The 70,463-nt window shown below is 43.4% G+C and overlaps 4 protein-coding genes across 9 annotated transcripts; 2 read left to right on the top strand and 2 right to left on the bottom strand.

Moving 5' to 3' along the window:
• Positions 1–659: 659 nt before the first annotated feature.
• CDK20 (cyclin dependent kinase 20) lies at positions 660–18,951 on the bottom strand. The gene is made up of 9 exons (XM_070741259.1): positions 18,737–18,951; positions 14,632–14,721; positions 14,402–14,515; positions 12,296–12,484; positions 11,973–12,094; positions 11,584–11,646; positions 10,296–10,419; positions 7,143–7,298; positions 660–3,248 (listed from the first exon to the last, which is right to left on the bottom strand). The coding sequence occupies exons 2-9, from the start codon at positions 14,704–14,706 to the stop codon at positions 3,060–3,062; spliced, it is 1,032 nt and encodes a 343-aa protein (XP_070597360.1). The 5' UTR covers positions 14,707–14,721; positions 18,737–18,951; the 3' UTR covers positions 660–3,059.
• Positions 18,952–31,028: 12,077 nt separating this feature from the next.
• Positions 31,029–34,196, top strand: LOC139159493 (chemokine-like protein TAFA-1). The gene is made up of 5 exons (XM_070736808.1): positions 31,029–31,059; positions 31,299–31,453; positions 31,952–32,092; positions 32,640–32,764; positions 34,092–34,196. The coding sequence occupies exons 2-5, from the start codon at positions 31,306–31,308 to the stop codon at positions 34,194–34,196; spliced, it is 519 nt and encodes a 172-aa protein (XP_070592909.1). The 5' UTR covers positions 31,029–31,059; positions 31,299–31,305.
• TIMM17B (translocase of inner mitochondrial membrane 17B) lies at positions 33,325–54,477 on the bottom strand. 3 transcript variants are annotated; one of them, XM_070741266.1, is made up of 6 exons: positions 54,265–54,477; positions 46,300–46,399; positions 45,152–45,215; positions 35,811–35,939; positions 35,601–35,711; positions 33,325–34,618 (listed from the first exon to the last, which is right to left on the bottom strand). In XM_070741266.1, exons 1-6 carry the CDS (start codon positions 54,288–54,290, stop codon positions 34,530–34,532), a joined length of 519 nt encoding a protein of 172 aa, XP_070597367.1. In that variant the 5' UTR covers positions 54,291–54,477; the 3' UTR covers positions 33,325–34,529. The 3 variants fall into 3 exon arrangements, with proteins under 3 accessions (XP_070597367.1, XP_070597369.1, XP_070597368.1); XM_070741268.1 differs by having other exon boundaries at positions 54,029–54,461; XM_070741267.1 differs by having other exon boundaries at positions 54,019–54,333.
• Positions 54,082–69,827, top strand: PQBP1 (polyglutamine binding protein 1). Of its 4 annotated transcripts, none has more exons than XM_070741262.1 (7): positions 54,082–54,226; positions 57,427–57,536; positions 57,759–57,870; positions 59,796–59,905; positions 67,504–67,614; positions 67,754–67,814; positions 69,046–69,827. In XM_070741262.1, exons 2-7 carry the CDS (start codon positions 57,470–57,472, stop codon positions 69,200–69,202), a joined length of 618 nt encoding a protein of 205 aa, XP_070597363.1. In that variant the 5' UTR covers positions 54,082–54,226; positions 57,427–57,469; the 3' UTR covers positions 69,203–69,827. The 4 variants fall into 4 exon arrangements, with proteins under 4 accessions (XP_070597363.1, XP_070597364.1, XP_070597365.1 ...); XM_070741263.1 differs by lacking the exon at positions 54,082–54,226 and adding an exon at positions 54,386–54,530; XM_070741264.1 differs by lacking the exon at positions 54,082–54,226 and adding an exon at positions 54,542–54,793.
• The last annotated feature ends 636 nt before the right edge of the window (positions 69,828–70,463 follow it).

Genomic DNA, 70,463 nt, shown 5'->3' with positions numbered 1-70,463 from the left:
GGAAGGTTTACAAATGGTAATCACATGAGCCCCAGGATTAGGGGTGGGTTCTAACTTTCCTCGCTACCAGTTTACTTGCTTCTTCCTGCAACGAGGGGCAAAAAAATAGGTGGTGACTGCATGCCCAATGTTGGAACTCGGCTTCTGAGCCTGCTCAGAAGAGGCAAAAAAATTAACATTTAACAAAAAAATTAAAAAAAAGAGATGGCAGCGCCCACAGACTGGCACCGACCAATCCGGTTTGGTGATGTCATCATGACATCACCAGGGGATCACTACCAGTACAGGCGAACCGGTCCAAACCAGGAGGAACCCACTCCTGCAAGTATCATAAATACATGCCCGTTGCCAAAAGCCTCAATTTTGATCATGCAACCATGTAGATGCTGTAACAATTTTAAGTGTGAGAACTGGTCATATGTCACTTTTTTCATGTCATATGTCGCTGTAATGTCAAATGATCACTAAATGAATGGTTATATGTCAAGAATGACCTGCATTTATGGTTCTCCTTAGATGTATACCATTATTATAATTATGATGCTTCCCTTGGTTCCTTTTATTATACTGTAATATAAAATAAAATTATTTTTATGTCCCATTCCACAGTCAGACACAAAGCCCAACTAAATTTGTACAGAATCCACATCTCAGAGCAATTATTGTTACTTTTACTAAGAGAAATTTATTTGCAAACCGTCAAAAATGATTGCTTTCTTAGATCAAATCATCAAACCGCATCCTTTGTGTAACTTGCATTATTTGTTTTTTGCCAAAAATGGTTTTGAAATATTGTTTGGCGAAAGCTAGGTTTTCACCCACAGTAAAATTACTCCCTCTAAGCTTTTGCAAATGGATCTGATAACTGAACAGCAAAAAATAATTGTTTGGAAACAATCTTAAAATCCGGGTCTTGTATCAAAAATATGGGGGGGGGGAGGGGGGAGATTCAACAGATACAGGAACCAGAGGAGTACATAAATCAAGACTCAAAGTCTGGCAAATGTGTAATTTTTCTAGATCTTGCAGAATAAATAAAATTAAATAAATAAAATAAAAAGTAGGCATTGCTAATTCTGCAAATTAAATTCACACTTGATATTTTCATTCTCTATATTATTTAGAGTTCCTTATATAAGAACTGAGGCTTTGAGCCTTTAAAAGGAATACAATTTTAGTCAGTTTGAGGTCAGAAGGCAGGTAGGTTACTGTCCATTTTACTTCAATTGAGAGAGTTGAAGGAGGAAAAACTATTCAAATGGGCCTGGTTTGAGTTTAACAACTGTGTTTGCTTTTTAGCTGAACCTAACTATATACGCAAGCACACAGGCAAGTTCGTTAGGCAGAACAATTGCCATGAGCCCATGTAAACTAGCTGTTGTTTCTGCACTCAAGGAAGACTCAAATTTTGAGTGGTTATTTTACTTCTTTTTCCTGGTAGGTCAGGATTTTGCATCAGTGACTGTGAACCTGGGGGACTGTTATTCTTTCTTTTTCTACATCAACTATTTATTTCCTCCCCTTTCCTCTTCCCTGCAAAATCCCTTCTTCATCAACATCAGAGTTAAATCTAGGCAGATGATTTCTAAATCAGGCCAGTTCTTAAGTACATGATCTGGCGTAGCGGCAGCAATCCTCAGAAATATTCTTAGCCAGCTAATGACCCGGCACTGCCTGGATATTGTTTCATCCTAATCACCCCCACCTCCCACGCATGTGGACATGGCCCCCTCTGATGGTCTTCGAAAAATCCTTTCTTAGTGAGCACCTAGAAGCCAAGAGGGACACACATGGAAAATTTCCAAGTTTACGGTTCTGGGGATTTAATGACTATGGCGTGAGTGGTTTTCGCTTTTATATAGTCAACACATTGGATACCATGCTCCTCAGGGTTCATAACCTATAACTCAATTAACAGCCCATGAATTTAATTGCTTACCTGTTTAATTATCAACCTTTATAACAGTCATTACATTAAAAAAGGGGGGAGAGAAAAAGAGAGAGAGAGGAAGGGAGGGAAGAGGAAGGAAGGAAGTAAGGAAGGAAGGAGGGAGGGAAGGAGGGAAGGATGGAAGGAAAGGAAGGAAGGAAGGATGGAAGGAAAGGAAGGAAGGGAAGGAGAGAAGGATGGAAGTAAAGGAAGGAAGGGAAGGAAGGAAGGAAGGAAGGAGGGAGGGAGGGAAGGAGAGAGGGAAGGAAGGAGAGAGGGAAGGAGGGAAGGAAGGAAGGAGGGAGGGAGGGAAGGAGGGAAGGAAAGGAAGGGAAGGAAGGAAGGAAGGAGGGAGGGAAGGAGGGAAGGAAGGAAGGACGGAAGGAAGGAGGGAGGGAGGGAGGGAAGGGAGGGAGGGAGGGAGGGAGGAAGGAAGGAGGAACAGACCTGAGACAAGGCCTCAAAACTGAGAGAGGGAGAGGAATTTGGCCTAACTTAACTAGGTCCCCCTTTGTTTCCATATCTTGTGTAGTTTTGCTTTGTTCTTGTGTATTTTTTTTCTTTTGTTTGAAGTTTAATTTTGTGAATTTTTTTTTAAATCATAGGAAAAAATTGAAGAATATCAGGAGTTTTGTCACATTCCTCACTGGAAGGATTTTGTGAGGTTTTGGAGAGAACACTTTTTTCTAGGCCCTTCGGCCTGAGTGGCAACTTAGCATGCTGTTGACTCCCTCTTTTGTTATCAGCTGCCACCAAATCACTCATCAAATTGGTTCCCTTGAAAATAAAAGGGGACAAACACAGGCTGCACATACAGAGCTCCTCCCCAGCCTCTTTTTTTGGTAGCCCCAGAATTTGGGCCACAAAATATCTGCCAGAAACTGCCGAATTCAACCACTCCATAGGCTCACATGTGGTGGGAAAAGTCAAAACACCTTCATGCTTTTGAAAGTCCTGGTTTTGTTCCAGCCATCTGTGCGGTATCACTGGGCTACAGCCTTATGGTTACCCACACATGGAGCCAATAAAAGCACAGCGCCTTCCCACAAGAATTTAAAGTGCCTCGGGGTGAAGAACCGACTTGCTTCATGAGATAAAAGCCGGACTTTAACAAGAGAGGAATCGCTTTTTACACATCAATCACATATGGTGCCACCAGTTCCAGATCTACCACGGACCCTTCCAGGGGCTGCTCCACATGGAAGTCGCGCTGGTGCTGGAGCCCCTGACGAAACTTTTTGCCCCCACGCTGGGGAATTGGTAATTCCGAGTGGTGGGCCGGCAGAGGAGGTGTGAAGAAATAGGGATGCAGAAGTGCCTAGGGAAGGAAAGGAAATAAATCATCTGACTGTCTCTGACCAAATCCAAATAGTGTCTCCCACTAGGGCCACACGGAGAATCCTGGAAGCTCTCAGAAAGCCTCCCCCAATGGTAAGCCTCACACTACTTACCAGAGCTTACAAAACCTTCGCCAGCCCCATCCTCGAATACAGCTCATCTGCTTGGAACCCATACCTCATTTCCGACATTAACACATAGAACATGGAAACATAGAAGACTGAGGGCAGAAAAAGACCTCCTGGTCCATCTAGTCTGCCCTTATACTATTTCCTGTATTTTATCTTAGGATGGATATATGTTTATCCCAGGCATGTTTAAGTTCAGTTACTGTGGATTTATCAATCACGTCTGCTGGAAGTTTGTCCCAAGGATCTACTACTCTTTCAGTAAAATAATATTTTCTCACGTTGCTTTTGATCTTTCCCCCAACTAACTTCACACTGTGTCCCCTTGTTCTTGTGTTCACTTTCCTATTAACACTTCCCTCCTGAACCTTATTTAACCCTTTAACATATTTAAATGTTTCGATCATGTCCCCCCTTTTCCTTCTGTCCTCCAGACTATACAGATTGAGTTCGAAAATGTCCAAAGATACTTCACCAGAAGAGCCCTTCACTCCTCCACTCGAAACAGAATACCCTGCGAAACTAGACTCACAATCCCGGGTCTAGAAAGCTTAGAACTACAACGCCTCAAACATGACCTAACCATAGCCCCACAAGATCATTTGCTACAACATCCTCCCTGTCAACGACTACTTCAGCTTCAACCACAACAACACAGGAGCACACAACAGATTCAAAGTTAATATTAACCGCTCCAAACTTGACAGCAAAAAATACGACTTTAGTAATCGAGTTGTCAAAGCATGGAACTCTTTACCAGACTCTGTAGTGTCATCCCCTAACCCTCAACATTTTACCCTTAGACTATCCATGGTTGACCTCTCCAAATTCCTAAGAGGTCAGTAAGGGACATGCATAAGTGCACCAGTGTACCTTCTGTCCCCTGTCCCAATGTCTCTCTTATATTTCTACTAGCTCCATGTATATGAACTCTATTATTCCCAATGATTATTTCTTCTATATTATTCCTAATGTCTTTCCTTCTATTCTTCTACTGATGTATTTTACTATGATTATATCCTCTGAAACCTACATTATGTATTAGACAAAATAAATAAATAAAATAAATAAATTAGGGTGGGGTGGATTACAGTTCACAGATGTCCTACTGGTTGAGCATTATGGGAATTACAGGTAGTCCTTGAGTTACAATTGTAATGAAGCCTGCCCATCACAGTTGTACAATTCAATGGTATGGTTGTAAAGTGATTTTTTTTTTATTTTTTGCAGAACATTCCAACTGTTAAATAAGTCCATGATTAGCTCTGGGCTAGAAGTAAATGCCAATTTTCAACAAAACCCTTATAAAACTGTAAGATGTTGCAAATGGCCATAAATGCAACCCAACTGCTAAGCTACCGAAGTGAGTTCATGTGATCTTATGGGGTGGGGGGAGGTATTTCCAAGAGCTGGAACTTCAAATCCAGGTCATAAGTACCCTCTGGGTAGTCAGTTAGACTTTAGAACTGTTGCTAAGCAACTGGTCATAAATCAAGGACTACCTGTATCAGCTAGGGAAGACTGCTAACAGCAAAAAGGGGGGATATGGGCCATTCACACTGGATGAACAAAGTTTGAACAAGCTTCTACCATGCAATCCCGCCACCTTGTTCACAGAATTTCACATGAGGTGGGAGAGATAATTTCCCTCTTTAAATCGTCTCATGTCTTCCCACTACTGCTTGGTATTGTTTCTTTTTGTTTCTCCTTAGTATTGTTACTACTATTAGTCTTTGCATCGTTTCTATCATCCATCTCCTCCCATTTATGTCTGTATGACTAACTTGCTGCTTGTATTCTTACAATTTATATTGCTTCCTGATTGCTTATTTGTAGGGTTATGACAACCATTTAAGTGTTGTGCCTCATGATTCTTGACAAACCTATCTTTACTTGAATGTACACTGAAAGAAAGTGTAATTGGCCAATCACACTTGGCCAATAAAGAACTCTATTCTATTCTTTTAAAAAAATTAAGGTGGAATAGTTGCATGTTGCTAGAGAAGCATCTTTAGGAAAATGGACATTCACAGCTGTGCAAAAGATCACAGACAAATATCTACCGCAAAACAGCAAAGCGGGTTGGAGTGCCCTCTTTTGGCGATAACAGAATGAACTTGCTTTCTTCTCAAAATTCCTCAAAATTTTTTTAGAAGTAAACTGTTCCCCGGGTTGACTTTCAAAAAGCATCCAAAACAAGGATGCAATCTTTGGCACTCTTAGTGAATTCCAAGAGATAGCCTAGATCAGGTTCAAACGCTATGCAAAAGTGGTTTGTAAAGCTGCTGCTTATTTTCTCAGCTTCCTTATTACAAGCTAAGCCTGGAGTAGGGAGCGGAAGATACCCACTAAATCTAAAAGAACTCCCTACTCTTGCGTCCATCTGTAGTTTTACAGCACTGAGATTAATGCCCAGAGGCAATTGTACTAAAAGTGTGTGTGTGTTTATGGGGGGAGGGGGGTTTCCACAACTTCAATCTATCAAAATTCAGCACATTAAAAAATTCCATGTCCAGTATTTTATAAAATTTACTTTACAGTATTTTACAATATTTACAAATGCAATACAGAGAGCCCAGAAATATTTCACAAGAAGAGTCCTCCACTCCTTTACGGACAACAAAATACCTTATTTCACCAGACTTGAAATTTTGGGCTTAGAAAACCTAGAGCTACATCACCTTCGATCTGACCTTAATGTAGTTCATAAAATCTTCTACCACTTTATCCTTCAGCTTCAACTGCAACATCACCCATGCACAAAATAGATTCAAACTCAATGTAACCCACTTGAAACTCAACTGCAGAAAATATGACTTCAGCAATAGAGTGATCAATGCATGGAATGCACTACCTGACTCTGTGGTTTCTTCCCCAAATCCCAAAAACTTTAACCTTAATCTGTCTACAGTCGATCTCACCCCATTTCTAAGAGGTCTGTAAGGGGTGTGCATAAGTGCACCATTGTGCCTACCACCCCTGTTCTACTGTCAAAATTTACCTATACCTACTTGCTTTTGTTTATGTTTATATCATGCCTATTATCTTGTACACGTTTTGACAAATAAAATAAAATGAAATAAATTTTTCTTCAAATGTGAAAATATGTTTTTTTTAAGAAAGCAGCATGGTTTACTGAGAATGTAATTGGGTTTGGACAATCACAAGGGGGCTCAAAATACTCCTTTGTTAATCTACATGTAGTAGTTTCAAAGAAAGACTCATACATACTGGTTTCTGCCAATACAGGTACTCCTCAACGTACGATGAAAATTGAGCCCAAAATGTATGCTGCTTGGTGAGAAATTGGTTAAGAGAGGTTTGCCCCATTCTACTTTTCTTGCCACATTTGTTAAGCGAACCACTGCAGTTATTCAATTAGTAACATGGTTACTAAATGAATCTGGCTTCCCTGTGGACTTCATTTGAATGGGAGGTTGCAAAAGATGATCACATGACCCTGGGACAATGCAACCGTCATAAATGTGAGTCAGCTGACAAGTATCTAAATGTAAAACATATGACCGTGGGGATGCTGCAGCAGTCATAAATGTGAAAAAGAGTCATAAGGTTACTTTTTTCAGCGCTGTTGTAACTTTGAGCAGTCACTAAGCGATCTGTTGTAAATTGAGGGCTGCTTGTACACTGTGTACAATGAGCTGCTTCACACAATCCCATAAAGGTCCTTTCTTGGTTCTTTTTGCTAGATGCTGCACTATCCTGGCAGCCTCACCGCTCCCCCTTACCTGGGCTGCCTGCATACGTTGCTTCGAAGGATACACCAGGAACTCTTTCAAGAGCTGCACTGCTTGGGGAGAAGCGTCAGGCACCACCTGCTCCAAAGGGATGGGCTGCTTCTCTTTGAAGGATATTTTGTTGTAATCAGGCAACTCGGTAATTTCCTGTCCCAGAAAAAGAATAACAAAAGCAAAATAATTCTGACTTACAATATTCTACAAACTAATTCATACTGTAAATATCAATAAACAACTTACATAAAACATCGATTGATACATTACGAAATTACTCAAAATATCCTGAGATCAAACCTTGAAAACACCAATAAGTATGACATACTTAAACTTGAGGTCGTAACCGATTAGGTCCCACAGAGTTGGCCTTCTCCGGGTGCCGTCGACCAAACAATTTCGGATGGCGGGACCCTGGGGAAGAGCCTTCTCTGTGGCGGCCCCGGCCCTCTGGAATCAACTTCCTCCAGAGATTCGGACAGCCCCCACCCTCCTCGCCTTCCGTAAAATGCTGAAGACCCACCTTTGTCGCCAGGCATGGGGATAATCACCACCTTCTTATTTATTTATTTATTTATTTATTTTATTTTATTTGATTTGTATGCCGCCCCTCTCCGAAGACTCGGGGCAGCTAACAACAATAAAGAAAACAATGTAACAAATCTAATATTAAAAAGTAATCTAAAAAACCCCAATTTAAAGAACCAATCATACAAACAAGCATACCATGTATAAATTCTATAAGCCTAGGGGGAAGGGAAAAAATTTCAATTCCCCCATGCCTGACGACAGAGGTGGGTTTTAAGGAGTTTGCGAAAGGCAAGGAGGGTGGGGGCAACTCTGATATCTGGGGGGAGCTGGTTCCAGAGGCTCGGGGCCACCACAGAGAAGGCTCTTCTCCTGGGTCCCGCCAAATGACATTGTTTAGTCGACGGGACCCGGAGAAGGCCAACTCTGTGGGACCTAACCGGTCGCTGGGATTCGTGCGGCAGAAGGCAGTCCCGGAGATATTCTGGTCCGATGCCATCAAGGGCTTTATAGGTCATAACCAACACTTTGAATTGTGACCGGAAATTGATCGGCAACCAATGCAGACTGCAGAGTGTTGGTGTAACATGGGCATACCTGGGGAAGCCTATGATTGCTCTCGCAGCTGCATTCTGCACGATCTGAAGTTTCTCCCCCTTTTATTATGTTTTCCTGCCTTACTGTATGATGAATTAGGTTTAAATGTGTATAATTGTATAGTTAGGGATTTTACTATGTTATTAATGCTTTTAAATTGATTTAACTTTCTACCATTGGATTTGTAATGTATTGTATCACTATTATGTTGTGAGCCGCCCCGAGTCTTCGGAGAGGGGCGGCATACAAATCTAATAAACTATAACTATAAACTATAATATACTGAGCCACCAAATAGCTGGATTCCCCTCCCCTCCTCCCTTTCTTACCCCCTCTTTTTTCTTTATTTTTTATTTTCTTATTTCCCTGTTATTCTCAATGTGATATATATAATTACAATAAGATAAATATTATGTACCTTTTTTATGTGTGCTTTTCTTTTCTGTCTTTTTTAATCTATAAACTTAATAAAGATTATTTTTTAAAAAAAGAATCGTAATGGGGACAAGGGTCGGGGATGGCTGTTGGTTTTCTCTGGGGGTGGGCTTCAAAAATTTCAGCAATGGGTTCTCTGCCCGGTTGCTGGGGGGGCGTGGCTATGGTGTGCATCAGTAGCGGGATCCTACCGGTACGGTTGAAGCCTTTGGACAGGTAGCAAAAATTGAGCTGCATGCGCAGCTCCACGACTCTAGCATGTGTCCACGATTTTGCTCACGAGGGGACACACACGCTCATGAGACTTTGCGATTTCTTGGTTCTGCACATGTGTGGAAGTGAATAAGAATCACCAAAATCTCTTGTGCGGGTGTCCCCTCGCAAGATTTAGCTTCCCGCACACGTGCAGAAGCAAATTCTCGCTCAGACACATGCGCACGCCGGAGATGTAGAGTTTCGCTGGTAGTAGCAACACCCCCTGGTGAACGTTTCCGAGTCCAGTGTTTCCCAACCTTGGCAACTTGAAGCTATTTGGACTTCAACTCCCAGAATTCCCCAGCCAGCATTTTCACCTTCCTCAGGCTCTGGAGACTTTCCTCGAGGCTCTGGGAAGGTAAAAAACGGCCTCCCCACAAGCTCCAGAGGCCCTCCGGAGGCTGGAAACAAGCCCAGTTTTGGATTTCCAGAATTTCCAGAAGGCCTGTTTCGCTCCCTCCCTGAGCCTCCGCACTTATCTCGCATCGTGCAGAATGCAGCTGCGAGAGCAATCATGGGCTTCCCAAGGTATGCTCATGTCACACCAACACTCTGCAGTCTGCATTGGTTGCCGATCAGTTTCCAGTCACAATTCAAAGTGTTGGTTATGACCTATAAAGCCCTTCATGGCATCGGACCAGAATAACCCCGGGACCGCCTTCTGACGCACGAATCCCAGCGACCGGTTAGGTCCCACAGAGTTGGCCTTCTCTGGGTCCCGTCGACTAAACAATGTCGTCTGGCGGGACCCAGGGGAAGAGCCTTCTCCGTGGCAGCCCCGACCCTCTGGAACCAGCTCCCCCCGGAGATTAGAATTTTCCCCACCCTCCTTGTCTTTCATAAACTTCTCAAAAACCTCTGCCGCCAGGCATGGGGGAATTGAGACATTCTCCCCCGGGCCTACACAGTTTATGTATGGTATGTTTGTGTGTATGTTTTTGCTTTTTAATAAGGTTTTTTTTACTGACTTTTAGAGAGGGGTGGCATACAAATCTAAATAATAATAATAATAATAATAATAATAATAATAATATTTATTTATTTTATTTATTTGTCTATTTTATTTATTTTATTTATTTATTCAATTTTTATGCCGCCCTTAATAATAATAATAATCCAAAACAGGCCTGGAGATTCCTGGGAGAGGCCAGGCGGGTGGGGTCAGCCAGGGGTGGGATTTGGCGATTCGCCAAACTGGCCATAACATTAGGGATGGATCCGCCCAAACCAGGTGAACCCATAAGAGCCCACCTCTGCTTCTTCGCTTTCAAAGGTTCCCACTCTGCCCCTGGGCCCTAATCCCTTTGAGCAAGGCTAATGGTTATTTGGACCCACCGGCCAGGTCTTTTGATTAGGTGTGCCAAGCACCCGGAGGACACAGCACAGCTGCTCAATGTCATTTTCTCCAGGGAAAAGGGGAGAATTGTTGAGAAGCTCAGCAAAGATGCAGCCGACTGCCCTGGTTAAAGAGGAAAAAAAGAGGTAGCTGGATGAAGGGAGAAGGGGAAACATCGCAATCATCCAAACCAACAGTCCCTCCCCCGACCAGCTCCCCACTTCTTATGCAGTGAAACATCTTTGATTCATGATTTCAATATGGTTTTCAACCTCCCCATGCAAATCTTTCAACGTTCCATTTTGTAGACTTCCCTTTCTTTTGTGTAATTGTATTTCTTTTTGTTTTCCTCACTTCCTTTTCTGAAGGAAGTTTCCTTTTCTCCAGGTTTCCTTAACACTCTTGGTTAAGTGGTAGGTTTCCCAATTTTTTTAAAAAATAGTTTTTATTTGATTTATTTACATTTAAAAATACAAAAAAACCTGAAACAAAAACCAACAACAAAAAACACAAAATGAAACGTATATACAGACAATAAACAAACCCAAACAAAACACTGTTAACAACTACACTATGTTATCTTATCGACAGTAAGTTTATGCTAATGTAGTTTCTATAGTTAACATAATTCTATAATCTTCCCCCAATAGCATGTATAATTTTTAATCAGTATAGTTATACTAACATAGACTATACAAAATCCTTCATCTATTAATAAATTAAGTATTTTCAGTTCAGTGGGCATCGCTTGGTGGGCATGGCAGGGGAAGGTTACTGCAAAATCCCCATTTCCTCTCGATCAGGTGGGACTCGGGAGGTAGAGAATAGATGGATAGATTGGGACGGGGGCCAGTCAGAGCTGGTATTGACCAGTTCTCCAAACTACTCAAAATTTCCACTACCGGTTCTCCAGAATTAGTCGGAACCTGCTGAAATCCACCTCTGATGATGGTAATAACACTTTCCCTGACCTAGGAAATGTATTAGAGGTAAATGTTGATCACTGTGATTCTGGGCGATTTCCTACCATTTTGGAGAAACCTGAATTCTTTTTCAACTTTCCTCCAACATCTGCTTTATAATTTCCTCCCTTAAAAAGTATAATCACATTAGATTCCCTTAGAAATTTTCCACCTCTGTGCATATCAATTACTTCTGGTGGCATTGTGGGAAGGCTTTCGGTCAGTTCAACAATTGCATCTCTAACACTCCAAGACTACCCCTTAAAAACAGCCCCAAAATAGAACTATCTAGGCTCATTACATGTAAGAGATCAAACCTGCTCACCAGAGGTCTACACCTTCATCATACTTTCGAGCACCATAAAGCAATTCGGGAGCCCGATACCACCTAAGTGGGAAGAGTACACAAATTATACACAACTCTATTCATGCCTCACAATGAAACTCAATTCTACTCCCCATAATTTTCAAGTCTGGTGCCAACACTCCAGTGTCTTCTCTACATTTAGGACTGATTTCAAGAGTCTTGCAACAAGGTCTGAACTGGGAATCTAAGACCCCTTGGAATGTCGCTGAGCTATTTTGTCCAACTTCCATTACCAATAAACATGTTAACTGTAGCTACTATGAGTTGGAGACACAGTCATCTTCCAGTTTGATTCTTTCTTCCCTGGCTAAATTCACAAACCATAGCCCACACCCATTGCTTTTTACCTGGTGGCCACTTGATGGCTATATAGTCTATCTCCGTCACTGGTGAATACTCGAGCCAAGCCAAAATCAGCAATTTTCAATTGTCCTGTAGAACTGATCAGCAAATTGGCTGGTTTTAGATCCTGAAACAACAAAGCAAGAATCTGAAAACCTCTCAGAAGCTAAGGAAGAACGGGATGCACAGACGCTCCGAGTCCTCGGAGAGGGGTGGCATACAAATCTAATAAATTATTATTATTATTATTATCAATGGGTGAAATAACAAGATGTGATCTTCTTGGGAGAAGGAAGCCATCCTATGTTCAAACTTGACCAGGCCTCACCCGGTGCATAATAGAGTTGGCATGGCAGAAAGCCACCCCCTTGAGCAGCATCAGCATGTAGCCTTTCACTTGGGCTTCAGTAAGAGGCTGTTCAGAGTTGCGGATCACCTCGGACAGGTCAGACAGCATATATTCAAATACCAACACGAACCCTGTGCCATGAGGGAAAACGTCTTTCAGCTGCACCACCTAAAAGAGAGAAGTTGGACAAGTTGGATTCAATATTGGGTGACCTGTCCCATAACTGATAACATGAAGATTTACTTAGGCTTCCATCCTCAGTATAGCGTGTTTTAGTGACTGGATGTCTGATACAGCATGAGCCATCTGAAAGTCTTATGTTATATTATTAAATATTATACTAATATTAAATATTAATATTAAATATTATATTAAAGCCTTAAGTTATATTATTTCCCCCCTTAAGTTACATTATTAAACACTATATTAATATTAAATATTATATTAAAGCCTTGTTATATTATTCCCTCCTCAACACCTACTGTATCTTTATATTGGACACATTTCATTAAGTTTCTTTAAGCTGGTCAATTAGCACTCCAAAAAAAGTTTGTGGCAGGAAATTGCTTCCACTCCCACTGTTTTTTTGCCCACCTGTGGTCATTCTGCTTCTCTGTTAAGTAAGGAAATGTCACTGGCCCAATGGGGCCTGTGCTATCCAGTTATTAGGTAAAAATCTAGTCATCGTGATAGGCGGTTTTTACCTGTTTCTGGAAGATCAAGGGAGTGGCAGCAAAAGGTTTCAGTGGAGGGAAAGTCGTGGCAAAGTTATAATGGGTCAGTTCGTCCATAATCGTTGTCTGAATTCCCAACATTTTCCCTCAGATTATTTTGCCTAAGTGCAGTGGTGGCGAACCTTGCTTGGTTTGTCTGTCAAAAGTGGGTGTGTGGGTGTGCTAGCATGTGTGCATGTGCCCACATCCCTTCCCTCCCCCTGCGCATGTGCACACACACACACACACTGCCGTCCGCACATGTGCACAGGCCTTTCTGAAGCCTGGTAGGTAATGGTGGGTTCCTACTGAGGTGGTCCAGAGAGCCGCACTGGTATAAACTCACTGATTTTCCATTTTCCCCCCGCCGTCTCCATGTGGAAGAAGCCCTCCCGCCCACCCTTGTTTTAATGCTGATCTTTATTCTTCGTTCAAAGCACAGCTGAGGGCTTCTTCCACACGAAGGTGCCCCCCCAGAAAATCACTGAGTTCATACCAATACAGCTCTCTGGACCACATTCAGAACCGCTTTCTGCCGCATGAATCCCAGCGACCGATAAGGTCCCACAGAGTTGGCCTTCTCCGGGTCCCGTCGACTCAACAATGTCATCTGGCGGGACCCAGGGGAAGAGCCTCCTCTGTGGTGGCCCTGGCCCTCTGGAATCAACTCCCCCCCGGAGATCAGAACCACCCCCACCCTCCTTGCCTTTCGTAAGCTATTGTAGACCCATCTATGTCGCCAGGCATGGGGAAATTAAGATACCCCTGGGCTTATATTGTTTATGTATGGTATGATTGTGTTGCATGGTTTTAATAATGGGTTTTTAGATGTCTTTTAATATATTGGATTTGTTACATTGTTGTTTTTGTTGTGAGCCGCTCTGAGTCTCCAGAGAGGGGTGGCATACAAATCTAATAAATTATTATTATTATTATTATTATTATTATTATTATTATTATTATTATCAGTATGAACCCACCACTGCTGGTAGGTGAAAAAAATTGGCAAATCAAAAGTGCATTTTCCCCAAACTTCTGGTTTGTCCATTGGGGGATATATATTTTTTTTTGCCTCTGGGGCTTCAAGGAAGCTTCCCTGAAGTGTCCAGAGGACGGAACTGCCTTTCCAAAGGCTGAAAATCAGCTGGCCAGGGCGCAAATGCCTACTGGAGCTGACACAAGACAAAGTCTTGCATACCACCTGTGGAATGCATGCTGTAGATTCACCATCAAGGCCATAGTGCAATATGTAAACCAGGCTAATTTATTCTGAGTTTATTAGTTTATTGGAGGCCTGGCCTGAGACGGAACTTGAGAATCCAGTTAACTGACCCAGTTAACTCACGAATCATCATTTCCACAAGCTACTCACATGCTGGTTTTCCTCAATCTCCTGCAAAGCCTTGATCTCCCGCAGGGCTTGGTTAGGGATCCCATCTTCCAGCTTGCGGAGAGCTACTTTCTTCAGGGCCACAGTCTCCCCAGTCTGCCAGGTAAGGAAGCAGAATAAAAATTGGAAGCAAATGTTCATCCCCAGAACTTGAAGGGGGGGGAGCAAACCTGGCTACATTGGGTTGAGAGATCATGAGGAATTCCACTCACTTCTATATTCTTGGCTTTGAAAACAATGCCATGGGCTCCTTCTCCAATACGGCCAAGAATGCTGTATTGATCCATGGTGCCTTCTCATAACTGAAACAGAGAATGAAAAATCAGCTCATCTGTTCCAGCCTGGGATTCATGCATTCTTATGAAAGAACTTGTGATTCGTTTTCCCCTCTTTCTTTGTTAAAAGTATGTCCCACTTTTTTCTCTCAAGCTAACATTAGACTGCTAACCTAACCACCCCAAAAAGTAGAAGTAATTTAAAACAATTAACATCAGCTTTAAAATCTATATAAAGGTTCAAAAGGCTCAAAATACTTCTAATGGCAAACTTTCAGATAGAACACCTTTCATCTTGCAAGCTGCAGATTTCTATCGGTATGTTCCTGCACATTTTTTTTAACTGGTTAACTAATTTGGCTTCCAACAGAAAATTAAGTCACTGAAACAATTTGATTAACGAAAAAAAACAAAAAACCATGGTCTTTACAGAATCACCATTTCTAAATGGGGAAGCCCTTTTGTTAAATCAATTTTAAAAATGTTCTATGACTTAAATCTTTTATATAACTCTCTGTCTTTGAATTAATTTATTGAAACCAGTGGGCGTATTTGTTTATACTGTATATTTATGGTCAGCGTCCCAATTAACATCTGAGAAATAAATCCGAGTCCAAGCCTTGGCCTTCTTCCAAGTTCCAATTTATTAACAGAGTCATGTTGGCCATGAACTATTTATTTATTATTTATTTATTATTTGGATTTGTATGCCGCCCCTCTCCGAAGACTATAGGCAACCCGCACGAACTATAGCCAACCCGGTACTAACTTTTCCTATAGCTCTCCACCCAGGTTAAGGTTCATCCCTCGTTCCCACACCCACAAGTTCATTGCATGGACCACTCCGGTTCTTTCAACATCCACGATCCTCCCCTGTACTTCCAGCTGTTGCTGAACAAAAGAAGGCCTTGAATATCTGGAAAGAATTTGTTGTGGCTAGTATCTTTCTCTCTCATGCAACCACCCCTCCCCAATTCCCACAGTACTATTCTACTTGTGGCAGACCAAAGTCTCCAACTCAAAACGATGGCTTCAGCCTGACATTTATTCAATTTGGATGCCCTTCTCAACAAGTCTTCGGAGAGGGGTGGCATACAAATTGAATAAATTATTATTATTATTATTATTATTATTATTATTATTATTATTATTATTGATTCCTGGTGGCAAACATAAAATGAATCAAAACAAATGTCCATTATAATACACACATTAGAATGCAAATGGCATTTGAAGAAACTATCTTGGTATAAGGCCATGAAGAATTGTTCCTCCAGCCACTTGGACATTTGAGAGTTGAGTTCAACACATAATAATAATAATAATAATAATAATAATAATAATAATAATTATTATTATTATTATTATTATTTATTAGATTTGTATGCCGCCCCTCTCCGAAGACTCGGGGCGGCTCACAACAATAATAAAAACAATGTTACAGTGGAACAAATCTAATATTAAAAGAGAAAAAACATATAAAACCCCATCATTTAAAACCAAACAACACATACATACCAAACATAAAATATAAAAGCTGTATATTTGGGGTGGGAGTATGTTGTTATCTTAGTTGTATTTTCTTTATGTAGCCATTATTAGTCAGCCAGGGTAATATTGTATAAGATAAGTAGCCTTATAAATCTTTTCAATACTATAAATAAATCTGAACTTTGTCTTCTCTGGCACATATATAGAGTGACAAGGTTTTTTAAAAATCAGAATTCTTGGTGGTATAGAAAAGAATTTCAAGCAAACCAAAGTAAACTTCCAAAATGCATCACATGATATTAACTAGATTACTTTGTGAATTTCTTCAATGTTGATTTCAAGATTCTTTCACAAGGTATTATAGCATTGAGGAAGCAAAGTCAGGCTGTTCTTTTCATTCCTTTTCCAGAAAAGTAAAATATAAAATAAGCCACCCTACTGTAAATTAGTCAATGCTAAAAGTTCAATTTAAACAGGATAAGAATCCACCAACTACAAATCACATTGATATGGGATGGGAATTCAAGGTCAATATCAATTAGAATACTGTATAACAAATAAGAATTCCTCAATAATATTTGATCAACTTGTTTTTATTAAAAGATTCAAAAGCAAAACCACCTCTTGCTCAAATGATTTTTTTTCATTATTGGATCCAGTTTTATTTATTTTTTTATTTGTTTTGTCAAATACGTATTGGTGGTATACAAAGAGATAATATTTATATACTGGTATATGATACTAGTAAAAGAGAAACATTAGGACAGGGGAGGGAAGGCACGCTGGTGCACTTATGCACACCCCTTACTGACCTCTTAGGAATCAGGAGAGGTCAACAGTGGATAGTCTAAGTCTTTTGGGAGTTAGGGAGTTATACTACAGAGTCTGGTAGTGAGTTCCATGCATCAACTACTTGGTTACTAAAGTCGTATTTCCTGCAGTTGAGTTTAGAGCAGTTTACTTTAAGTTTGTGTGCTTGTGTGTTGTTGTGATTGAAGCTGAAGTAGTCGCTGACAGAAAGGTCGTGATAGCAGATGATTTTATGGAGGAGGATTGTTGGGGACAATGTGTTGACTCTGTAAACCACTTAGAGAGGGCTGTAAAGCACTGTGAAGTGGTATATAAGTCTAACTGCTATTGATATATCCTGGATTAGAAAAGCACTTTTTTCAATAACTGGGACCTGGTTGCTCTGGAATACAAGTCTGGCATATAATTTAGAAAGAGAAATATGTATAAAACCTATCCCAGATATCAGAGTTGAAAGATTAGGATAGTTGCTTTAAATTCCTTTGTATGTGCCCAGATGATTCTATCATCCACCCCATCTTCTTTAATCCAAACACATGAACATGGGAACCAGTTTTAATCATAAAGTAAACCATCAATTTCAACAGCTCTCCTGGATTAGATGGATCTCTAGATTAGATTAGATCTCTATAACTGGTTCTGCAAACAGGATTTCACAGCAGCAATGTTCTCCCCTTTCTCCACTGCCCCCAAACATAATCAGTGGTATACTGCTGTTGAATATAGAGATTCCTTCTTTTACAAAATATTTAATTAATTTGCATTAATCTTTTTGCAAATATACCTAGGATCTTTTCAGAGACATTTGATGGTAATTTAAGACACACCCATCATCATATACTACAGCAAAAAGCGGGATTAATTCTACTTCTATGCTGCTGTTATCTACTAACTGAGCAATTTCTCAATAAGTAACTGCACGAAAGAATACAGAGAAAAATCTATTCCTACATACAGTACTTTCTCGTTATGGTGCACGCACATATAGTACAGTAATTGCCTTTCCACAATACTTGGGACAGGTGGTATAAATAATTAAAATCTTGATGTGAATACACACTCAAATGAAACTGGAGAAAAATGTCAAATGTAAATATAGTTGCTTTAACGAACCATTATACCACAGAATAAATATAGTTGAAACAAAAGGAAACACAGAGAAATAGATATTGATTAATTTAAGGAGATTAACGTGTATTAGTAAGTAGGGATTGAAATGGTTGCAAATGAATAAGCTGCAAATAAAAAAAATATCCTGTTATATAGCAGGTATCCATTCTAAGTTCTGATACCAAAGCTACTTAATGTATAATGCTTTATTTTGTCTTGTTTGTAAGTATGTATGTTTTCTTTTTATGTCATTTTGTTTTTATCAATGTAAATAACCAATAAAGATAGATAGATAGATAGATAGATAGATAGATAGATAGATAGATAGATAGATAGATAGATAGATAGATAGATAGATAGATTAGGATAGATATATATTTTAAAGTAGCCTTTCTCTCTCTCTTAACCTAAGGGGCTAATGAACTGCTTTTTCTAATTGTAATTGTAATAACGGTGTATGTCCGTTCCTTTTCAAGAAAAGTGTGGAAGCTGTTCTCCTAACCCCCAATAAAGGTAATGACGCTTTAATAAGAACAGAACAGAAAAGAAAAAGCAAGTGGGACAGCTTGGGCGGATAATTAGAGTGGGGCTCCGGGTCGTCTTAGGCAAAACCCTGTAAACCCCTCCTTACCCTACTAGGGGAGCCACGCTCAGGTTCCCTTAAAGGATTCCAGCAGGGGGGTGGAGGCAGGACTCCGCCATCCAGCTCGCTTTCTCCGGTCCCTGAAGAATCAGGAGGCTGCTTAGCAAAAAGAATTCCCGACGCTGGTTGCTTCCCAGCATGCCGCGCGCTCCCGCAACTGGCAGCTGCCCGGCATTTCCACGAGAGTTCAGGTTCTCGGTCGCAGGGCTTCTCAACCTCAGCGACTTTAAAGGTGGGTGGACTTCAACTCCCAGGATTCCATCCTGCCCGGGGAATTCTGGGAGTTGAAGTCCACACTGTGTGTGTGTGTGTGTGAGAGAGAGAGAGAGAATAAGATGTGTGCATGTCAACTCTCAGAATTGCTCTGCTATCATGGAGAATTCTGGGAATTAAAGTTCACATAAACATTAAAGTATGTTCCAAGATTGAAAAACATTGCCCTAGAGGAAACTGAAGGATCCCACAACATCCCGCCTCTTTCTATTGTGTCCTATATTGTTGTAAACCGCCCACAGGATTGGGCAGCATAGAAGTCAATTAAATTAAATTATGCCGGATTTTCGCAGTAGAGTTCTAAGCATTTCTTTGGCCACTGGGGTTTTTTTCCCCCAACCTGTGCTTTTAAAAAAATCACCAAACAAACCCATATGATTTACCACATATTTCGGACAAACCAATCCTGCAGTTTATGGCAAAATCGAGTTTCCCGTCCTGCTAGAAACAGGCTGTCTTGGTGAAAGGTTCAAAAACGTCCCTCAGAAGAGAGGAGGATAAGATCGTGAAGATCTGTTAGTGGTTTCATTTGGTATATAAATCCAAAATTTATCTTAATGTTTTCTAAAACGCCCATCTCCAGCATAGAGGAGCTCTGATGCAGAGAGCAAGGAGGCTTCGCATATCCTATGCCTGCTGTGTTGTATTTAAAATAGGAATACTGTACAGTATAATTTACACATAATGTATATGGGCGTACTGCTTAAGGTTTTTGCCTCCTCGGAATAAAGGAAGTATAATTTCTATCGTTACACTGAGGTAAATAAAAGGTTCCTTATAGCCTTATGGCTTATGTCGAACTGGGATCGATAAACTACAATTCGCCCCCCACGTGAGGAAGATACTGCCACAAATAGGTGTGTTGAACAAGTACAGTACTGTACTTAGGTTAACTGCATACTTCCGCCACCCTTACTTTAAGCTTGGCGGAGTCAAATGGGAACCGGAAATGATGACTCTATGACTGGGATTTCAATTTACCACTTCGTGGTTTTGCTGCTGTTTGTAGAGACGGGACCTCGTTGCGGAGCAACCCGACTCCAACGGTTCCTGAGGTCCCCTTTCTGAAAGCAAAGCAGCGCGAATGAAGCTTATGCATGGCAGCTTTTGAGTTCTACAGAAGTTTGGATAGTATTCAAGACAAAACGCGTATTGAAGGAACAAGAGTTAGAACATAATCCGACATCAACACAATTGAGAGAGTCCAGAAATATTTCACAAGAAGAGTCCTTCACTCCTCTTCCCGCAACAAAATATCTTACTCCGCCAGACTTTAAATATTTCGACTAGACAACTTACAACTCCGTTGCCTCCGTTCCGTCTTAACTACAGTATAGTAAAATCATCTACCAAAAATGTCCTTCCTGTTAGTGACTACTTCATCTTCAACTTCAACAACACACGAGCACGTAATAAATTTAGACTAAAGGTTAACTACTCTAAACTAGACTGCAAAAAAATACGACTTCAGCAATAGAGTAATCAACGCGTGGAATGCACTACCTGACTCTGGTTTCTACTCCTAACCTTTAACCTTATATTATCTATAATTGACCTCTCCTCCTTTGCAAGAGGTCTGTAAGGGGTGTGCATAAGCAAACCATTGTGCCTACCATCCCTGTCCTGTCTTTTATCATTCTTTATCATTACTTTTTATAATGTTATGTTTATACAAATTACCATCTTGTAATTGTTTGACAAATATATATAAATAAAAAAATAAAATAAAAATAAGTACTCATTCTTTTGGAACTTTTCTGTTGTCCCGTTTTTAAATTTAACAAAAATCCTGGAAGATTTAAGTCCCTCTCTCCTGTAGCTGATCCTAATAAATATTATCACCCTTTAATGGATTTACACTCATGAATAGGGGTTTCCCTTCCTAAAGAGGCCCATTCAGATGTTGCTGAACTACAAGTCTGGTGGCTACCTTCTTGCTGGCTAGCAAAATCAAGCGAGCAATGCCTTCCCATCATCCACTGCCAGTAAAAGGGTAGATTGTCATTTTCACCATAAGGAGATTGCTTCCTTTTCCTTTTTGTCTCGTCTGAAATCTAAGATCACTGAAAATGCTTTGCTTGACCTCTGCTGTCATTACAGCTTTGTAGAATTCCAGTTCTAAAATAGGTATCACATCTTGTTTGACTGAAGATATATTGCAGAAGGACAGTGTTGGAAGCCCTTTGAGCAGGGGCTTTCAAACTTTGTCAGGCCACAAAACCTGTTATTTTATTTTTTTTAAACAAACAATGAAGAGATTAAGGAATATTTGCAAACTGCATGCTTGTAGCTCCGTGGCAGAATATGATTCCTTTCAAAATAAAATGTAATCCACTTTTCATCTTATTAAAAGTTTATCAAGCAATTCTGGTGAACTAACCAAATACATTTCCACCCTCCATCCCCTTCCATATCATCTACTGAGGCAAATCAATTAAGAGTATAGTAACAGTACATCAGTATATCATGAGTACATAGAGGCATAATAGTAGAGCTAGAAGGTCAATTATGTAATCCAGGCAAACTCTTTTCCCAGTGCAAGTACCTCAAATGTAACATCTCTATCAATCTCTGTTTAGATGCATACAGTTTCATTTTCTCTCAAGGTCATTGGTTTCTCCATGGAACAATTGTTAGTCTTAGGAAGAATATTTGAGGTTGGGGACTGACTAACCTATGTATATAGTTCCTAATCAAATACTAAGATCAGTATTAGGGAAGACAGATAAACCCATCTCTTACCTGTTTCCTAAGTGAAGATTTTTGCATTTTTGAAGATCTCTGTTAAAAATCATTCTAGTATTTTCAGATCTTACGTACTGATATTTTTAATTTAGGATTTAGCTATGCTACCTAATGGTATGTCAGATCTGATGGGTTTTTCCTATACCTCTACATCCAAAGATTGCTGAAAATGCTGAAAAAGACCAACCATCGTTACAATGCTAAGTGTTGCTTCTTACATTCTACAACTTTTGGCATCTGAGGAGGTCACTGCATGGTGAAGACTATACTATTCACTTTTGAAAGGCAAGTCAAGGACACTTAACAGTCTAAGATTCACCCTGTCTGCTTTTGCTAAGCAGAAAATAATAGGCTATTTTTCTCTGTCTTGGGTCTTGATGGTGGTGTTATGATCTCGTTTATTCATTAAACATAAAACTCATGTCAACTGGACATTTTAAAAAGTGTCACAAATATCACTAGCTGTTGTTAATGGTTGCTGCCATGTTGTTGTTGTTGTTATTATTGTTGTTGTTGCTGCTGTTGTTCTTATTCTGTTGCTTTGCCTGTACCCCGAGAGCTTCTGCTCTGGAGACAAATTCACATGGCCAATAAAATATTTTATTCTATTTGTTGAAAAAAAAAGTTGATGTCAAGACAAGGGTCTATATTTTACTTGACAGACTAATTCATACAGCTAGGGAAGTGATCTATTCAAAATATGAAATATAATCCATCAAATTTGTATAAATACAAATTTAATTCATAAATAAATGTAATAAACAAAAAGATTTGGCCAGCTTTCTTCAGGAGCTTTGATGCAATCTATCTGGCCCTGAAAAATCTGAAATCAATCAAGGTCAATAGAAATTCCCTGTTTCTGTCAAGCTCATGTTGAAATTATTTTTAATCACTTTCTTTATATTTCTCTAATAAACTCTTTTTCTCAGTCTGACCTAAGTTAGGAATTGAATACTGTAATTGTAAATGTTTCCCCTCTTCTCTTCTGCATTCTTCACTGAACAATTAATAGTCTGTTTATTTTGCTTTAAATATCACTTCCTATGTACACCTTGAACTATTTTGAGCTTTTAGTTTCCTGATACCATCTCTGTCTTTGTGATCTTTCCACTCTCATAGTCATTTTGTGCAGACAAAACTGAGAAAATCTTTAAAAAACCAATTTTTAAAGATTTTCTCCTCAATTTAGTCTGCACACACCTAAAATTAGTCTCTCTTCTACTTTTCCTCCCTGGATGTATTTGTTTGAATTTATCTACCAACAGATGGCAGAGTATTTCAGTTTGCCCATCTCTACTATTTTGTATCTCTTAAAAATATCTGAACGTTTTATTTGAAATACATTGTCTAAATAATTTTATTTTGGGGGGGGGTGCTCAATAGTAGACAAGGGGGGAAGGCGGAGCTGGAGCCAGGATGATGATTGCTTCCCTCTGAGTTCCTGGGGGTAGCGCCAAACCAAGGCAGCTAGAGCACCCAAAATTGGGTCAGAAGCGCTCTGTAGGAGTAGTGAGGCAGGCAAACACTTTTGGTGTGCACATGGGTGGTTGCAGACCCCAGAGGCAACCAATTTTTAGTTTCCTGACCAGCAGCCATTTTGGAGGTGACCAGTCGCCATTAGTCACGATAGCAAAGCGGCACTAGCAGGAATTGAGCAACGGAGTCATCGTGAAGAAGATTCCAACACTGAATGTGTAAAGCTTGCACTTCCTCCCATCAAAACCAATCCTCATCCTGAATGTAGACGGGAGGAAATGCAACACAGGATTGTCCTTGTCTCACAACCACAATTGAGCCCCAAATTTTTGCTGCTAAGCAAGACCTTGGTTAGGTGAGCTTTGCCCCCATTTTATGAATTGTCCTGCAAACAATTGTTAAAGTGAGTCATTGCAGCTCTTAGTTTGGTTGTAGAGTGAATCTGGCTTCCCCATTGACTTTGCTTGTCAGAAGATCACATCAGGTGATCACGTGACCCCTGGAGACTTCAGCTGTCATAAACATGAGTCAGTTGTCCTGTGGCTGAATTTTGATCATGTGACCATGGAGATGCTGCAAGTTGTTCAGTGTGAAAGTCACTTTTTTTAGGTCATTGTTAACTTCGGTCACTAAATGAAAGGTGGCAAACTTTGAGATCCCCAGGCCTGTTGACACAGAGCTGCTTTTTAAGGGATCTCTGGAAGGATGTCATGGAGGGTCTGCCTCATTTTGGAGATGGTGTGTGTGTGATAATGTTCCACTGGGCAGCTGCCATGTCAGAAAAAGCTTGCAACCATTGTAACTGTGAATCAGTTGTCAAATATCCAGTCAATCTCGTGACCGTGAGGATGCTGCAATGGTCATAAGTATGAAATATGCTCATAAGTCACTTTTTTCCAATATCGTTGTACTGAACAAATAGACACTAAATGAACTAACTGTTGTAACTGTATTTAGAGATAATTTTTTTCATTTTCCCTATTCTTAATGAAAACACACTTTGGATGTGCCCAAGGGAACAATGTCCCTTTAATAATGTAATTCACTTTATAAAAATAATAAAAGTCCCATCAGTGAAAAATCATAGTTCACATTCCAGGCAAGCAAGTTTACCCCTCTGGGCTTTTTGAAATCCTAGTACTAGCCTACTATTGGTTGCTACACTTGCAAAGTTTTACTTTCAATGCAGTATAAGATAGTCATCATAAAAGCCCATCAAGCAACTGAACAGTTAATCTATTCATAACTGACCTCATTAATAAATTGTGTATTACACCAACACACATACTTTGTCATTATTCTCACCATCTTTAGTGATACTGGGTCAATAGCAAACCTAGATTTGTCTAGGACATTTTATCACATTTCACTCCTCACACCCTCATTTTCAATTGACACCAGAGCTTACATTGCCAATTGCGATTTCTACTGCATATTAGTGAAGATGGTGTTTAACCACGGAGATATTAATCATCAATGCAGAATAGGATGAGGAAGAGGCGGTGGAAAGGATAAATTGTAATTCAATCTATCAACCTCATCTCAATTACCATCATCTGTGTCTAATGATGAAATTGGTCCTGGAGAAAAAGAAAACAATGGGATTCACTAGGATCCATCACTCTCCACCATTGATCTCTGCAATCTCAATCATTGTCTTTTGGATCTTCAAACTGGGATAAATGGCTAAGATTGAAAAGGAATGAGAGGAAAACATGCTGGTACTGGCCACATAGTCTCAAGGTGGGGAAATTAAGATAACAGCACTGAAATATCGGAATTTTCAGCTATAGATTAATATCTACCACAATATAACCACACCTTATTCCTGTGCAATTTTCATACAAAACATACTCTTTTGCAAATCAAATGTTTTAAAATAAAACATACCTCTCATTGTTTTATAAGAACAGAAATAAACTGTGTCACCAATCCTAGGGCAGCAAAATAGGCATGACCTATGTTACCTTTCCTTCCTTCCTTCCTTTCCTTGTTTCATTCTCTTTTTCTTTTCTTTCATCAAATAATTACAGAAATGTCTAGATACATCCTCTGTGGCTCCAACCTTTTTTTAACACTTTATCCCAAAGTGAGAAGCAGTGAAGGCAAAGAGAGACCATCAAAGCTGGCTCATATCCCAGCAAGAGTGGTGTCAGAAACAAAATCTGGAGGAGGCAGCATTGTGTGGGATGTAGCAGGAGGGCTCTCTGAACAGCAAGCATAAAGGAGAAAAGCACAAAAGAGGCCGTCTGGAGCTCTCCTACACATACACATGTGTATACATGTATCAGTCAAAGCAAAGCTGAGGAACAGACAGACTCAAAATCTTGCACAGATACTGAGGCATCTGCTGGGTTACAGAAGGAGGGATTGCAGCCAGAACTTTTGGTTCAGGCACCAAATCTGGCTGAGAGAGCAGTGAGTTGCTAGATTGTAAGGTTATGATCAGGGCAGATCGAAGCTGCCAGAAAAGTGACTTTGGTTCCAGAACTCTGAGCACTCGGAACATTTTTCTCCATCTTTTCCAAAAAAAGAGAATTAATACGAACAAAGAAGAGGATGCTTCCAGGCTCCATAGACCCTGCTGCCATGACTGGGACAGAGAGGTGAGAACACTTCAGCACCAAGGACAGGATCACAGGTAAGAAATGAGAATGAGCCCTGGGTGACTATTAAACGTTTGTTCAGGTAATGTTGTAGTATGGTAGGTAATGATTTAGGGGAGAAATGGTAATCAAGTAATAAACTACACCAGTATTTTATAAAATGAACCAGTCATTTTAAAAATGTCTCAAATTTCCAAGCAAAATTAAAATTCCATTTATCGTTGCTCCTGATATAAACAGTACAAATATTCCACTTGAACTAAGTCTGTAGCTTTTATCACTTGCCTACTGTATATGAAATTGTTTATTCTGTATTTCTGTCTCCTTCTGCATTGGAACTCATATAAAATGGGATGGGGTGGTATTCATAGAAAGCGCTATGGTAGTTTGTTGAATTTTAAAATATCCAAGAATGAATCTTGGATATTCTCAATGTAGTGGGACAAAGTTCCCAAGTTAGGAGTTACTTTCCCGCAGCAGCAGAAACAATTATTTGGCATAAAATGTGTCACTGGCACATTTCAACCTCCACAGGAATAACAAATCCGGGACTTTGATTTCATTTGCATAAAATGTTCAATGAGCTCTTCCTCGGAAAGTTCTTATACAAGGTATTGCACAATTTATTGCATTTCCATTTGAATAGATGTTATGAGTGCGTAAGCATGATTTCAAGTGCTTCAAGTAACATTTGAAGTTATTAACCAATCAATACCTTTTGGCACTCTAAATAATACAATCCATTATTTATATTGTGTCTTTTTAGTCTTTTACTGTACAGCAGACTGTAGAAGCTTATAGAAATTTTTGAGAGCTAGATTACGTGAGCTGCAATTCTTGTGTTCAACACTCTTGCCTTTAGGAGCAAGTATTTTCTCTATACAGGCAAGTTTAAAATTTTGCTAATTAAGGTACTGATTTAAAATACATTGTGTGAGAGGCTATCTCCCTCTCTTCTCAGTTATTTTCTCAAAGAAAAGCATAGTGTTCCTGTGACCTCCCACTTCAATTCTTGCTCTAAGGTTACAAGAAAGCACCACTTAATAAAAGCAGCATAGGGATTTTTCTTACTTCTAAATAGCAGTCCCTGTAAGTAAGAATAATTCCTATGCTGCTTTTATTTAGTGGTGCTTTCTTGTAACCTTAGAGCAAGAATTGAAGTGGGAGGTCACAGGAACACAGGGACTGTTATTTAGCCACTATTTAGTAGCATATTTTAAATATTTATTTTAATTCCATTTTACAGAGAATGTTTTATGGGTTAGATTTAATACTATACTATCTGTGGTTCTAGGGACCGAGTATAACATGATCCTCTCCTACTAGAGTGAGACTGTCATTTTGGAGGAATCAACTGACTTAATGATTGTATTACACAATATATGTCTTGGCACTTTAATCTAACAATGCTTTCCATAGTTAAATCATTTGGCTTGATCAAATGAGAAAACACACTTTCTGTAAGCAACCTTCCTCTTGTGCAATAATGAGGAATCACTTGGACTGGGTCTAATATAAGATGGAATTATCAGAGTGGAATTTATATCCCTATCTTATATACTATTACTGTACAGTATATGCATTGCTGGATTTTTCCAGGGTTCAAATTTCTTTGGGCGATCTCTGCTTCTAGTATTTTGGGAAGGGGAAATTTGTTTCTCTTTTTCCATTTTATTCACACCACATATAGCTTTCTGCACTGTCACATCCCTCTCATTTGCTTTCTTTCTAGATTAAAAATCACACACACATTCTAGTCTTTCTTCATAAAGGCTCCTGACCTTGATCATCTTAGTTACCCTCCTCTGAACCTTCTCCAGATTCACTGTAACCTTTTTGAGGTGTGGCAATCAGAAACGCACCCAATGTTCCAGTTCCTGTCACACAATTTATATAAGGACATTATATAATCTATTTTATAATTCTTAATATGCTGTTGCCCTTTTTTTCTACAGCAGAGGCACAGAGTTGATACATTAAATTGAACTGGTTAGCATTAACTCAAGAGCCGCCCCGAGTCTTCGGAGAGGGGCGGCATACAAATCCAAGTAATAAATAAATAAATAAATAAATAAATAAAGATCTCTTGCATTATAAATGCTAGCCACGATCCATACGTACAAATTTTGCTTTGTTCTACATGGGGTTGAACTATTTTCAACATTTCTTATTCCCTCTCAAGGTGCTTTCTCAGCATCATTTACTTGCACTCTTCTGGAAGGCCAAGAGTATGTGTGGTGAACCTCACCCCCAGCAGGATAATAGTGCAGGAACCAACGGAAAAGATGCTTCTTTGTAGCTTCTTCAAGAAATAGCTCAGGGCATCTAGCTGGGAAAATGGCTTCTCTGCATTATGAGTAACCATGTATTTAGATCACACTTCTAAGTTTGCAGGTCAACTTATGGAAATTGAAGTAACATTAATGCACAGGTCAATTTCCTTTCACCATAGGATGCCTGCTGAAAAACTGGGAATCTTATAGACCAGAAGAGAATTCTAGACAAACTAAAGGTCCACCTCTTAATAATTCCAAATTGTTATGATTCTATACTTCCATATATCACTTTTCCAACAGAAAAGCCTCAAAGCAAAAGATCTATAGATATGCTGAAGAAAAACTTCTCCCGTCATGTCACAGAATGAATACATTAACATTGTCCCACAGAGCATCACAAAATGGTCCAAACTCTTCACCAACAAATCATACAGGTAATCCTTGACTTACAACAGTCTGCTTAGTGACTGTTCTAAGTTACAACACTGGAAAACATGATTTATGGCTGTTTTTCACACTTCTGATCCTTGCAGCATCCCTCGTGGTCTCATAATGCTTCACAACTGACTCACCTTTATGACAATTGCAGTGTTCCAGGGTAATGTGTTCACCTTTTGCAACTTTCTGACAAGCAAAGTCAATGAGGAAACCAGATTCACTTAACCACCATGTTACTAATTTAACAACTGAAGTAATTCACTTAACAAATGTGGCAAGAACAGTCATAAAAAGGGGCAATACTTTAACAAATGTCTCGCTTATCAACATAAATTTTGGACTGAATTGTGGTTGTAAGTCAAAGACTACCTGTAGTTTGCATTTGTAAAAATCAATACAGGAACATCTCTGTTTCATATCTCTGAAAATAAACATTACTCAACTGTTGTTCTAGTTACATTGTTTTAGTTTTCTCGAGTTGATTCTGCCCTCTTTCATCTAGGCTGAACAAACAACAAACTCCTTTGAAACAAGTGTTGCTGCTGATTGAATATGCTTAATTGCTAATTCAGAAATAAGATGCCCATTCAGGTCAATAAGGTTAGTCTAAGACAGTGATGGCAAACCTTTTTTCCCTTGGGTGCCAAAAGAGCGTGGGTGTGCGATATTGGGCATGCGTGAGCCATAATTCAATGCCTGGGGAGGGTGAAACAGCTTCTTTTGTCCCCCGGGGCCCCCTGGAGACCAGAAACGGACTGTTTCCCAACTTCTGGTGGCCCCAATAAGCTCATGTTTTGCCCTCCCCAGGCTCTAAAGGCTTTCCTGGAGCTGGGGGATGGAATAAACGTCCTCCCCCGTCTCCCCAGAGGCTCTCTGGAAGCCAAAAATGCCCTCCCATAGCCTCTGTGCTAGCCAAAAATAAGCTGCTGGCACACACATGCACATTGGAACTGAGCTAGGGCAACAGCTTGCGTGCCAGCAGATATGGCTCGTGCCATAGGTTCATCATCACTGGTCTAAGGTAATAAATATCTTCCTGAGCTTGCAGCACAGAAAACAGAGTAAGGTAGTCTTCAAGCTACTGTATTCCTGATCAGTCCTGGGCTGCAAAATATGTACAGTGGAACCCCGACATAAGAGCTGCTCTACTTAAGAGCAACTCGAGATAAGAGCTGGGAGGGGAGAGATATTTTTGTTCTACTTACAAGCCCAAATTCGAGATACAAGCGCCAAGGAGCTGTCTCCTGAAGCCAAACGCTAACTTCCGCGTTCGGCTTCAGGAGACAGCTGCGAAGCGGCGCGCGTGTTTTAAAAGGTTGCAGCCGGCCTGGGGGACTCGGGGGGGGTGCTTGCAGCTTTCTTTCTTGCTCTTTTTCTTTCTCTCTTTTACCTTCCCTTCCTCTATTTCTTCTTTTCTTTCTCCTTCCCACCTTCTTCCCTCCCTCCCTCCCTTCACTCATTCCTCTCTTACTCTCCCCTTTCATAAGTTTCCTTGCTTCCTTCCTCTGTTCCTGTCCCTTCCCCCTTTCTTTCTTTCTTTCTCTTTTTCTTTCTCTCTTTTACCTTCCCCTTCCTCTATTTCTTCTTTTCTTTCTCCTTCCCACCTTCTTCCCTCCCTCCCTCCTTCACTCATTCCTCTCTTACTCTCCCCTTTCATAAGTTTCCTTGCTTCCTTCCTCTGTTCCTGTCCCTTCCCTCTTTCCTTCCTTCCTTCCCACCCTCCGTCCATTCATTCACACATTCCTCTCTTGATCGCTTAAAGCCGGTCCCTGGTGCAAAAAGGGTTGGGGACCTCTGTCCTACAGGATTGGGTGGCAGAGAAGTTGAACATATGTAAATTTAAAAGTTTAAGAAAGTTTACAAGTTAAGTGAAAGAAACTTCATTATTCATTTATATGTACATGTACATTTCTTCGTTAAAAACATGTCTTTCTGCATAATTTAGACTAACTTTTGTGAGTTTTTTGAGGGCTGGAACCAATTAAAATTATTTACATTAATTCCTATGGGGAAAAGTCGTTCGAGATAAGAGCTGCTCGACTTAAGAGCCCAGGTCCGGAACGAATTAAAGTCGTTATCTCGAGGTACCACTGTATTAGCAAACCTGTCAAAAGTGTGAAAGTCAAACAATGTAAAATGTATTTTGTTTGGGACAAATTGAGAATATGCCAAATAAACAATAACACAAGATGGATATTAGTCCTAATACAGAATTCTGGAAAAGTGAATCCTAATTTCATTTCACTTTGCATTTTAAAGTGGTGAAGAAAATCAAATATATACAATCCCATCTATTTAGCAGTTTTGTAGGTGCATGGTATACTTTTACAATTAACAATATTTTTAATAGGCATGTATGCACTTTTGGTAATATATTGGTGATGCCCAATACTTTTGTTTCTTTTTTCCTTTTTTTTAAAGACACAACTGTAAGAATTCACATTGAGAAAAGGCCTTCCAAAGATCTGGGGAGTCTTTCCTGAAGAGAAGTACACAGGTATCATAAAATTTTGTCGGTGGGTTTTGTTTTTTTTTAAAAATCCCTTTCTTTTCTGCTAGCTTGAACCTATGTGGTCATGCACTTCAAAAACCAGGAAGAGCAGTCCCAGATGGCTATGATGCAACCGTTCTCTTCACTGTGGCAATTTTGCCAAAGCTACGATTAAGTAAGAAGTACAAGATAAACTTGGATTCCATTTTCCTTTCCCTTCTCGCTATCCCATCCTTCTTTTGCAGCTCTATCATGATGTGTCACCCCTTTCCAGCATTCCTAATGATTTCCATCATTCTCATGTGGCCGGGCACCTTTGCTCAAGTGTTTCCCATTCCGAGTCAACATCATCATGATCAATATTGGTACCAGACAACAGGAGATCAAATTCCAGTGATCAGTGAGTACCTTCTGTTCTGGGGAAGGTTGAGTATCCAAGTAAAAGGTATCAACTCCAGCCTTCGTTTTTGGAAACTTAGGGTCTACTGTCTTTTCCCAAATTATCTGATTGGATAATAGTTTGTGCATTTTCTGTTAACATCACTGTTTGAGCACCCCCCAATTGTTTGTATGCACAAAGAGAATTACTGTAACATGTAGAGGTGAAATCTTTGAAATAAGCATAATAATACTTAAGCATCACCGGACACAGCAACTCCACCCAAACAACAGCAAATTTGGCAATGCAAATAACATTTCAAATAACTATCATCCAGATTCATTCCAATTTGCTTGCAGTTTTGACACATGGCAAGAGATAAAGTACTTGTATATGTGTAGATGTTGACACCAGATCAGAACTTTCACTCTTCCGCACTAAAAAAAAAAGTGCAGCAGACCAAAACCCTCAGTACTGCTTTCTCCTCCCATCTTCCCTCTCAACTGCTCCCCACTACAGGTGGGGGCACCTGCAAAGTGATTGCTGTCAAACGCTGCTGCAACCGCAACCATATTGAAGAACGGTCCCAAACTATCCAATGCTCCTGTCTCCAAGGCAAAGTGGCTGGCACAACCCGCGGCAAACCTTCTTGTGTGGATAGTAAGTACTAGGAGCCAAGATCTTTCTTTCTCCTAACCCCAAGTGGCAGGAAAAACCCTAGGGGATATACGGATCAAAAATCTAAGCAATAAAAATCCTGGGAAGAGATTAAAACCATGGATCCAAAATGTGCATAAACAGATATTGGTGAAGATGAGGATGGCTTAGCATGTAAACTGAAGAAAAGATGATTGAAGGGCTTGATAGTTGTAGCCTCTTTTATTAGAGGACTGTATGCATGTTCTATGTAATGGCTTTCAGCCCAGATGTAAGTAGTGGTTATGGTGGTCTTAAAAGTCCTCAAATAGTATTTATTATGCTCAGGCTTCCATGATAAAGCAGGATACTTGATTCAAGGACAGCTAGCTAGTATGGAATTCAGGAAGTCCCATTTCCCCCCGGTCTATAACTCTTGATGCCAAGAGGCCCAAACAGACTAGAGGCATTACCTCTCGACTACAAATCTACTGAATTGCCAATTACCAATGTCAGTAAAGTTCATGGCTTTAAAGAGGAATAATAACAAGTGTCTCCCTCTATTCTACAGCCTCCATTGTGACAGGAAAGTGGTGGTGTGATATGCAGCCCTGCCAGGCTGAAGAGGAGTGCAAAGCATTACCTGACAACTCAGGCTGGATGTGCTCATTAGGAAACCGTGTTAAAACCACCAAGGTAAGGTCTCTCACAACCCTGACAAAAGCCATGCCTGCACAGGATGCCACTTCTTTTCCTGTATCTCAAGCGTGTATATAGTGTTAAGGATTGTAGGGTTTTGTTTCTTTCTTTTTAAGCCCATTGTACAAATTGAGATTTAATTTTCATTTAATAATTTATCCTGTCTTGTTTTTCAGATCCATCCCAGGAAATAAAAGTCTGTTATAATGGAAAACCCATCTCTGAGGAAGGCATGACAGATTTCAAATACTGTAATTATCATCAACTTCATGATGAATGCTAGTGGGTTTGCAAACCTTTTGTCCGTTGGGAAAGACAAAACATCATATTGCTGTGATTTTGCAGAAGACAGTGCTGCTCTTTGTTAAGGGAAACGGAATCAAAGACTTTTCATTAACAGAAAGAACATACAGCCCTATTTTTTGGAGGGGGGACGAGACAGTATAGCAACTTGGTTCAAATGATTCTAAACTTTCTTGTGAAAGACCGCTGAGATATTTCCTATATACCATAATTATCATTTTTGTCAAATGGATAATTAAATTCTCCAAAACAGATGCAAAAAAGCCAATTTTGTATTTACATCTGTAATATAATACAGTGTCTTTCTTTACAATGATATCGAAATACAAATTGCCCCACTATTAGGCGAACTTCAAGTTTGAGAAAATGGACTACTGGGTCTGTAAAATTTTAATGCTATCTTTAATAGGCCGTTTGAATTTTGAATGAGTCCTTAGCCCACAAAGGCCAAGTATATAAAATTGAAACTAAAATTATATAGCCGGATTAGAAGTGGGTTGGTTTAGGTGGGCAGGGGAGGGAGGGGTAATGTCAATTTAGATCCCAAAAGAGCTTTGGATTGTTTGGTATCTATAACTACAGCACTATTTCAATATCCTGGATGGCTTTTTAGGCAACTGAGAGACTCTCTCTGTTCTGCCAGTCTGTCTTAGTTAGTTCTTCTAAAGGTGGAACTAATACAGTATTTTACTGGAATAAAACTTAGTTCTAAGGGAGGCCTACCCAACCTTTTAAGGTGAGTCAAGGCCAGAAATCCTGTTTTGATCCACCATCATTCCCTCTTTGCCTCCCCCACCTCCCCAAACCTAAGCAACCAGCAATAACAGTACTATTAAGTGAAGGAAAAGGATGAGGATTCAGGGTAGCAGCATCTCTTATTCTGGCTCAATAGCATACAGGCATCTGACCTACAACGAAGAGATCTACCACAGGATATCATCATTGGTAGAGTGGCAGAGCTTCCCCTTTTTACAATAACTCTTTCATCCACGGCTTTGGAAAACATATTCTTTGTTTACAGACAAAAGATAACTTAAGAGAAGTTCCCACCAAACAGAGAAAATTGGAGGAGTGCTTCCATCAAAAAGTCAGGAAAACAGCCCTTTATAATTCGCCGGTCGACTAATTGTAATTGCACACCCCAGTTTTTCAGGCAAATATTATTCTAGGATTCCAAGTTTTCCTAATAAGCTTTGGTTCCGTCATTGTATGGAATTAATCCTGGGGGCACCTCATTTCATCACTGCAGGCTTCTTAACTCCTCGTAGAGGTAGATATTATACAGCCCAAACACCCAATCACATTTTCCCTGCCACTCCCCTCTGTCAAACCTAAAAGATAACTCTAAGAACCAAATCCCTTCCTTGCTTTGCTTGCACTCTTGGGTGAATGTCTTAGTTTCAAGGGGAAAAATCTTGCTTGGTTCTAAAAATAGAAGTGATTCAGGCCCCACATTGGCTCACTGATATTGTCCATAGCCTGTATATCCTGTAGGTGGTGAACCATCTTTGGGAGGCAGTTGACTGGGATCTTCTCCAAAGGGATTGGCTAAGAAGAAAAGAAGGACCCATTAGTGATATATGAAAACATAAAGCTGCTATTATCCATGATAGGAAGCAGCAGGGAAAACTTTCTGAAGCAGAAGTAACAACGGTGAAGCCAAGAGGAAAGATGGGCGGGGGTTTAAGGGAGAAGTGATTCATTAAGTGAAAAATCTCAACTTTTACTATTAGAAAATTCAAAAGAGGTTGAAATGTCAATCAGTAAATAAAGGAAAGTGCCAGACAGCATGGGAAGAAGTGAAACCCTGGAACACATTTATAGAATCATTAGCAAAACACCATTGTCAAAACAAATTGCGTTAAAAGACAGGAGATGGAGGAGACAGGCATGTGGCATGCTTATAAAGGCACCAAGATCTTGGATAAGAATAGGGGGAGATATGGCAATCAGGAAAATACATTTCTTGCACTTTGGATAACTGCAAAGAAACATCACTGGGGGTGGGGAGAGATTAGAAAAACCAAAATCTCTTTCACTACAAAGTGGAACTGACTTCACACCACTTCCCTCAGCTCTAGTGCCAATTGGTTCATAAGATTCTCACAAAATTTTATCATTACAAGGTGATAGACAAGTACATTAACATCTGGTTCTTCGGATTTTGAATGACATTGTTCACTATTGATAATGCTGGCTAAGGCTGCTGGGAATTTCCCCCCAAAATTTATATAGCTGCTCATTTCACTAATCAAGTGACTCCAAGAGGCACACAACCAAGTGTTTGGAGAGCTGCAGGTCCTCTACACATAAGAAATACAGTAGTATGAAAAGGTATTCCAACAATACCCCAGGATGTAATGGAGACTTCTAGCCCCTTAGATATTATTACATTTCAATTCCAGCATTTCTGAAATCAAGGCCAACAATGAAAAGGACTTTTTTCTTGCAACTATATTTAGAGGCCAACAGCTTCCCCCAAATCCTCTCTCCTTCTGGACCCTTTTATTCTCAACATTATATAACTTACGGTTTTGGAACTGCTGGGCTGTATATCTTGTCAACAAAATGCCAACACCTTCTATCAAGGCAAGCAAGATGCCTCCCATCATAGCAGAGCCTACCATGGCCAATGGCCCACCTAAATGAAAAAGCAGTCAGTAAGGATCAAGAAAGTAATTATTAGAAAGTGATGATAAATGAGTGATGTGCACTGGCAGAACTAAGAAACACTACTTACTGCGTGATGCTAATACAGCCCCAGTGAGTGCCCCGCTGGTAATGGAGTTCCAAGGATCTTCTTTGCCTCGCATCTTCACTAGACCACAATCTATGGTAGAAAAAAGCCCACCCCACACTGCAAAGCTCCCTGGGAAGAGAAAGAGAAAAAGCCTTTGGAGTCACCAGTTTAATGCTGAATTACTGTATTCATAACTTGCATCGAAAAAGACCATTGCCTGATACTAACTCTATAATCCCCATAACTCTATAACTGTCTGGTTTGGTTCGGCAACCCAACAAGACAGCCACAGACTTCAGAGGATAATCAGAACTGCAGAAAAACAATTGCTGCCAACCTGCCTTCCATTGAGGACCTGTATACGGCACGAGTCAAAAAGAGGGATGTGAAAATATTTACTGACCCCTTGCATCCTGGGCATAAATTGTTTCAACTACTACCCTCAAAATATCGCTATAGAGCACCGCACATCAAGACAACTAGACACAATAACAAATAATTCCCTCACCACTGTCAATCTATTCATTAAGGCTGCATTACTATTACTACAAATTTTTCTCATCATGCCTATCATCCATCTCCTCCCACTTACGAGTGTATGACTGCTGCTTGTATCCTTATAGTTTATATTGCTTATTTGACCCCTGTGACACTCATTAAGTGTTGTACCTCATGATTCTTGACAAATGTATGCACCAAAGATACATTCCTTGTGTATCCAATCACACTTGGTCAATAAGAATTCTATTCTATTCTATTAAGCAACTTTACTATAAATACTCGTTGGATGCCTGAGAATTGGATCAAATAGGCGTTGATTGCTTACCTGAACGCCTCTTCTCGTACGGTGAGTGGGTACAGCAGTCACATGGGTTGCTCCTGTCCAATCCGTTGGAACTGAGCCTAGTATTAAAAAAGACTGCTGGATCCGCCCCTTCCCCAGAATTCGCGAATCCGTAGACTAGGCTCAGTAGTGAAGCTCTTTAATGTTCAACTCTCATGTGTTATAAGAAATTAGAATAGAAGGTAAAGAAGACCACACAAGGGAGGGAAGTGACTGCTGTACCCACTCACCGTACGAGAAGAGGCGTTCAGGTAAGCAATCAACGCCTATTCTCCGTACTGAAGGAGTGGGTCCAGCAGTCACATGGGACATACCCAAGAGATAGGTCCCTAGGGTGGGAGTACATTGCTATCGTGAGAGATAACGGATTGGAGTACTCTTCTTCCGAAGGCAGCGTCTGCTGATGCGTACGAATCAATCTTGTAGTGTTTTATAAAGGAATTTGGCGAGGCCCAAGTGGCTGCTTTGCAGACTTCTTCCAACGGAGCCTGAGTCGCCCAAGCGGCAGATGTGGCAGCACTTCTGGTGGAATGCGCTGTAATATTCCTTGGAATGGAGAGGGAAGCTGTCTCGTAGGCCTTTGAGATGGCCCCTCTGATCCAACGACCTATTACTGTGGAAGACACTCTGGATCCCAAGGATCTGGGATGGTAGGCTATGAAGAGTGCTTCAGATCTCCGGATGGATCTTGTGCGTTGGATATAAATCTTTAGCGCTCTAGTGAGATCTAGAGTGTGCCATCTAATCGCCAGGGGATGCTCTCGTTGGAGACAGAAAGAAGGTAAAACGATATCCTGAGATCTGTGGAACATGGAACTGACCTTGGGTAGAAAGGTGGGGTCCAGCCGCAGAACCACCTTATCCTGATGAAACTGACAGAGGTCCTGTCTGATAGAAAGGGCTGCCAACTCAGATATGCGTCGGGCGGAAGTAATCGCCACCAGGAATGCTACCTTGAAGGATAGGTACCTGAGGGACGCAGAGTTCAGGGGTTCGTAAGGTGCTTGAGTAAGAGAGTGGAGAACCCGTGGCAAGTCCCAGGTTGGATATCTGTGGATTTTAGAAGGCCTGAGATTGGCCACTCCTCTTAGAAATTCTTGGATTTCTGGAAGGGAGCGTAGGGGCTGCCTGCGAGGCCCCGCCAAGACGGAAGAGATAGCGGCCAGATGGCGGCGGATGGTGCTGGTAGAGAGACCTTGGTGAAAACCTTTCATAAGGAAGGCGATTATCCTGTGTATGGGAAGACACAGGGGGGATAAGCCCTCCTGCGAGCACCACTGATGAAATTTGGACCAAGTATGGTCGTAGATCCGATTGGTAGACCCCCTTCTAGATTTCAGAATGATTTCCACTGTGTCTGGGTCATACCCTCGCAGGTCTAAGTCCCTCCGGATAACAGCCAGGCGGTGAGGTGGAACCACTCTGGATCCGGATGGAAGGAGGCCCCCTGCCGCAACATATCCTCCGAAGCGGGGAGTCGCCAGGGGTCCTGGACGGACAGTTGTTGAAGGTCCGCGAACCAGGGCCTGCGAGGCCAGTGAGGGGCAATCAGGATTACACGTGCTTTCTCCAGGAGGATTTTGTTGATCACGTCTGGCAGAATTGGAATTGGAGGGAAGGCATACAGTAGGCCTGGAGGCCAAGGACTCCTGAGGGCATTGACTGCCTCCGCTCCCGGAGACGGGAACCTGGAGATGAAGCGGGGAAGCTGGGTATTGTCTCTGGTCGCGAATAGATCCAACACTGGATGGCCGAACCTGAGGCAGATTTGGTGGAACAGTGACTGATGGAGATTCCACTCGCCTGGATCTATGGTGGCTCGTGAGAGCCAGTCCGCTTGGACGTTGAGGCTCCCCGAGATGTGATCGGCTAGAAGCGATTGGAGATTTTTCTCTGCCCAAAGACCCAACTTCAGGGCCTCCCTCATGAGGGCCTTGGATCTTGTGCCTCCCTGGCTGCAAATATGGCTTTTGGTGGCTATATTGTCGGTGAGAATCAGCACATGTTGGTTGGATATGTGAGGTTGGAATTGCTTTAGAGCTAGAGACACGGCTCTTAATTCTAGCCAATTGATGGGCTTGGAAGCCTCCTCCGGTGACCATGTGCCCTGAGCTAAAAGACCTTGGGCGTGGGCTCCCCAGCCCGAGAGGCTGGCATCTGTGGTGACTACAAACTGGTCGGGACACCGGAAGGGGGATCCCTTGTCTAGGGCTGGAGAAGTCCACCACTTGAGGGATCTGCGAACCGTCGGTGGGATGGTGATGCGTCGGTTCGAGTTGCTGTGGCCTGATCTCTGAAATGGTAATAGTAGCCATTGAAGTTCCCTGGCGTGAAGGCGGGCCCAGGGAACAATACCAATACATGACACCATCTTACCCAAAAGGGAGGATAGGGTGACAATGGAGGCCGATTGCTGGGGCAGGATGCGAGCAATGAGATCCAAAATGCTGCGTTTTCTCTCATTGGAGAGAAAAACCTGGGATATTTCGGAATTAATGATAGTCCCCAGATGCAGGATGGAAGTGGATGGATCAAGATGACTCTTGTTAAGGTTTATGGAAAAACCATGGTTCTGTAGAACCGACATGGTAGAGGAGAGGTCTGCAGCTACACCAGCTCTGGAATTACCATGAATTAAAATGTCATCTAAATAACATAAAATATGAATGGGAGAGGCCCGGATATGAGCCGCCAAGGATCCCAAGAGTTTAGTGAAAACCCTGGGAGCTGAGGAGAGCCCAAAAGGCATAGCCCTATACTGAAAATGCCTGCCTTGAAAGGCAAAGCGCAGAAATCTCCTATGGACCTTGGCAATGGGGATATGGAGGTAGGCCTCAGTGAGATCTAGAGACACCATAAAGTCTCCTCGATGAAGAGCTGATAAAATGGAAGATAGGGAGTGCATTTTGAATTTTCTATATTTAATGAAGCGGTTTAATTTCTTTAGGTCCAAGATGGCTCTCCAGCCTCCAGAAGTCTTAGGGACCATGAAGAGGATGGAATAGAAGCCTAAACCTCTCTGGAGAGAGGGGACCGGTTGAATAGCTCTAATAGTCAACAAATGAGAAATAGCCTCCTCCATTCGAATACGAGATGGAGAGGAACTGGGAGAGGGACAAGAAATAAAACGGTTAGGGGGAGAAGAAATAAACTCTAACCTTAGGCCCCTTTCCACTGTGTCAATGACCCAGGGGTCCTTACAAGAGCGGTGCCAGGCGGAAGAGAACCAGGCTAGGCGACCGCCTATAGGCAGGTGAGAAAACTTACCATCTGGTTCTTTTGGAAGTTCTGGTAGTAGAGGATCCTCTCTGATAGCGGGACCCTCTGCCCCTGGTGGTTCTAGCTTGGGATCGAAAGCGAGGGGAATACTGACCTGGGCTCTTGTGAAATGCGAAGCTTTGATCCTGCTGACGCCCGGTGCGCCGAAAGGACTGCGGTTTCGGGGCCTTCTTGGTGGTAGGTCCCAAGACCTTTTTCTTGTCTGCGTTTTCCGTAAGGAGAGGGTCCAGAAGATCTCCGAAGAGGAGATTACGTTTCAGTGGACCCATAGCTAACTGCCATTTCTGTCTTACCCCCGCCTGCCAAGGGCGGAGCCATAGAAGCCTTCTGGCCGTTGTGGAGGCTGCTACTGATCTGGCTGCAAATCTGGAAGATTGGAGAGTAGCATCTGCTATATATTGGGCAGCTGCGAAAATTTTGTTGAAATCCTGTTGGCCCCGTAAGTCATCTGGAGGCAGGTGTAGTTGGAGCTGACGAAGCCATAAGAGCATAGCTCTGGAAAAGAAGGATGCCGCTGCAGCACTCTTAATGGCCCATGAGTCTGCAAGGAGACTTCTTTTGAGCATTTGTTCAAGTCGTTTGTCCTCTGGCCGGAGGACCTCCTCTGCCTCGCCAGGCATGGCAGCCGTTGAGTGGAGCGTCTTCACTGGTTCATCTGGCCTGGGACATGTTAGGAGTTCCTCATAGGAGGGGGAGAGCTTGTAGAGCTTCTTGTCCTTGGGAGTGGGAGTGAAGCCTATGGTTGGGTGGTCCCACTGTTTAAGCAAGGCATCCTTAAACAACTTGGGCATAGGAATTACCTCATTGTCTTCCTGTTCCTCCATGAAGTAAGGAAGATTTTCCTCTGGGGGGTCTGTGGAAGGAGTAGCTTGCTTCTCTTGCCCGGCTAGCCCCGTGGATACTCTAGCTTTTAGCAGGAGAGATTTGAAAAGCTGCGAAGGGAAAATAGCAGCTGGGGCTGGAATCTTAATCTGAGATTCCTCATCCTCCGACAGACGCTGAAAGGGGTCATCATCCTCTTCTGCATCCACGTCCTCATCCTCTTCCTGAGAGGAGTCAGAGACCTCCATGACTGGGGCTCTGTAGGAAGGAGAAGAACTCACGGGACGGGAGGAGCGAGGGGGAGGATGAGACAGAGGAGGTACATTTAAAGATGAGAGTCTAGCATCAATAGTGTTAGTCAGAATAGTCAAGATAGACTGAAACTCCGGTGGCAAGGAAGAAATATCAGCCGGAAAAGCCTGAGGATCCCTGAGGCCCTGAACAGGTTCTGGCTGGGGGAAATCCTCGGTAATATCTGGCTCCTCTGGACCTAAACCCCATAGGTTAGGTTGGGGTGGATTTAGGTTTGGCTCATCCAGGGATAGCACAGGTACCCCAGAGGGAGGCAGGTTAGAGGCCTCCGGGGGGGTAGGGTTGATATGCATTTGGGCCTGCACCTTAAAACGTTTGGCTGATTTATCATGTATTTTTTGTAGGGCTAGGTCCCTTCTCTTCTCAGCCCTAGTGGGCTTGGCTAAAGACTGAGAGCCTGAGGAAGAGGAGGAAGAGGCCTGGGGAAGCTCAGAAGGATTACCAGTAGGCCTAACCTCTTTGGAACCTTTGGTAGTGCCTCTCTTGGGAAGGGAAGCCATAGTCTGAGCAATTACAGAAGACAAGGCTTGAGCCAAAAAATAGGGGAGAGAAGAATTATTTTGTGGAATTCCCAAGAGGATAGGTGACCCTGCTCCTAGGCCCAGGAGCAGCTGCGCCTTAAGAGGCAATCCTGGGCGATACCAAGAGTTCTTGTCCTTAAGTGCAGCGTGGCAGGCCTCACTAACTTAACTTTAAGAAAAACCAAGGCACACTGGTTGGAGGCCACTTCCGTGGAGAATAGGCCCGAGGGAACTCAAAGCGACGACTCCAGGGTCAGGCGGCGGGCTGTAGGCACTAATGGCCGACCCCTTAGGGCAGAACCGAAAGTGCAACTTACTGGGCGTCAGAGCCTTGGCGCCAAAATAACTGCTCCGTTATTTGCAATAGGAGCGACTAAGCCCGGGAGACAAAACAAGTCCCACACCGCGGGAGGTAAATAGCCCTTAATTAGTTGAAAAAAATAAAGCTTGCTCACGGCAGGACCTCCAAGGCCGGAATTAACAAACCGGCCGCGGCTACAGCACGAAGGGAAAAAACCGCAAATGGCTGAGCCGCTAACTTCTCCCCCAACTCAAAGCCCTGTAGGGCTGAGAAAAAAACTGCCGGCAAGCTGAGTAATGGAAAAATCTTACTTGCTATTGAAGAGAGATCGAAGGGAAGGTGTTTTATCGAGAGGAACGAGCATTCACACACATCCGAGGATGCGAACTGAGCGAATTCTGGGGAAGGGGCGGATCCAGCAGTCTTTTTTAATACTAGGCTCAGTTCCAACGGATTGGACAGGAGCAACCCATGTGACTGCTGGACCCACTCCTTCAGTACGGAGAAACACCCCAGAATCTTAGAAGCTATTGCCAAAAATACTCAAGAGCTCCTCAAAGAGGAGCAGCAATTCAGATTCTACCTCCCGAACAATTAATTTCTAAATTTATCACCTGAACCTTGAAAGACAGAAACAAATTTTCTTTTTTACAAAGTATTGCAATCTCAAATGTTGTGTCAATTTCTTGACAGTAGAATCGTATAAATAAGCAAGAAAACATAAGAAAATGTAAATGACTTAATTGATTTTATTGTTTACATTGGTATTTTTAAACATGTGATCTCATTCTACAAATTGTTACACAGGTATAGCATTCATAATAGCTCACTATAAGCAAAAAGATCTTATAGCAGCTTACTACAAGTAATGGTCTTATAGATGCAAGTAATTAAGTCATGTGATTGCAATTTGGGTACTTGACCACCAGTTCACATTTATAATGGATTACAGCATCCTGCAGTCACAGGATCATGATCTGCAACTTTTTTTACCGATTTCCAGCAAAAAAAAAAAAAGCACAAAGCAACCACTGGAGAACCTGGATTTGTTTAACAACCACGTGATTCATTTAACCATCACAGTAATTCACTAATAACCACCATAAACATTGTTGCAAAACCACAACTTATGACAGACATTCCAGTCCTAATTGTGGCATAGTGGAGGACTACCTATAATATGAACTTAGAAATTAATATTACAGTACTGGTAATTCTTAAGGCAAAATGGAAATTGGGACCCAGATTACTACCGCTAAATGATGTGGCTGTAAAGCATGATGTCGTGTAACCACATCACTTAACGACAATCCAGGCCAATCCTAGTTGTCATCATAAGCCCAAGACACATGGGTGATTAAGTCAGAAGTTAAGGAAGTCCCAGGTAAGGAACGTGGACTGGCACAGGGGGTTGGGCTGCATTAGGAGGCTTGGCGCATGTGTGTTCCAAAGCAGCACAAGCTTATAAAGGCTAAGGAAAGAGCGTATAAAGTATGTGTGTGAGCACACGAAGGCCAGGGAAGGAGAGTAATAGTGAGTGCCAGTGAACGGAAGGCCATGGGGGTTGGGATGGGGAGAGAGACTTACTTGTAACCTTCCCTGTCAGCTTCCCCATTTACTTTGTTTATAGGAAGCTGGCAGAGAAGGTCAACAACAGTGATCATGTGATTGCAGGATGCCACAGCCCATCATAAAATGTGAGATGGTTGCAAGCATGTGAATTTTGTTGCAATGACTGGAACTTCAAGGACCTCAAGTATATTCCTTGTGCAATGTCATCATAATGTCAAACAGTTGTTGAATGAATTAATCCTAACCTGAGGTCTATCTTAACTTTACACAAATTTTTATAGGACTGAAATGTTCAAGAAGAGAAAAACCAACCTTTCCCAATTTGATGCCTACCAGATATGCTGGATTTCCACGTCCAATATATCAAGCTAGTATGGCTATGCTAGAAATTCTACAAACTGGTTTGATATACCTGAAGGCCACCAAGCTGGATATGATTTCAGAAAATAAACATTTCTCAATTAATTCCCCCTTTCCATTGCCCAGAGTATTTATTTTAAAAAATACATACCAGGATTAGGAAAGAACTCCAACCAGGCACTCCACTTTATTCAGAATAATTTAAGTTATATAAGAGTTCAAATGCACTCTGGGCTAAGTGAAGCCATTCTCTGTCTGATATCATCTATCTTCTCTGACTTTTGCCACCTGCTTCTCTGTCTCCCTCATCACAGACTGGGACAGATGATTCTTACATGATGGCTTGCTGAGTTCTGAAATCTGCATAAGGATCTGCATAAGGATCACCACCAGCCCACCCTGCCATCGGATTAACCAATTTCAAAATGCAAAGTCCATGCCTGTGATATTTAAGTTTTCTTCACCTGAACCATCAAAAAATACACTGCTCAAAAAAAAAAAAAAAAGAGAACACTTAAACAACACAGTATAACTCCAAGTAAATGAAACTTCTGTGAAATCAAACTGTCCACTTAGGAAGCAACACTGATTGACAATCAATTTCACATGCTGTTGTGCACATTCAACTTTGAACAGAACAAAGTATTCAATGAGAATATTTCATTCATCAGATCTAGGATGTGTTATTTGAGTGTTCCCTTTATTTTTTTGAGCAGTATACTTTGTCTGTAATCTAGAAGACGACAAAGGTCTTTTTGCTGCAGAAGATTCACCTGCAGAAATGGATAAATCATTTCTCTCAAATTCTTACATCAATTTGTTATAGAGAAGCATCAGAACATTCTGGAAATAGACTACACAGTTTTGTATATCCCTGACCCAAGTTTATATTCTCCATTTTTCCAGACACTAAAATCCTTATAACAAAAAATGACATACTAAAGGTCAAGCTGAAGCAGACTAATCCAAATTCACTCCTCTGCTTCAACAATGTCAGAATTTGATTTTGGTTCTTCCTGGTCTTTTGCAAGCCCGGCATTGGGGGAGGAGGGTAGAAGAGCGGGGGCATGTGAGTGGCTAGCACTTGCACTCATGCACGAAGCTCCATTCATGTGAATGGTGCTTTGCCCACAGGCGCAAGAACCCTCCGCTTGCACGAATGGAGCTTCGCACAAGCACCTGTCTGCCATTTGTGATAGTGAAGCTTCACATGCCTATCTCTACAACGGCCTGGTCTTGAACAGGCTGCGACCTGATAGTGGGCCACAGTCTGGATGTTGGAAACCCTTGTCGTGACACTCATTCCCCCCTGCAAAACCCTCTATCTTACCTCCAATCTGTGGCGCTCTGACTCTGATAGCATTGATGCTGCCTCTGAATCGATGCCTGACCCCCTGAATGGTTTTTTGGGGGAAAAGAAGAAGCAGAAACTCTTTTGGTTAATGAACCTCACACTCATAATTCAAGTAATGCACACAGAACTCACATTTTAGGATTCAGTGGTTAGCAAAGAAAAATGTATATGTGAACCTCTCTCATTACAGTCAGCCCTTTTAGGCTAGAACGGGGGTTGGCAACCTTAAACACTCAAAGAGTCATTTGGACCTGTTTCCTACAGAAAAGAAAACACTGGGAGCCACAAAACTTTTCCAGTGCCTGACTATTTCCTGAGCGGCCATAAAACTAGCATATATAGTAGAGTTAAAGATTCTGTTTTCTTCTGAAACTTTTGTTTTCTTGGAATTATTCATGGTTAGCCTACTGGGGGTCAAAAAGCTAATAAATTATGCATTGATGGGTGTGGCACATTGATGCATATTTTGAGTGAGAGAGTTGCAGCTGAGGGATGAAAGAGCCACATTCGGCTCCAGAGTCATGGGTTGCTGACCCCTGGGCTGGAATCTTTCAGAGGTATTGAATACAAACACCATCATCCATAAAAAGCCAGGCAGATGAGAATTGTAACCCAACCCCCTAAAGTTGGGCTGTCAAACTCGCAGTGTCATGTCATTATGTGACATATCACAACTTTCCTCCTTAGCTAAACTGGGGGGAGGGGGGCTGGGTGTAGCCAGTGTGTGATGCATCTGGACCGCACGCCGTGAATTTGACACCTCTGGCCTAGAGGGTATCAAGCTGAGGAAAATGAAAAGTATTTTTGAAACAAGCTTCCCAATAATCAAACAATAACAACTGAAATTAAGAATGAACTGTTTGGATGAACAGAGAAATTCCATGTTCAATCAATAGTAAGTAACAAGATTGCAGAACAGTAAGGGTGCATATAGATGCAAATAATCATCTTTTCAAATTTTGCTAAATCATAAAGCATAATAGTTTACATTAAATCCCAGCACTGCCTCTAAATGAATTATAGCAAATGCCACTGAAACAAGAATTCTGACTCCATATACTCCATTTCCTCATTAGTTGCTGCTTAAAGGGAGAAACAGATAATAAAATATATGTAGAACTCACCACTGGAGCATTGCGAAAGCCTTTGATTGCCTGAAAGACACCCCCGCCAATCATTCCCATAGTAAAGGCACCACCACAGTCGTCCACTATCCGCCAGGGGCTGTCAGATAGAAACAAGTCAGTGTACTGTAGCCTCTTCACATAGGAAGCTCTGTATTATGCTAAAAAATTATGTTTAATTAAATACTAAAAGTATTTAAATTAAATGTTTCTCAAGTATTATACTATCTCAATATTATACTGATATGTATAACTGACTTTTTAATATAATAAATGAAAAACTGTAAGCTGCTTAAAACCCACCTCTGCCGCCAGGCATGGGGGAATTGAGATACAGTACTCTTTCCCCAATTTTATGCATGGTATATGTGTATGTATGTTTGGTTTTTATAATAATGGGCTTTTAACTATTTTTAGTATTGGATTATTATTATATGCTGTTTTATTACTGTTGTTAGCCGCCCCAAGTCTGCGGAGAGGGGCGACATATAAATCTAATGAATGAATGAATGAATGAAAACATTGGGACTGACAGCCAATAAATGAGCTCCTTTTCACAACACACAAACAAGTAATCAATAATTTACCAGCCTAAGTATAGACAGATATACAAAAGTGTAGAACAGTTGCAACAGAATATCACCCGTAGTTGTTCTACTACTAGTACCCTCTCAAAAACCTCACTTCAGTGACAACAAATTCATGTGAATTTTCTGCTTTTATTTATATTTACAAATGTCCATGCATCATCGCATTCCATTTCAAATGTATTAAAAATACATTTTTACTGACTTGCTTGTGTGAAGTAACTTGAGAATGTAATTTATTTATTTATTTATTTATTTATTTATTATTTGGATTTGTATGCCGCCCCTCTCCGAAGACTCGGGGCGGCTCACAACAAGTGTAAAACAAATCATAAATAATTCAATTAATTAAAATATTTAAAGATTTTAAAAACCCCATATACTAACAGACACACACACAGGCATACCATGTATAAATTAAATGTGCCCAGGGGGAGATGTTTAGTTCTCCCATGCCTGACGGCAAAGGTGGATTTTGAGGAGTTTACGGAAGGCAGGAAGAGTAGGGGCAGTTCTGATCTCCGGGGGGAGTTGGTTCCAGAGAGTCGGTGCCGCCACAGAGAAGGCTCTCCCCCTGGGGCCCGCCAACCGACATTGTTTAGTTGACGGGACCCGGAGGCCCACTCTGTGGGACCTAATCGGTTGCTGGGATTCGTGCGGCAGAAGGCGGTCTCGGAGATATTCTGGTCCGATGCCATGAAGGGCTTTAAAGGTCATAACCAACACTTTGAATTGTGACCGGAAACTGATTGGCAGCCAATGCAGACTGCGGAGTGATGGTGAAACATGGGCATACCTGGGTAAGCCCATGACTGCTCTCGCAGCTGCATTCTGCATGATCTGAAGTTTCCGAACACTTTTCAAAGGTAGCCCCATGTAGAGAGCATTACAGTAGTCGAACCTCGAGGTGATGAGGGCATGAGTGACTGTGAGCAATGAGTCCCGGTCCAGATAGGGCCGCAACTGGTGCACCAGGCGAACCTGGGCAAACGCCCCCCTCGCCACAGCTGAGAGATGGTTTTCTAATGTGAGCTGTGGATCGAGGAGGACGCCCAAGTTGCGGACCCTCTCTGAGGGGGTCAGTAATTCCCCCCCCCAGGGTAATGGACGGACAGATGGGATTGTCCTTGGGAGGCAGAACCCACAGCCACTCCGTCTTATCCGGGTTGAGTTTGAGTCTGTTGACACCCATCCAGGCCCCAACAGCCTCCAGGCACCGGCACATCACTTCCACCGCTTCGTTGACTGGGCATGGGGTGGAGATGTAAAGCTGGGTATCATCGGCATATTGATGATACCTCACCCCATGTCCTTGGATGATCTCACCCAGCGGTTTCATGTAGATGTTAAATAGCAAGGGGGAGAGGACCGACCCCTGAGGCACTCCACAAGGGAGAGACCTCGGAGCTGACCTCTGACCCCCCACTAACACCGACTGCGACCGGCCAGAGAGGTAGGAGAACCACTGAAGCACAGTGCCTCCCACCCCCAACCCCTCCAACCGGTGCAGAAGGATACCATGGTCGATGGTATTGAAAGCCGCTGAGAGATCGAGGAGCACCAGGACAGAGGATAAACCCCTGTCCCGGGCCCGCCAGAGATCATCCATCAACGCGACCAAAGCGGTTTCCGTGCTGTAACCGGGCCTGAAACCCGACTGCTGGGGACCTAGATAATCGGCTTCTTCCAAGGACCGCTGGAGCTGGAGTGCCACCACCTTCTCAACAACCTTCCCCATAAAGGGAAGGTTGGAGACTGGACGATAGTTGTTAAGTACGGCTGGGTCCAGGGAAGGCTTCTTGAGGAGGGGGCGCACAAGCGCTTCTTTATGGAGTGTTGGAAAAACTCCCCTCCCCAAGGAAGCGTTGGTGATCTCCTGGGCCCAGCTCCGTGTCACCTCCCTGCCGGCCGAGACCAACCAGGAGGGACACGGATCCAGTAGACAGGTGGCGGAACTCACAGCTCCAATGACCTTGTCCACTTCATCAGGTGTCACCAGATCAAACTCCTCCCAGACAGGTGGACAAGTACGTGCCCCAGTCACCTCGACTGACTCATTGTCAGTCGACTCTGTTTTACAATTGGAGTCGAGGTCGGCCCGGATCTGAGCGACTTTATCAGCGAAAAACGTGTTAAACTACTCGGCGCTACTCTGCAAGGGCTCCCCAACTCCCTCCTGATTAAGAAGGGAGCGGGTCACCCTAAACAGAGCGGCCGGGCGGGAGAGGGGCGGCATACAAATCTAAGTAATAAATTCCGCTGATGCAATCAAGGCGGCATGGTACGCGCATCTTGCCGCCTTGAGCGCCACTTTGTAAGTCTTAATAAAAGCTCTTACAAGTGTTCGATCAGATTCAGACCTACTCTTCCTCCATCGCTTCTCTAGACGTCTCTTTTGGTGTTTCAACTCCCAGAGCTCCTCGTTGAACCATGAGGCTCTACGGGGTCTAGCGCCACAGAGAGGTCGCAAAGGCGCAATCCGGTCGAGAGCCTCCGCAGCAGCCGTATTCCAGGCCTCCGCAAGAGACTCCGCCGAACTGTGGATGAGTGCCTCTGGAATAACCCCAAGCGCCGTCTGAAAGCCCTCTGGGTCCATCAGGCGTCTGGGGCGGAACATCTTCATTGGTTCCGCCTCCCTGCGGGGAAGGATTGGAGCCAGGAAGTCAAGCCGTAGTAGAAAATGGTCTGACCATGACAAAGGCAATGCTTCTAAGCCCCTTAGTCTCAGACCATTTCTCAATTGCTCGGAAAAGAATACCATGTCAGGCGCATGCCCTCCCTCGTGAGTCGGACCCTGTACTACTTGAGTCAGGTCCATGGCTGTCATGGTGGCCATGAACTTCTGTGCCAACCCAGAGGTTTCGCCGAGTGACGGCAAGTTGAAGTCCCCCAGGACAATGAGTCCGGGGAACTCCACCGCCAACCCGGCTACCTCCTCGAGTAGCACAGGCAGGGCTTTTGACACGCAGCTGGGAGGCATGGTTTTCGCGAAGTAGCGCTGCGGAAGTAAAAACACCATCTGCGCATGTGCAGATGATGTTTTTAACTTCCGCAGCGCTAGCGAGGAGCCGAAGATTGGGGGCGGCGGGGCTGTTTTAAAAGGTCCCCGCCGACATGGGGGGCTCGCTAGCACCCCCCGAACCCCCAACCCAGGTTTGGGGGGGTGCTAGCGAGCCCCCCATGTCGGCGGGGACCTTTTAAAACACCCGCGCGGCTTTCCAATGAGTCCCGAAGACACGTTTGTCTTCGGGACTCATTGGAAAGCTCCGATCATTTTAAAACAGTTGCGCCGTTCTCCGCTGACTCCTAAAGCGGGGTGCGAAATGACTTGGAGGAATGGGAAGCTGAAACCGGCCGATTTGGACTTCCCATTCCTCCAAGTCACTTCGCCGCTCGTGTCCTGGCTAAACCGGGCAGCAGGAGACAGGCTTTGAGTTTTGGCTGCGGGGCGAGGGAGTTAGGAAAGTCCTACTTCTCCCCCCGCAGCCAAAAACTCAAAGCCTGTCTCCTGCTGCCCGGTTTAGCCAGGACACGAGCGGCGAAATGACTTGGAGGAATGTGAAGCTGAAACCGGCCGGTTTCAGCTTCCCATTCCTCCAAGTCATTTCGCACCCCGCTTTAGGGCGACAGGCGGTGGGCTGGGAGCCGCAGGCGAAAGGAGCTCGGGCATTGTTCTCCGGACCCCGCCCGCTCAGCCCCGCGGCGGCCCTTTCCCTCTCCAGGCTGCGGGCGGGGTCCGGAGAACAATGCCCGAGCTCCTTTCGCCTGCGGCTCCCAGCCCACCGCCTGTCGCCCGGTTTAGCCAGGACACGAGCGGCGAAATGACTTGGAGGAATGTGAAGCTGAAACCGGCCGGTTTCAGCTTCACATTCCTCCAAGTCATTTCGCTGCTCGTGTCCTGGCTAAACCGGGCAGCAGGAGACAGGCGGTGGTCCGGGGGGCGCTGGCTCTCGGCGCTCGCTGGCTCTCGGCGCTTTCGAGCTGAGTCCGGGAGCGAATTCGCTCCCGGACTCAGCTCAAAAGCGCCGATAGCAAGCGGCAAGGAACGGCTTGTCCACGCCGTTCATTCTCGCCGCTTTCGAGCTGAGTCCGGGAGCGAATTCATCCCGGACTCAGCTCGAAAGCGCCGAGAACGAACGGCAAGGAACGGCTTGTCCACAGCGTTCATTCTCGCCGCTTTCGAGCTGAGTCCGGGAGCAAATTCGCTCCCGGACTCAGCTCGAAAGCGCCGAGAACGAACGGCAAGGAACGGCTTGTCCACGCCAGTTCATTCTCGCCGCTTTCGAGCTGAGTCCGGGAGCAAATTCGCTCCCGGACTCAGCTCGAAAGCGCCGAGAACGAACGGCAAGGAACGGCTTGTCCACGCCAGTTCATTCTCGCCGCTTTCGAGCTGAGTCCGGGAGCAAATTCGCTCCCGGACTCAGCTCGAAAGCGCCGAGAACGAACGGCAAGGAACGGCTTGTCCACGCCGTTCATTCTCGCCGCTTTCGAGCTGAGTCCGGGAGCGAATTCGCTCCCGGACTCAGCTCGAAAGCGGCGAGAATGAACGGCGTGGGCGGGCGAAGGGCGGGCGGCAGCGAGGAGTTTGCGTGGGCGGTGGGGAAACTCCTCGCTGACGCCAGCAAGAGGGGGAAGACTCAGGGAAGCCGCCCAGCAGCTGATCTCCCGGTTGCCATCTACGCTTGCGTGCCCACGGGCACGCATGCGTAGATGGTATTTTGACTTCCGGGTTGAAAAATAGCGAAGTACCCTGTTCGCAATGGTTGGGGACGCAATAAACGGGGGATCACTGTAAGCCCACCTGGACCCCTAAGTCCAACTTCAACAAGAGAGACTCGCAACCTGCAATTTCCGGAGCAATGAGTCTACGCAGGCAAAGGCTCTCCCTGGCTATAATAGCCACTCCTCCCCCCCTTCCCTGGGGTCGAGGTTGATGCCATATCCGAAACCCGGCTGGGCAAATTTCAGAGAGAGGAACACCTCCCTCCGGGCCCAGCCAGGTTTCGGTAATACACGCCAGGTCGGCCTCCTCATCCAGGATCAAATCCCGGATGAGGAGAGCTTTATTTACCACCGACCTGGCGTTAAGCAGCAGCAACCTGAGTCCAGGGCCAGAGTTACACTCATCACCAGTACCCAAGATTGGGCTCACAAATAAAACTATCAGACAACTCAAGAACATTAAGGGTTGCAGAAATTACATGAGGCTGAAAGCACTCTATACATGATAAAGTTATTTGATACAGATATTGATATTTGATATTGATCTTAAACATTCCAGTACACATGTTGAAATGCCGCCACAAATATGAAATGTCCCTCTGAATAAAAGATAAAAGGGGTTGTTAACACCACCATCACAGGGGGTCATCGACTTATGATCACAACTGAGCCCAACATTTCTGTTGTTAAGCGAGACATTTGTTAAGTGACCTTGCCCCATGTTATGACCCTTCACATATTTGTTAAGCGAATACCATTCAGTTAGTAACACAGTTAATCTTAATGCACCACTGTGCCTACCATCTCTGTCCTACTGTCACACACCATTGTGCCTACTGTCCCTGTCCTATTGTCCTCTTTTATCATTACTATTTATATTATGTTTATACAAACTATTATCCTATACCTGTTTGACAAATAAAATAAATTTGGCTTCCCCATTGACCTTGGCTTGTCTGAAAGTGATCACCTGATCCAGGGACATTGCAACCGTCGTAAATATGAGCCAATTGCCAAGTATCTGGATTCTGATCGTGTCACCGTGGGGATGGTCAACAAAGTATGAAAAATGGTCCTAAGTCCCTTTTTTTCACTACTCTTGTTAATTTCAAACAAAATTAATCTGCAAGTTCTGAATTGACACGGACATGCGAGCGAATAAGCAAAATAGGGAAGGTGCTCAAGTTACCAACAGCGATCCCAAAGCCCTCCACACCAGAAGGCAGCAGAAAAGTCAGTTCTTAAAGAGAGCCGACAGAGATAGGCCCGACAGGTTTCATTATATTCAAGATCGACTCAGCGTTCCATCCTTCCGAGGTGGCTAAAATGAGGACCCAGATTGTTGGGGGCAATAGGCTGATTACAGGGAGGGCTGTAAAAGCACTATGAAGCGGTATATAAGTCTAAATGCTATTGCTATGAGTCGAGGTGGCACAGTGGATAGAGCACAGTACTGCAGGCCACTAAAGCTGACTGCTAGATCTGCAGGTCAGCGGTTCAAATCTCATCACCGGCTCAAGGTTGATTCAGCCTTCCATCCTACCAAGGTGGGTAAAATGAGGACCCAGATTGTGGGGGCAATATGCTGGCTCTGTTAAAACAAGTGTAAGCTGCCCTAAGGAGAAGGGCGGCATAAAAAAATTGAATAAATAAATTGGACACGGATATGGGAGCAAATAAGCAAAATAGGGAAGATGCTCAACTACCAGCAGCGATCCCAGAGCCCTCTCCCAGAAGGCAGCAGCAAAGTCAATTATTAAAGAGAGCCCGCAGAGAGAGACCCGACAGATTTCATAATATTCAAGGTTGACTCAGCCTTCCATCCTTCCAAGGTGGGTAAAATGAGGACCCAGAGGGCCTATTGTTGGGGGCAATAGGCTGATTTTGTAAACAGGGAGAAGCAGTACTGTATATGTCTAAATGCTATTGTTAATTGACAAAGATATGGAAGCGAATAAGCAAAAAAGAGAAGATGCTCAAGTACCAGCAGCGATCCCAAAGCCCTCCACACCCAGAAGGCAGCAGAAAAGTACATTCTTAAAAAGAGAGCGGGCAGAGAGATGGACATGGAGCAAGGAAACCCGACGGGTTTCATATTCACGGGGTGACCTTGGAGCTATTTTACACACACACACACACATACACACAGAGACGTCTATCATCCTGGCCAAGAGGTTCTGCTCGTTTCCCTTGTGACTTTCATGCAATGCTTCTAATTGCGACCTTGCCGCTTTGGTAACAGGAGGGGAGCAAAAAGAGGGAAGGAAAGGCGTTTTAAGTATATATAAAGAAGAGTAAATGCCATTGCTAAAAAAAAAAGCCAAGGTGGTCCCAACCCAGGTTTGGACTGCGGGTTCACAATTCCTTCTCCACATGAGATGGAGGCCGGTTCGGTTTTTCCCCCGCTGACCTTGAGCTACCTCGCAGGGCTGTTGTGACGGGCTACAAAAGCGGATGGGCCCCCCTGCCTCCCGCACCGAGGGAAAGGAGCAGCCGAAGGAAGGAGGGGCGAACTCTAAAGGAGCCAGGAGACGGCGGGTCCCAAATTCGGCTTTTCCCGCGGCCTCGAGAAGGAGGTGAAACCGGCCAGCTAAAGACGCTTGGTCGCCTTACGAAAGGTAGGCCCGCGCCCACCCACCCGCGGCGCCTCGGTTACCAAGGTTCCCGGGCATATTCCTCCATGGCGCCCGGCCTTGAAGCTCGGTTAGCACACGCGAAAAAAAAAGGGGGGGGACTGCCTCCGGGCGAGTCACGTGAGCAATGGCTATTGGCCGGCCGGGTGCACGTGGCGAGGGGTCGACAGCGCTCGCGCTTCGGAAGGTAACCGAAGGTTAAGCCTAACTTTCATTCACTGGTTGGTTTCCCTCCCAGAAGCAACCAAGGGGTGTGGTTTTCGAACGCTCTGATTATCATTATTGACGGGTAAGGAACACAAGAGGGGGTGGAGTTAAAACACGGATCGGAAGTAGCCGCGCGGCCGGCTGCAGCTCTAGTAAACTGCCGTTTCCCTCTCTCGCGTGTTTTCCTTTGGTGAAAATACGAAGGGCGTGAGGGGGAGGAGGAGGTCAAAGGAGGAACTGTATTTCGTCACTACCGGAGGAGGAGCAGCAACCCAGCTATGATAGGCTAAAAAGCGGACCCCGACGCGAGGGTGGACCTAATTGAGCCTTCTTCCCCGGGGATTGGTCGGTTGGTTTTATTTAACTATGACGTTTGACGAGGCGAGGGGGGCTTGGAAGCGTAGCCGGAGGAATTTCTGTTGAGCCGCGAATTGGCGGACCGGTGTCACGTGCACGTGGCTCCGGGAGCTCCTTTGAATCCGGTTGACGGCCACAGCTTGTTTTTGCGAGGGGGCGGGGTTTTCTGGAGCTGCAGGACTCTGGCGCGATAAGAAGGTGAGGCTGAGGGAACGTAGAGGTTCCCAACTGTGACTGTTGGCGAGAATTATTGTGAGCCTAAACCAGGGGTAGGCAAAGTTGGCTCTTCTATGACTTGTGGACTTCAAGTCCCAGAATTCCTAAGCCGAACATGCTAGCTCAGGAATTCTGGGAGTTGAAGTCCTCATGTCATAGAAGAGCCAACTTTGCCCACCCCTGGCCTAAACGAAGAAGGTTTCAAGGATCCTTTCTTGCACAGAAACGATAATCAATAAGATGAGCAAACGTCGTATATTTGGAATTTTAGAAGTGAGATAAAAATAGGTTAAAAATGGAAAGAACTTGCCTGGTATTTGTGCTCTTCGATTATAGAAGGACAGACTTAATTTAAAAAAAACCCCACGGTTAAAGTAATGTTTGGATGAAGTTCTATAATTGGATAGAAAATGAATATAATTAGAATTTGAGGTAAAATGAGCACAAAGTTTTAAAAAAATAGGAGTGATAAAGAAATGTTTTAACCCAGATGACAAAACTAGAATGTAAGGGAAAGGTAATATTAGTGTTAAAGTGTATACCAGCAACTAAAGGATATAATGGTGATATATATTGTAAAAATACTATTAGAGATGGGAAATTAAAAGAGTATAATTAGTTAGTAATATAGGTCAAGGTTTAGAGGGAGAAAGTAATTTAATTGACTTAGATGCCGCCCAATCTCATGGGACTCAGGGTGGTTTACAACAATAAAAATAGGATACAATTACAATAAAGTCAAATGTTAATTAGCAAAAAAAAGTTAAATCCCCATTAACCTAACAAAGAATGATAAAAGACTCTTAATTAAACAATCATACACACATATGTACAGAGGTGGGCTGCTGCCCGTAGTGTGTGTGTGTGTAAAACGCAGTGGGGTAGCAAAAATGGAGCTCCGCCCAAAAGTACCCAATTTGCACTGAGAGATGTTGAAAGAAAATGCATAAGCCACGCTTACAGTGTGGTAGTAAAAATTTTGGTAGCCCTTCACTGCATACGTACCAAGCAAATCATAGGTTGGCCGTTAACACTCACTGTCCCCAGGCCTGCCGGCAGAACCAGGTCTTCATGGCCTTTTGGAAGGCCAGTAGGGTGGGAGCAGTACAGACATAGGAGGGGGGTAGTTGGTTCCAAAGTAAGTGGAGAGAGGTAGAGGTGGGGTGAAGGGAGGAAGGAAGGAAGAATGGAGAGAGGGTATGGAAGGGAGATGGGAGAGATGGAGAGAGTAGGAGAGTGAAAAAGTGAAGCATGAATACAGATTGATAATTTATTAACATGATAGAGATGCTTATATGAATATAAAAGAGACCAGCTAGAAAGACAATAATATATGTCATGGATATGTTTGTATGGTATATGCATTGATATATGTATGAATATGGAGCTAATAAAAATTAAAATACTTTTTAAAAAAAATCATGGTTAGAGTAAATATCGTTTTACAAGTAGTTCTTGACTTATTATCACAATTGAGTCCTCAAATTATGTCATTGAGACGTTTGTTATGTGAATTTTGACCCATTTTTTTTCCTCTGGCCTCAGTTGTTTTAAGTGAATCACTGCAGTTGACAAAGTTAATAACCCTTTTAAGTGAATCGGGCTTCCTCATTGACTTTCCTCTGCAGAAGGTCGCAAAAGGGGATTACATGATCTTGGGACACAAAGCAACATTCATCAATAGGAATCGGTTGCCAAATGTCTGAATTTTGATCACTTAATCGTGGGGATGCTGGAAAAGTCATAATGGTTAAAAGGACAGCCATTAGTCACTTTTTTCAGTGCCATTGTAACTTTGGTCACTAAAGAACTGTTGTAACTCAAGGACTACCTGTATATGGGAAATTGCACCAGCTGGATCAGAGCTGTTGTTTCTAGGGGATGATTCTATACAACGAGTACAGTATTTTGTTTGAACACTCCTGGCTGTAGTCTGACATGAGCTGACAGCAAATTCATCAGCTTGGTAAGAATTGGATCAGAAGATTCCTAAGCTGTAGGCTAAACTTGCAAGATTCTATTGCAACACCCAATTTCAATTTTAAAAATTTAGCTGTCTTACGGATTTCCTATTCCATTCTTCTAGTGGAGCAGTCACTAAGCTATCAATTTTATGTCATTCCAAATTCTGATGAAATTGGTGAAAGACAGTCCAATACATTTTAAAAGCTTTTACTTGATTCCCAGGGAAGTGCAAGGAGACCGGGGGAGGGACATAAACCACTCCAAAGTGATCCCTGATGGATTATATCTACTATCAACCCTAGAAGTTGAATCCCATATATTCTGAGAAATAGTATTAAAGAATTCTGATATGAAAACTTATGGAGAGTGTGCATGTTCTGGAAAGAGCTGTGACAAGCACAAAATGTAATTATGATATTTCTCTCTCTGCTCAAATATAGAAAAGTGATTGGAAAAGCAACTTTGTACATCTGCTCCATTCTGATGCCTCTGCCGGTGGCATTGCAGTCCCGCTTAGCTAGGCGAGGTCTGCTGAAGCATGTAGAACCTGGTAAGTACAGGGGGGTGGGATTAGGAGGGAGGTACCTTGTAAAAGCTGGCTATAAACCAAGAATGAGCATCATCAGGGATAGTTCCCAGGAACTAGAGCTGATTAGTTTGCAAGTCATTTTTGCCTCTCTAAAATTGGTATCCATTCTGGGTTGTGCAATTTTGCCACCTGTGTTTGACCCCATCTTTTTTGCAAGCCTGATCCTGTTTCTTTCCACATAAGAGCCAGAAGAGGAAATAATTGCAGAAGATTATGATGATGATCACGTTGATTATGAAGCCACACGAATGGAGAACCTGCCACCAAACTGGTACAAAGTCATCGACCCTATTTGGTAAGCATATAGTGAGTGCTCAGTAGGGCCTGCAAATGATTTCTATCAGAGTGTTTTTAATCGGTGCTCACAGGTTTGGCACTACTATTCATCGGTGCCCAATCAGGAAGATGTTTCTGGTTCTGTCAGCTCATCTGTTAGCTGTCAAACTCCCGGCCCATTGAACGGATGCATCACATGCTGTCCATGTCCTGGCCACGTCTAGGTCCGGTTTAGCAAAGGAGAAAAAAGTCCAGATATGTCATGTGATGCCGCTGTGACAACATGAGTTTGACACCCTGTCTTAGCTGATCTCTGAAATGAGGAAAAATTTCATGGTTCTAGAAGGCTACCATGTGCTGTCTAGCCATCACTGAGATGGCAAAGTTTTTTATTTTTCTTCACATCTCTGGTCCAGCAGAGTATTATTACTATGACATACATGTTTCCAAATCTAGACACTTGGGGTACATACAATATTACTATAATAGGATATAAAAGCAAAAGACAATATAATCCGATCAGTTTCCTGTCACAATTCAAAGTGTTGGTTATGACATATAAAGCCCTTCATGGCACCGGACCAGATTATCTTAGGGACCGCCTTCTGCTGCACAAATCCCAGCGACCAGTTAGGTCCCACAGAATGGGTCTTCTCCGGGTCCCGTCAACTAAACAATGTCGTTTGGCGGGACCCAGGGGAAGAGCCTTCTCTGTGGCGGCTCCAGCCCTCTGGAACCAACTCCCCCCAAAGATTAGAATTGCCCCCACCCTCCTTGCCTTTCGTAAGCTACTTAAAACCCACCTCTGCCGTCAGGCATGGGGGAATTGAGATCCTCTTTCCCCCTAGGCCTTTACAATTCTATGCATGATATGTCTGTATGTATGTTTGGTTTTTATATTAATGGGTTTTTAATCATTTTTAGTATTGAATTACTATTGTACACTGTTTTATTGTTGCTGTTAGCCGCCCCGAGTCTCCGGAGAGGGGCGGCATACAAATCCAATCAATCAATCAATAATTAATTAATTAATGTGGAAGTAGCTAGATGCCTTTCTGAAAAGTTAAGCTTTTATGGTTTCCTGAAGAACATTGAGAAAAGAACGTCCAGTCAATATTACCAAATAAGCTGTTTATTATGTTTACATGATAGATGGCATTTATTAGGTTGAGTGGGAAATCTTCTGGGTCTGAAAATTATGTGTTAACCATGATGATGATGATCATGTGACATGAAGTTGGTGTTGACTCTTAACGATCGCATAAAAAAGTTTTCCCTAGGATAATCTTTCTCCAGCTTGGTCCTTCAGGTCTTCCTGGATGAAGAGTGAATGATGCACCCGTTACTGCTGTAACGGAGTCTGTTCAGCTTGCTGCTGATCATTCTCTGCTTCCTCCCACCTTTGCCAACATTGTAGACCTTTCAAGAGAGCTAAGACTTTGCATAAGGTGTCCAAAATATGGTCATTCATGCAATAAGTGAAAACTCTGAATTGATATGTAACTTGATCCGTGTGTTTGTTTTCTTAACCAAGCTACCTATCCTGCTGCTTAAAAGTCCAACCGTTGCTTTCGTAGCATGTCATAGGGAAATCACTACCAGTGTCATTTGGATCATTCTAGAATCTGAATGTCTTTGATCTTTCTCAGAATCTGAATATCTTCACGGCTATTCTACCAAGGGCTAGGCTAGAGTTTATTTCTTGAACGCCCAATAGCAGTTGAAAACTAATCCCCAATTAATCACCTAATTGTGAGTAGGGAATTGTGGAAAAAGGCAGTCTAACTAAAATAAATCCCATTTTCTGAAGTTAAATGCCAGTGTTTTTTTTACAAAAATTGTTGAAAATATATTTTAGTGTTTTTGGAGAATGGGGAGATTTTGGGTTTAGATCTATTTCCATTGGCTCTAGTATTAACAAATATAGTTCTTTCCTGCTTGTAGCTGTCTCCCTTATTATTGGAACATAGAAAGTGATCTGGTTTCATGGCTCTCACCTAACGATCCCAACTCTGTGGTGACCAAAGCAGCCAAGAAATTGAAGAACAATTTAGGTAAGAATGTTTTGTTTTATATAGTGTTTTGGGTGTAGGTATAAATCAGTGATGCTGAATCTTTTTTTCTTGGATGCCAAAAGTGCATGTGTGTGTGCTATTGCACATGTGTGAGTGCCCACACCCATTCAATGCCCGGGAAGGGTGAAAACAGCTTTCGCCACCCCCATAGGTCCTCTGGTGGCCGGAAATGGCCTGTTTTCCAACTTCTGGTGGGCCCAGTAGGCATGTTTCACCCTCTCCAGGCTCCACCCACCCCTGGTGCCGGGGGGAGGATAAAAACGCTCTCCCACATCCCCCCAGAGGCTCTCTGCAACCAAAAAACGCTCTGTGTGAGCCAAAAATCAGCTGCCAGCATACACATGCACATTGGACCTGAGCTAGGGCAATGGATCATGTGTCAGCAGATATGGCTCCGTGTGTCACCTGTGGTACCCGTGCCATAGGTTCGCCATCACTGGTATAGATCATAAAAGGGAAAGTATAAATTTGTCTTAAACTATTAGAGGAATTAATCTCCGGAAGCAGAGAAAATTTGATCTGGCCTCTGGTGAGAATGAACATAAGCCTAAGGCTACAAAGTAGGGATGGAAAACCTACTGGATGTGGCCTCTGAACACCCCTTTGGCACTGGCATTATATTTTGGCTGTTCTTAAACAAAAATGTACAGAAGTGGTAAGTATACTGTATACAGGTAGTCCTCAGAGACCACAATTGGAACCAACTCAGTTAAATAAAATGGTCACTAAATGAAACCATGAATGTTGATACGAATTCCCCCCTCCCTCCACTTTTAAAGGAAAAGGAAACTCTAGATCTCTTTTGGATTGAAATTGAGTGATGTATTTTTCCATTACTTTGAGGTGGGAATAGATTCAACTGTAATATCAGAAGTTTAAAAAAAATAGCTGTCTAAAATCTTGAAATATACCAGAATATCCCACTCTAATTGTTGCCAGCAAAGTGAACCACACTTGTTTCTCTCCCTCTCTGTTTGCCCTCCACCCCCTCCTTCCCTCTCTCTCCCTATCTTGAAATAGGAGGTCATACAGAAGATATGTACAATCAGGAAGAGTGGTGATAATGGAAGTGTGGGGTTAGTTACTAGCAATTTTATTTGGAGTCATCTAACAGATAATACTGTACTGATTTTGTGAAAAGGGGTAGCTTCATCTATTCTCTGCCACAGTTGCTTGTTGCATCACAGCAAGTAGTCAGTGGACAATCTCATGTGAAAGGAAATAGATGATTGTATTGTATTGTGTTCATCAGCATTGAAAAGCTATTAAAACTGCCTCAAGACCTTCTCTCCCTTTTTTTCACAAGGAGCAGTACATCTTTTGATACTTAACTCATTTTGGAGCTATTGAGGTGGTATTAGGTGGCTACTGATTCTGCTGCTTATGCAGCAGTTTTTTTTCAAAAAGATTTCCAAATTTACAGGTTAGGATTAGGGTGACTGCCTTATTTAGCAACAGTGATGGAAAATTAACTTTATTACCAATACTAGCATTTACAATTTTCGGGGGGTTGTAAAGTAAAAGAAAGCTGAACTAAGATCATACGGAAAGTTGCAGTTCCGTGTTGTGACTGGTTCATTCAAGCTGGTGGTTTTAATTGTGCTCTCTAACCAAGGACTACCTTTATTTGCTGTAGTCCGGTCTCTATTTACATACATTATTGTTTAAGAGCAACCAATAGGAAATAGGCGTTGATTGCTTACCTGAACGCCTCTTCTCGTACGGTGAGCGGGTACAGCAGTCACATGGGTTGCTCATGTCCAATCCGGTGGAACTGAGCCTAGTGTTAAAAAAGCTTGCTGGATCCGCCCCTTCCCCAGAATTCGCGAATCCATAGACTAGGCTCAGCTGTGAAGCTCTGTAGTGTTCAACTCTCATTGTTAGAGGAAGAAAAGGTTATAGGAAGGTAAAGAAGACACATACAAGGGCGGGAAGTGACTGCTGTACCCGCTCACCGTACGAGAAGAGGCGTTCAGGTAAGCAATCAACGCCTATTCTCCGTACTGAAGGAGCGGGTCCAGCAGTCACATGGGACATACCCAATAGATGGTCCCTAGGGTGGGATTAGATTGCTATCGTGTGAGATAACGGATTGGAGTACCCTTCTGCCGAAGGCAGCGTCCGCTGAAGCGTAAGAGTCAATCTTGTAGTGCCTGATGAAGGAATTTGGCGAGGCCCAAGTGGCTGCTTTGCAGACCTCCTCCAACGGGGCTTGAGTCGCCCAAGCGGCCGAGGTGGCTGCGCTCCTGGTGGAATGCGCTGTGATGTTCCTTGGAACTGAGAGGGAGGCCGACTCGTAGGCCTTAGATATAGTCCCTCTGATCCAACGGCCTATTACTGTTGAAGACACTTTGGCACCCATGACTCTGGGGTGATAGGCTATAAAAAGTGCTTCTGACCTCCGAAAGGGTCCTGTGCGTTGGATATAGATTCTCAGCGCTCTAATGAGATCCAGGGTGTGCCATCTAATTGCCAAGGGATGGTCTCGTTGGAGGCAGAAGGAAGGTAGGACAATATCCTGAGTTCTGTGGAACATGGAACTGACCTTGGGTAAGAAGGTGGGGTCCAGTCGCAAGACTACCTTGTCCTGATGAAATTGACAAAGGTCCTGCCTGATTGAGAGAGCAGCCAGCTCCGAAATGCGTCGGGCAGAGGTAATAGCCACCAGGAATGCTACTTTAAAGGATAGGTACCTGAGGGACGCCGATTTTAGGGGTTCGTATGGTGCCTGCGTGAGGGAATGGAGAACCCGTGGCAAATCCCAGGATGGATACCTGTGGACCTTGGAAGGTCTGAGGTTGGCTATGCCCTTGAGGAATTCCTGAACTTCTGGAAAGGAGCGGAGAGGCTGTCTGCGGGGCCCCCCTAGGACAGAGGAAATGGCCGCCAGATGACGCCGGAGGGTGCTGGTGGAAAGTCCTTTATGGAAACCTTGCATAAGGAAGGAAATGATTCTGTGTATGGGAATGCACAGGGGAGAGAGGCCTTCCTGTAGACACCACTGGTGAAACTTGGACCACGTGTGGTCGTAGATTCGATTGGTCGAACCCCTTCTGGCCTTTAAAATGACCTCCACTGTATCGGGGTCGTGACCACGCAGTTCTAAGTCTCTCCTGATAACAGCCAGGCGGTGAGGTGGAACCACTCCGGGTCTGGATGGAATGAGGCCCCCTGCCGCAGCATATCCCCCGAAACGGGGAGTCGCCAAGGGTCCTGGACGGACAACTGTTGGAGATCCGCGAACCAGGGCCGGCGGGGCCAATGAGGGGCGATTAAGATTACTCGGGCCCTCTCGGTGAGGACCTTGTGAATCACGTCCGGGAGAATTGGAATTGGAGGGAATGCGTAAAGTAGGCCTGGAGGCCATGGGCTCCGGAGGGCATTGATTGCTTCCGCTCCCGGGGATGGAAATCTGGAAAAAAAGCGAGGGAGTTGGGCGTTCGCATTGGTCGCGAAGAGATCCAGAACTGGTAGGCCGAATCTGAGGCTGATTTGATGGAACAGGTCTTGATGGAGGTTCCACTCTCCTGGGTCTATCGTTGCTCGAGATAGCCAATCCGCCTGGATGTTGAGGCTCCCCGAGATGTGGTCGGCTAGGAGCGACCGAAGATGTTTTTCCGCCCAAAGGCCTAACTTGAGGGCCTCCCTCATGAGGGCCTTGGATCTCGTGCCCCCCTGTCTGCAGATATGGCTTTTTGTGGCAATGTTGTCGGTGAGAATGAGAACGTGCCGGTTGGGAATGCGAGGAGAGAAATGCTTCAGAGCCAGCGAAACGGCTCTTAACTCTAGCCAATTGATTGGCTTGGAAGCTTCCTCCGGGGACCACGTGCCCTGGGCTATCATCCCCTGGGCGTGGGCGCCCCATCCCGATAGACTGGCATCTGTGGTGATGACAAATTGATCCGGGCACCTGAACGGGGATCCTTTGTCCATGGCCGGAGACTGCCACCACTTGAAGGATCTGCGAACAATTGGTGGGATGACAATGCGACGACTTGAGTTGCTGTGCCCCGATCTCTGAAAGGGTAATAGGAGCCACTGTAGTTCCCTAGCATGAAGGCGAGCCCAGGGAATGATGCCTATGCATGACACCATCTTCCCCAAAAGGGAAGACAGGGTTACTATGGATACTGAAGGTTGAGATAAAATGCAAGAAATTAACTCCCCTATACTGAATTTTCTCTCAGGAGAGAGAAAGACCTGGGAGGATTCTGAATTAATAATGGATCCCAGGTGTAAGATGGATGTGGAAGGTTGGAGATGACTTTTGTCAAAGTTGATGGAAAATCCATGGTCCTGAAGAACTGACATGGTGACAGAAAGGTCTGTTTTCACTTTCTCTAGGGAGTTCCCATGAATCAAAATATCATCAAGATAACATAAAATGTGAATGGGAGACGCCCGGATATAGGCCGCCAGGGACCCCAAGAGCTTTGTAAAGACCCGAGGGGCCGAGGAAAGGCCAAATGGCATCGCCCTATACTGGAAATGCCTGCCTTGAAAGGAGAAACGTAAAAATTTTCTGTGGCATTTGGCTATAGGAATGTGGAGGTAGGCCTCAGTGAGGTCTAAGGAGACCATGAAATCTCCCGTGTGGATGGCGGCCAAAATAGATGATAAGGAGTGCATCTTAAACTTCCTATATTTGATGAATAGGTTCAGCTTCTTTAAATCCAAAATAGCTCTCCAACCTCCGGAGGATTTTGGAACCATAAATAGGATGGAATAAAAACCTAGACCCTTCTGACCGGAGGGAACCGGTTGAATGGCTCTGATGGACAATAAGTGGGAAATGGCCTCCTCCATACGGTTACAATCTGAGGAGGACCTGGGAGAAGGGCAGGAAATAAAACGTTTCGGGGGGGGAGAAATAAATTCTAAAAGAAGGCCTGTTTGAACAGTGTCAATGACCCAGGGGTCCTTGGAGGTGAGACGCCAATTAGAGGCGAAATGGGCTAGGCGACCACCTATGGGAATTGAGGAAAAATTACCATCTAGGTTTCTTTGAAGCCCTGTTAGAGGACGCTCCCCTTTGGAAGCGAAAACCTCTGCCCCTGGAGTTCCTACCTTGGGAACGAAAGCGGGGGGAATACTGACCTGGAGATCTCTGATAGGAAGCCGCTTGATCTTGCTGACGCCCTGGGCAACGAAAGGACTGCGTTTTGGTAGCCTTTTTGGTGGTTGGACCCAATACTTTCTTCTTGTCCGTGGTTTCCGTGAGGAGTGGATCCAGAAGATCACCGAAAAGAAGGTCGCGCTTTAAGGGTCCCAGAGATAACTGCCACTTCTGGCGTACTCCCGCTTGCCAAGGGCGAATCCATAGGAGTCTTCTTGCCGTTGTAGAAGCTGCAATAGACTTAGCAGAAAATCTAGTAGATTGTAAAGTGGCATCAGCCACGTACTGAGCAGCTGCAAAGACCTTGTTGAAGTCTTGTTGACCTCTCAAGTCATCGGGAGGAATATGCTGTTGAAGTTGGCGAAGCCACAGAAGCATGGCTCTGGAGAAAAAGGAAGCCGCTGCAGAACTTTTAATGGCCCAGGAATCTGCGGTGAATCCTCTTTTGAGCATTTGTTCAATCCGCTTGTCCTCTGGGCGGAGGACTTCCTCTGCTTCGCCTGGCACAGCAGCCGCCGAGTGAAGGATCTTGACAGGTTCATCCGGTTTAGGAAAGGATAGGAGCTCCTCATAGGAAGAGGAGAGTTTGTACAATTTTTTGTCCTTGGTTGAGGGATTAAGCCCAGAGGCTGGGAAATCCCACTGCTTAAGTAAGGCATCTTTAAACAATTTAGGCATAGGAATTACCTCGTTATCCTCCTGTTCCTCTGTGAAGTAAGGTAAATTCTCCTCCGGGGGATCAGTGGATGTGGAGGCCTGTTTCTCCTGGGCCGCCAATCCCGTAGAAATTCTAGCTTTGAGGAGGAGAGATTTGAACAATTGAGAAGGAAAAATAGTAACTGGAGAAGGAACCTTTATTTGGGATTCCTCATCATCTGAGAGGCCTTGAAAGGGATCCTCATCCTCCTCCATATCCTCATATTCGTCCTGAGAGGAATCTGAATCATCCTGAATAGGAGCTCTAACCGCTGGGGAAGAACCCAAGGGGCGGGAGGGACGAGGAGGTGGAGGAGGTAAGGGAAGCGCATTGATGGTAGAGAATTTAGCATCAATGGCCTTGGATAACACAGAAAAAATAGATTGGAATTCAGGAGGTAAACTAGAAATATCAGCAGGAATGGCAGAAGAATCCCTGAAGGCCTGGGAGGATCCTGGCTGGGGGGAATCTTCAATAATATCTGGTTCCTCTGGACCTATTCCCCATAGGTTAGGTTGGGGTCTGTCTAGGTTTGGCTCATCCAGAGATAACACAGGGACCCCAGAAGGAGGCAGACTAGAAGCCTCTGGGGGGTCTTGACTACTGAGTACTTGGGCCTGTACTTTCAAACGCTTTGCTGATTTGTCATGGATTCTTTGTAGGGCTAGGTCCCTTCTCTTCTCAGCCCTGGTGACCTTGGTCGAGGGGCGGGCCCCTGAAGAAGAGGAGGCCGAGGCCTGGGGGATACTGGTAATCTCATCGCCTGTAGGCCTGGCCTCTCTGGGACCTTTAGTTGTGCCTCTCTTGGGAAAAGTAGCCATAGTCTGACAATTAACAGAAGACCAGGCTGAGCCAAATAACTGAATAATTAGGGAGAAGAATTTCAAAGACTTCCCAAGAGGAATGGATCCTGCTCCGAGGCCTCGGAGCCGCTGAGACTTGAGGGCAATCTGGGCAAACCCAGAGTTCGTGTCCCCAAATACAGCGTGGCCAGCCTCCCTAAACTTTAATTAAAGTAACCAAGGCACTCTGGTTGGAGGCTTAGCCGGTGGAGAATTAAGCCTGAGCGTCCCAAAGCCCACTCCGGGATCCAAGCGGTGGACTGAGGCCTACGCGGCTGGCAGAAGGCCAACACGAGAGGCCTAAATTTAAAAAGGGCGCGAAGGCCTTCGCGCCGAAAAATCGCTCCGTAATAGAATTCTTAAAGGGGAAGCGATCGACTAAGTCCAGGAGACTAGAAACAAGCGTCTCACTCCGCAGGAGGTATTTCTTAAGCCCTTTAACAATAATACAATAATGAATCAATGAATCAATACTTGCACCAAGACCTCCAGGCCAAAGGATTAAAGGAATCCACAAGCGGCAGCGGGGATCGTAAACGGCAAAACAGCCGGGGGAAAACGAAACCGCAACTTCTCCCAAGGAAAAAAGCCGAGCCACAAACGGCTGGCGCTATTAGTGCAAGTAAATAAATAAGGATAAACAATTCTTACTACTTTTGAAGGAAAAGATCGAAGGGAAGGTGTTAGAATGTTGAACGAGCTATCACAATACAACCGCAGGATATGCGAACTGAGCGAATTCTGGGGAAGGGGCGGATCCAGCAAGCTTTTTTAACACTAGGCTCAGTTCCACCGGATTGGACATGAGCAACCCATGTGACTGCTGGACCCGCTCCTTCAGTACGGAGAAATGACAGTGCAGAAGAAAAAGGCAAGTGGTAGGCTGCCAGAAAGCTAAAAATTAAATACTCATCCCCTTTAGATGCTGAAAGCAAAATAGAACGCTTCCATGATAAGGTCGAGCGGGAAGAGGTGAAGGAACGTCGCTATCACCGGCGGGAAGAACTGGCCCCCTACCCGAAGAGCAAAAAGGGTAAGAGCAGAGGCCCCACTCTGAGCTCCCAGACGTGTTTCGGCTAGAGACATACGGTATCTCCTCCTGGAGGAATGGGTTTCTCTTAGCCTTAAGGTGATTATCAAAGTCTGGCATCCCTCTTGTCTGTCTCCTACAGCAAGCCGAAAGGACGAAGAACTTGATCCCATGGACCCCAGTGCTTACTCAGACGCTCCTCGGTGAGTCTGCTCAACAGAAAGCTCCTTCTACTGCTGAAGCTGAGTCCACTAGATTGGCAGATCAGCAGTAGGCCCTGGGAGAGAGCAAATGTTTCAAAATTCAGGATTGAGACAACAGGAAGTGGGCTGGTTGGGTGTTTTTAAAAAAAAAAAAATTAAATCCTAGCTGGATCTTAAAGAGATTTCACTAATCAGAAATAGTTTTTGGACTATAGCTTTCATTGATCAAATTTGATATAATGGGGCAGTTTTGTATATTCCAGGCACTTGCTAGAATTATTAATATGCATTCAGGCATTTTAAATTATTCATTCTATATTTTAGACTTATGGCCAGTGTTGTGCCTATCCACAAGAAGGGCAGTAGAGAAGAAGCTGGTAACTACATGCCAGTTAGCTTGACATCAGTTATAATTAAAATGATGGAGACTCTACTCAAAAAGAGGATAAATCAGTACCTAAAAAACAATAACTTATTGGACCCAAATCAGCATGGCTTTACTGAAGGCAAATCATGTCAGACTAATCTCATTGATTTCTTTGACTATGTCACAAAGGTGTTGGATCAAGGTGGTGCCGTGGATATTGCCTATCTGGACTTCAGCAAAGCCTTTGATACGGTTCCACATAAAGAGCTGATAGATAAATTAGTGAAAATTGGACTTAATCCCTGGATAGTTCAATGGGTTTCAAGCTGGCTGAAGCATAGACATCAGAGAGTTATTGTTAATGGCGAGTATTCTGAGCAGAGACAGGTTACAAGCGGTGTGCCACAAGGGTCTGTTCTGGGTCCTATTCTTTTTAATATGTTTGTGAGTGACATAGGGGAAGGTTTGCCTATTTGCCGATGACTCTAAAGTGTGCAATAGGGTTGATATTCCTGGAGGGGTCTGTAATATGGTAAATGATTTAGCTTTACTAGATAAATGGTCAAAGCAATGGAAACTGCAGTTTAATGTTTCCAAATGTAAAATAATGCACTTGGGGAAAAGGAATCCTCAATCTGAGTATTGCATTGGCAGTTCTTATGGTGTTCAAGGCATTTTAAAAGTCACCGAGCACTTTAGGCTGCTTTAGGAGCTGAGAACTACGTAGGAGAATGAGTGCAGCGGGGTAGGACAAAGGCTAGATGAAGTTAGAAAACAAGAGGCAAAGTCATAAGTGCCAGTGACAGGATCGGAGATCAGCCAGTGACACCCACTTTTGTTTCTGCATCTTTCCTATCTCTCAAGGGGAACCTGGTCCACGGGGCTGCCCAAGCGAAACGAAGCCAAGACTGGTGCAGATACCACAGCTGCCGGCCCGCTGTTCCAGCAGCGCCCTTATCCAAGCCCTGGGGCAGTCTTACGTGCGAATGCAGAAGCTTCTCGAGCCAAGCAGCAGGAATGAGAATGCCCACCCTTCCTTTGATCCCTGAAAGAAGTTGAGCGTTAAGTTCTGAAAGGCCCACGGCAAGAGCAGGGCTCTCTTTGGACTACAGACTTGGCCAGTGGTAGTTTCTCCAAATCTTTACCTCTCTGGCTTGTCAGCAGTAAGAGAGGGCTGATTTTTATTGTTCTGTGGCTTCCAAAAAGCTGCAAGTTTCCAAAATCTTTGGGTCTTTCAGGAGGCAGTGTCTCCCTGCAGAAAAGGGTTTACGTGTTTGACCCGCTGACCTCTGCAGGGGACAGTCTCCATCTCCTCCTCCCATCCCACTACGAATTTCTTTTTTTAAAAAAAAAGTCGAGAGAAAATCCACTTCAGTTTTTTCCCATATAACGATTTTGATCATTTTATAATATTTGCACAGCATAAAGAAAAACGTTTGCAGACCTGTAGAGTCTGGCCATTAAGGACCAACCAAGACAAGGAGATGGAAGCCAATGCGCCTTCCCGCCCTCTCTTCCCCCAGCTCAGAGTAGCCGAAAGATGCAGAGCTCTTTGATTCTGCTTAAAGGATCAGATGACACCTGGGCTTGTTGCTTTAGAAATCTGTATTATGTTTTCACAAGAATAAATAAAATATACAAAGCTGCCTAGTGAGTATATTTAAAACATAACATGTCAGTTTCATATAACTATCTCAACACTGCCTTTATAATGCAATTAATACTTGATATGATGCTACAGTTCTGCCCCAATATATGGCTGGGGATAGGGAGTAAAAGGAAATACTGTCTCTCCCTTTGTACAGGGGAGGGAAAGGCTCAGTGCACAAAAAGAAACGGAAATGGAAAGCAAGGAGGAATCAATTATGTTGTCTTCATTTTTGGTCTCCAAGGTCTGGATGTGCCCAGGCCAGACGTTTGCCAGCTCAGCTACAGAAAGTAATGCAAAGTGAAGCCATGGAATTTAGACTTGAGCTAAGTCTCTGCTACAGATTCTCAGGTGGAATAGGAGCAAAGTCAAAGCCTTGGACCAGGTACAACTCTTCTGATAATGCCTGTCATTCAAAACCAAATGGTGCTTTGGAATCAACTCAGTTCACAAGAATCAGGGACCAAGGGTGGTTCACACATGATTATTTTCTTTCTGAATTCACTCATACTGCCACATAGGACCATTCTGCAATCAGCATTAATATCACAAGTTTTTGAACTTATCAAAATTTTCTGTTCCTCCACTGCATTGTAAACAAAACAGAATTAGGGAAGGAGAAAGCAAAGTTGGA

Source organism: Erythrolamprus reginae, chromosome 2 (genome assembly GCF_031021105.1).
Source record: "Erythrolamprus reginae isolate rEryReg1 chromosome 2, rEryReg1.hap1, whole genome shotgun sequence".
NCBI classification, from domain to species: Eukaryota; Metazoa; Chordata; class Lepidosauria; order Squamata; family Dipsadidae; genus Erythrolamprus; species Erythrolamprus reginae.
This window is presented reverse-complemented; position numbering and strand designations above follow the sequence as displayed.

Bases quoted from the DNA above. Each gene is read 5' to 3' on its own strand.
- CDK20 (XM_070741259.1), bottom strand. From the start codon at position 14,706: ATGGATCAATACAGCATTCTTGGCCGTATTGGAGAAGGAGCCCATGGC. The intron at 12,095-12,295 runs GTGAGGCCTGGT...TTGTTGTTTCAG, and splicing joins CCAACTCTATTATGCACCGG to GATCTAAAACCAGCCAATTT. The intron at 7,299-10,295 runs GTGGGTCCAAAT...TTTCTGGGACAG, and splicing joins CTAATCAAAAGACCTGGCCG to GAAATTACCGAGTTGCCTGA.
- LOC139159493 (XM_070736808.1), top strand. From the start codon at position 31,306: ATGATGTGTCACCCCTTTCCAGCATTCCTAATGATTTCCATCATTCTC. The intron at 32,093-32,639 runs GTAAGTACTAGG...TCTATTCTACAG, and splicing joins CAAACCTTCTTGTGTGGATA to CCTCCATTGTGACAGGAAAG. The intron at 32,765-34,091 runs GTAAGGTCTCTC...CTTTGTTTACAG, and splicing joins ACCGTGTTAAAACCACCAAG to ACAAAAGATAACTTAAGAGA.
- TIMM17B (XM_070741266.1), bottom strand. From the start codon at position 54,290: ATGGAGGAATATGCCCGGGAACCTTG. The intron at 35,940-45,151 runs GTAAGATAGAGG...TTCTCTTCCCAG, and splicing joins CAGAGCGCCACAGATTGGAG to GGAGCTTTGCAGTGTGGGGT. The intron at 34,619-35,600 runs GTAAGTTATATA...TTTTCTTCTTAG, and splicing joins AGCCCAGCAGTTCCAAAACC to CCAATCCCTTTGGAGAAGAT.
- PQBP1 (XM_070741262.1), top strand. From the start codon at position 57,470: ATGCCTCTGCCGGTGGCATTGCAGTCCCGCTTAGCTAGGCGAGGTCTG. The intron at 57,871-59,795 runs GTAAGCATATAG...TCCTGCTTGTAG, and splicing joins AAAGTCATCGACCCTATTTG to CTGTCTCCCTTATTATTGGA. The intron at 67,615-67,753 runs GTAAGAGCAGAG...TGTCTCCTACAG, and splicing joins CTACCCGAAGAGCAAAAAGG to CAAGCCGAAAGGACGAAGAA.